This window comes from Carlito syrichta, unplaced genomic scaffold, assembly GCF_000164805.1.
Source record: "Carlito syrichta isolate Samal-C Ts95f unplaced genomic scaffold, Tarsius_syrichta-2.0.1 Scaffold153629, whole genome shotgun sequence".
Lineage (NCBI taxonomy): Eukaryota > Metazoa > Chordata > Mammalia > Primates > Tarsiidae > Carlito > Carlito syrichta.
The window spans coordinates 390,717-462,805 of record NW_007097725.1 but is presented as its reverse complement, the minus strand read 5'-3'; the positions used below and the strand labels follow the sequence as shown (position 1 = coordinate 462,805).

The 72,089-nt window shown below is 43.4% G+C and overlaps 1 protein-coding gene and 2 pseudogenes across 1 annotated transcript in view; all 3 read right to left on the bottom strand.

Moving 5' to 3' along the window:
- Nucleotides 1–820: 820 nt before the first annotated feature.
- Nucleotides 821–2,070, bottom strand: LOC103252125 (annotated as a pseudogene).
- Nucleotides 2,071–15,599: 13,529 nt separating this feature from the next.
- Nucleotides 15,600–22,433, bottom strand: LOC110594876 (annotated as a pseudogene).
- A 48,598-nt stretch (nucleotides 22,434–71,031) lies between these two features.
- CCDC34 (coiled-coil domain containing 34) overlaps nucleotides 71,032–72,089 on the bottom strand; it is a 27,553-nt gene continuing 26,495 nt past the window's right edge. Inside the window, exon 6 of the mRNA XM_021708954.1 lies at nucleotides 71,032–71,533. Within this exon, the coding sequence (XP_021564629.1) occupies nucleotides 71,319–71,533 (215 nt within the window). The 3' untranslated portion in view covers nucleotides 71,032–71,318. The remainder of the gene's footprint in view (nucleotides 71,534–72,089) is intronic.

The following is a 72,089-nucleotide window of genomic DNA, read 5'->3' as shown; positions in this document are numbered from 1 at the left end:
AAAATAAAAAAAATTAGCCAGGAATGGTGGTGCATGTCTGTAGTCTGAGGCAGAAGTGTCGTTTGTTAGAAGGATTGTTTAAAAAAACTCAAAAAAACCAAAAAAAACAAGAACAAAAAAGAAAGAAGAAAAGGAAATTCTAAAGAGAACTGTAACAAAAGGTAACCATGAATCTAAAGTTCAAATTAAGAAACTACTTCATAAGAAAATGGAACTGCTAAAAAAAAGCAACCCACTGTCACTTGTCCATCAATGTCATAAGTACATAATCAATGTCATAAGTACATACTGAGCACATTTACTAGGTGCTGAGCACTGTATCCCAGTAGTGAAAGAGACAGCCATGCTCCCCTTACTTGAGCTGTCCACATATCAGTCAGAGAGGCAGGCTGAAACAAAGCATCATATTAACCTTTTTTTTTTTTAACAGTGAGAGAGAGATGGAATTCAGTTTTATTTTATCCTCTCTGAGACTTCCATTTACAACATGGCCTCCTCTATCAAAAAAAAGGAAGACAAGAGCCCTACCTTGTATCATAGAATTCAAGTACTCATGTACTTGTGAGAGGTGGCAGAATATTCATTTCTCCAGTTTTTTTTGGCGCCAAGAGATTGCACCTGAAGTGCCCGTGTAGTGAGGAACCGCTGGCAAACTTCTGGAAATGTCTTCTGAATTAGTCAGTACACCATTTCATAAAGTGCTTCTGGAGTTCAAATCTGCCAGGCTTCAAAAGCATCCACATTTTTGCAAAGGAAAAAATAATCCTCACGGTTATCCCTGAGTCCTTTCCAGCTGGGTCTCATTATTGGCACTGCTGCTTTAACCTCCAGGGCGCTGGCCCTCACCCCAGGCAAAGCCTCTTGACTGCTCTTTAGGTAGTGGATTGTAATTTGGATCCTCATCTGGTATAGCAAAAATAACTTTCAAAAGAGATGATGTTTTCAGAATTCTTAGTGTTCCACCAGGCTGATTGGGACATACGTCTTCCAAGAAAAAAATGTGTCTAACTGGAATACGCAAGAGGTCCACAATGATTGAGTTCCCCAACAACAAGGAAAACCCCATGAGCACCCAGGGCAGAAAGGGGCCCTGGAAGGGAAGGCCAAAGAAGTGCATGCAGACATATGGGTTCCTTCGGCACCACACATGGGCGAGCATTATTATAAAGACCTGGCCCAAGAAAATTGAGCTCACAAGCAAACCAAAAAGAGTCATTAAGAGTCCACCAAAAAGGATCATAAATACAAAATCTGCTGTCGAACTTTGGAAAGAGCCTTCTAGCATTCAGCAGTAACGATATAGGAAAATAATGTGAAATAACCTATAAGATCTAAAAATCAACCTTCCATATGACCCAGCAATCCCCAGAGGAAGATACCCAGAGGAACTCAAATCACTCTATGAAAACGATCTGCACCCGCATGTTTATTGCAGCACTATTCACAATAGCAAAAACATGGAACCAACTGTGCTGCTTTACCAGATTAAAAAAAAAATGTGGTACATATAAACAATGGAATAGTACGCAGCCATAAAAAGGATAAAATTATGAACTTGGATGGACTTAGAGTCTATAATACTCAGTGGTATGTCACAGAAACAAAGAACTGAGTCCCCCATGTTCTCACTCATAAGCATACCCTGAACCATTATCATAATACTATTAAGAAAGGAAGTGGCAGTAGTGGGAAACTGCCAGGGGAGGGGAGGGGGACACACTTCATCAATAAGAGTACCTCTCAAACCAGGTGAAGTGGGGACCAAAGTGAGACCCAAATTTTACATGTACAATGACCAGTTGAATACCTAACCCCAAATTATATCCCACATCTTTAAAATAAAAATTAGAAAAAAAAACATCGAATCCAACTGGCCCCCAAAAATAAGAAATTGGTGATGAACCTCCATATGTGAAAGTGTTTAAAGATCAATTCAGGACTGAAGTACAACTGAAAAGTTGTGATCAAGTCCAACTGCACGGAGGCAGTGGTGAGGACACAAGCAGTGGTGCAGGAGTGACTGACCGGTGAGCTCTGCAGGTATTTCCACCAGAGGCTCTGGTGCACCATCTTCCCCACTGATGCCTCTAAACCAATTTTTAAACATCACAAATTGCGTGTGAGAAAGTAAACACTGAAAGGGCCTGAAACAGCTCGTCAAGGAAAACCTCTGTGTGGGTGACAATTTGACAGAGACCTGAAGCGTGAGAAGGGAGTTAGTTATCTAAATAGTAACAGAGTACTCTGGTAACAGCTATCAGACAAGAAAAAAAAAGAGTGTATGTGTCTGAAAAACTGAAAGAAGGTCAATGGTGCTGGGGCATAGTGTGTGAGGAGGAGGAGTATGGAGAGAGAAAAGGTTGGAGAAATAAGCAGGAAGCAGGGCTTTATCAGCATAGGTGAGGGGCTTGGATTTTAATCCTAACACAACGAGAATTTGTTGAAGAAGCTTAAACAGGGGGACTGCCTTGACTGATCTTGTTTTTAAAAGATCACTCTGGGCCAGGCACGGTGGCCTATAATCCCAGTACTTTGGGAGGCAGAGGCGAGAGGATTTCCTGAGTTCACAGGTTCAAGATCATCCTGGGCCACTTGGTGAGACCTCATCTCTACAATAAATCAAAAAATTATCCAGGCATGGTGGTACATGCCTGTAGTCCCAGCTATGTGGAAAGCTGAGGTGGAAGGATGGCCTGAGCCCAGCAGGTAAAGGCTGCAGTGGCCGTGAACATGCCACTGCACTCCAGCTTGGGCAACAGAATGAGACTCCGACTCAAAAAAAAATTACTCTGGCTGGGTGTGGTGACTCATGCCTGTAATCCCAGCACTTTAGGAGGCCGAGGTGGGAGAATTGCTTGAAGGCAGAAGTTCAAGACCAGCCTAGGCCACACAGCAAGACCTCATCTCTACAGAAAAAAAAATCAAAAAGTTAGCCGGGCATGGCAGTGTGAGCCTGTAGTCCCAGCTACTCTGGAGGCTGAAGTGGAAGGATTGCTTGAGCTCAGGGTGTGGAGACAGCAGTGAGCCAAGATCACGGCTCTCTACTCCAGCCTGGGCAACAGAGCAAGACCCTATCACTAAAAAAATTAAAATATCACTCTGGATGTGGTATGGAGGATGGATTAGAGAGAGGCTGGAGTGGAAGCAGGGAGGCCTGGTAGAAGGCCACTGCAGTAGTCCAGGTGAGAGAAGATGACAGCTTGGACCAGGGGGTGGCAAGAGAGAGAGAAGGGAGCAGACCCAGGTTAGGATCCTGGGAGGGAGTGTGGTCAGGCTTTCTACAAGAATTCAGTCGGAGCTAGGATGGCCCCTCCTCAATAGAGGGGATTCAGATCTCTGGAAGCCTCTTTCAACTCTATGTCTCTATGAGAAACAGAGAAGAGATTCCAGAAGAGACGCGGGCATGTGAACAAAGCCCCTTGTGGATTCTACACACTGTTCCCACTGATTTACATGCACAGGCTCTGTTTTTCTTAAAATTTTAGCAATGAAAGACACTGGGTTGGACCAAATTCCCCCGAAGAGTTAATTACTGGCCTGGCCCTGGGAGAATTGGAAGAAAACAGGAGCATGTGGAAGGCATCAAGTTTACATGAGCAGCACTAATGGGAACAGTCCACTGCCAGACACCATCTCCGTAATGCTACAAATTACCAGAGCCTCTGGAATTCCAGGTCTGCAGCTGCTGCACAGATGTGTGCTAGCACGGGGTGGAAGCAGAGACAGGAGGGCGGGGTGTTAAAAAGGTCCCAGTCAACCCGGGGCTCTTGGCATTTCGAAAAATGACCACTATGCCTGCCTCCGCAGCATAACCAGAAAGACCTTTTCAAAGGAAAATGTGATCGGGTCCTCATTCTCATCCCCAACCTTGAACCTGGCAGTGGCTCAACCTTGCTTGAAGGATAAACGTTGACCCAAATCCCTGGCTTTGCCTATAAGAAGATGAGCACATGTCCTGGTTGACCGAAGGTTATTGGAGTTTATGCCTATTTTGGTAGTTATTGATAGCCTTTATGTTACTCTCATAAGTGATTCAGTGTAGATGATAATGGGTGTGGTTCTCCCTCCTTGTGAAGCTATCTGTGGTCTTTCCACGGAAGATCTGTCCATCCTTATCTCCTAACATGCTCTGAGCAGCAGCGCCACTTGGCTTCTTTCTGTTCCTCCAACTCTCCATCATCCTCCTGCCATAGGGGCTTTCCAACAAGGTGTCCTCTCTAGCTGGAACTCTCTTACATTTGCCTCTCCTTCACCAAACCACTGCTAGCCCTCCCTCCAGGTCCTCCCTGGCCAGGAGAGCTCTCCCTTAGACTGCTCCTTAGCACCAAGGATGTTGTTCTCCTCCAGGGCACTCATTTTAGTAGGTTTTAGATATTCAAGTGATTCCTTGATTAATGTTCAACTATTTCTCCCACTGAATGAGGGCAGTGACCATTCGTGCCACTGAAAGTTGAATACCAGGCCGGGTGCAGTGGCTCAAGCCTATAATCCCAGTACTTTGGGAGGCCAAGGCGAGAGGATTGCGTGAGCCCAGGGGTTCGAGACCAGCCTGGGCAACATGGCGATACCTCATCTCTACAAAAAATTAGCTGGGCATGATGGTACGTGTCTGTAGTTCCAGCTACTTGGAAGGCTGAAGCAGAAGGATTGTCAGAGCCCAGCAGGTTGAGGCTGCAGTGGCCATGAGAGTGCCACTGCACACCAGCCTGGGTGACAGAGTGAGATTCCGACTCAAAAAAAAAAAAAAAAAAAGAAAGAAAGTTGAATACCAGGCCAATTTTGACTGACTGAAACAATGAATCATGAATGAACAAATAACTGGTTACTTACCGGCTTCCCCTGCCAAAGTAAAAAACAAATAAATAAGCAAAAGCTATGTATTAATACCTTAGAAAATGGTAAGGAGTTACCTGGCAGAAAGCTTTGCAACATATTTATTTCTAAAAAATATACATACATAGATATGCTGACTTGCATACTGTTTACCTTGTCCAAAGATGTAACAATCACTCGGTATCTGGTATCCTCTATGGAACTCACCTGAAAAGTCTCAGTATATTCTATTATCACCAAAACAATGGCAAGAGTACAACCTTCAGGAGGAAGTTTCGATTTCTGGAAAAGCCACTTGGTCTTTTATGCCAAGTCTAGTAAACAAGACTGGCATCCAAGCCAGAGAGGGTTTCGGGACAAAAATGAGGTGACACCTTACAGATACCAGATCTTTCACACATCTGCTGCACTGGCCCTGAAGGCAATTCCAAATACTCTTGGAGGCCTGGCAGCCAATGTGGAGAAGGAGGCCAACCTTCAATGTGACCATTTTGAAAGGTAATACTTGTTTGGTCGCTTGAAAACATGTGTAAAACATCAACCTCCAGAAACAAATTCCTCAGGATGGCAAGCCCACCTCCCAGCTGCATGCTCCTTTTGAGCTTGTAAAGTGCTTTCCCAGAATTGATCAGAGATACAGTCGGGCACGGAGGTTCACACCTGTAATCCCAAGATTTTGGGAAGCCGAGGCTGGAGAACTGCTTGAGCCCAGGAGTTCAAGATCAGCACAGGCAACATAGCAAGACACCATCTCTATAAAAATTGTTAAAAAATTAACTATGCCTGTAGTCTCAGCTACCCAGAAGGGTGAAACAGAAGGATCTCCTGAGCCCAGGAGGTCAAGGCTATGGTGAGCCACAATCGTGCCACTGCACTCCAGCCTGGGTAACAGAGTGAGAACCTGACTCAAAAAAAAAAGAAAAGAAAAGAAAAGTAAATCAGAGATGTCCTTTCCAACAAGGGCTGACTCTAACAAACTGCTATTTTTATTTTAGAGAGAAAGGTGAATGGGGCTGAGAAGGTAGAAACATGGAATCTGAGCTCACTGTGGTCATGAATTGTGCAGGCTTTGGAAAAATTTAACACCTCCCAGGACTAAGCACGGGAAATGTCAATACCAGCTCACCAAGACAGCCTCATAATGGGTTCCATTCAGGTGCCCACAGAGCCTACCTGTTTGCATTCCCTCACCCCAAATCTGCCAGGGACTGACCAACATAGCTCAGCTCTGAGATTTCATTAGCATTGCCAGAATGTTTGCCTGGTTACTTCTAGGTGGGACAAAAGGAGAAAAAATATTTTCTGAGCCCCACCTTAAATATGCAAGTGCCACGTGCAAGGAAGAGCGACCAAGCCCAGAGCTTTGGATCACATGGTCTGCCCCATGGCCCTTGAAGGACATCAGGAAGAACAGAGAACTGGTGCAGGTGGAGAGAATGCTGGTAAGCTTGTGCCTTGATGGTGTTTTGCCTTCCTACTCTTAAACATCTGGTGTCAAATTTCATTTCAATTTCAGGGTGTCCGTGCAAAAAATTGGTCTAGAAATGTTTTTCCTTCCTGGCTACACTTGTAAATTAGCCTCCTACTTCTAACCTACAGTGTAAGACATTTAGGACACCATTTCCTCTGTCCTAAATAAGAATCATGAGGCACAAAGACCAAAGAAGCCGCTAAGATTCACAACAGAAGTTCAAGGAGCTTAACCAGAAAGACAACCAAAACTGGAGAAGTCAGAGGTTAGAGCAAGATGACAAGACATGGTCTTAAAACTGACACCAACCTGGGAACTGCTGAAAATACACCAAGTGACCAAAATGCCCCAGAGGTCTAGTATCAGGACCCTTGATTGGGGATGAGGGGGGAGCCTTTTTCCTGGCCCTGGGCTTTGGCAACCATCAGAATCAAGGATATTCATTTTTCTAACTTATTAGACTCATCTGTGCTCAGTCCCTAAGAGATGCTTGCTTTCCCCTGGATCTATTATAACCGTTGGGACCACTGGTTATTGTTCAAAGGGAGACATTTTTGAAAGTGAAATTGGCACTATTAAAAATTTTCTGAGAAACAGGTGTTAACGTGGGACTGTCCTGGGAAAAACAAGACTTGTCCTTCTTGGTAACAGACGCATTCTCTGTAGGTGACCTCCAACTCATTAAATGTGTTCCAGGGAAGAAAAACAAGTAGAATGATGCATCTTCTGAACCAACTGAAACCAACATGTTCTCAGGCTGGCATCTGACAACATGCAACAGGTCCTGAAACTATAAATCACATCACCTGCCATTCCTTGACAAACAAGAAAAGGCCTGAAATTTATCAGGAGAGCCAGACATTCACCTCTGTGACTAAACATCCTTTGTCTAGAGTCTCAGGGAAAACCCTCCCCTCCCGTCCAAGCATCCAAACCCCTACATCTCCACTCCCGTCCCACCCCTAACCCTATCTATTTTCCAAGGGAGTGGAATGCCATGGTGATGCGAAACACCTGTGGATAATTGGGTTTAAGGGTTTGATGACAGATTTTCAAAGGATCATTTGAGCTAAAGAGATGATCAGTGCTTCTCCCATTTGAATGTTCACAAGAATCACAAGGGATCTTGTAAAAATGCAGATTCTGGGGCAGGGCCTGAGTGTCTGCATTCTAACAAGCTCCCAGGTAATGGGGTTGCTGGCCATTGGATCACACTTTGAGTAGGAAGGGCCTCAGCATTTAGTTTCAAGGCTTCATGACATCTTAGATATCTATAGTGCTAAATGACGTGAGAGGAAAGATGCCAATTAAATCTGTACCCAAAAGACAATGTGATAGGAGGAATGGGGAAAGAATGAGGGGGAAAAACAGGGGAAATAGATTGAGAGGAATATGGAGAGAGGGGAGAAAGAAGGACAAAAAAGAAGAGGAGAAAAGAGTCAGAAAGAAGGGGAAGCTAGGCGTGTTGGCTCACACCTGTAATCACAGCACTGTGGGAGGCTGAGGCAGGAGGGTCGCTTGAGGCCAGGAGTTTGAGACCAGCCTGGGCAACATAGTGAGACTTTGTCTCTAAGAAAATAAAAAAAAGTATCCAGATGTGGGGGTATGTGCCTGTAGTCCCAGCTACTCAGGAGGCTGAGGTGGAAGGACTGCCTGAGTCCAGGAGGTTGAGGCTGCAGTGAGCTGTAATTGTGCTACTGAACTCCAGGATGGACGACAGAGTGAGACCTCAACTCAAAAAATAGATGATAGACAGATAGATGATAGAGAGAGAGAGAGAGATGATAGATAATAAATGATAGGTAGATAGATAGAGGTAACAGACAGACAGATATAGGTAGGTAGGTAGGTAGGTAGGTAGGTAGGTAGGTAGGTAGATGATAGATAGATAGATGTAGGTAGGTAGGTAGATATCTAAATAGATGATGTTAGATAGATAGACAGACATAGGTAGGTAGATAGATAGATAGAAAGATATAGGTAGGTAGGTAGGTAGAGAGGTAGATAGACAGACAGATATAGGTAGGTAGATATGTGTAAGTAGGTAGATAGGTAGGTAGGTACATAGATAGATAGATAGATAGATAGATAGATAGATAGATAGATAGATAGATAGATAGATGAAAATAAAAATAAACCAAAATAATTCAGGCTTTGAGAGGAAGAAAATAATTAAGTGTATTCCTTTGGCACAGTCAGAAGCAGCTTCTTCCCCATTGCTTATGGCACAAAAGAAGTTGTTTCCATTCCAAAGGGCCCACTGTACTAAAAAATCTCAGGCTCCTTCATTTTCACAATTGTTGACCAATCACTTAAACTCGTAACGTAGAATCCTCTAATCCATTGACTTTCAAACTCTTTGACCATAGCTCACCCCAGAAATACATTTCACACTGTGACCCACCAAGTACACACATACACACACACTACAAATGCCTTACAGATAATACTTTTAACGTAAACAAAATACTTTCTACTCAATTCAGTGTTATACTCTAACCTATTTATTTTTCACTTCATCAAACTTCAGTCTCAACAAGGGGAGGCGTTTGCCTGCAGTCATCAGGTTGGTTGTAAGCAGGATGGAAATTAGAACCCAGGGCTCCAACTCACTCTTCAACCACTTGACAGTCATTATGGCTTGCTGGGTGCACTGACAACACAAATTCTAGAAATGGACTTGAAGAAAAGGTATCAAGCTGGGATTTGGACAATATTTGGGCTAAAATTGTTTAAAATATTGATACTGGTTACTTTATATTCCATCATTCCCAGGCCTCTTCATGCAAGCAATCGTAATATCCATGTTTATTGTCTCTGAGAAGGAATGAGACAGTGCAGAAAAGTAGAAATCACTTTCAGGTGGTCTTTTCTGGTTTTAACTTCTGAAAACTTAAATCATTAAGAGAAGATTTAGAGTTTCGTTAAAAACAGAAACAGTATTTGGAGACCTTCCAACCCCCACTCTCAAGGTATGAAAAAGACATCCCCAGGTAAAGGTGAAGGGGCAGGATGAGAGACAAGAAGGAGTTAATGATAGGAGGAGCTCAGTGGATCCTAGAGGGAAAAGTCTGGTATTCTTCTGCCTGTGCAGGATCTCAAGAAGGAATGCAAACCTCAGCCACCGCGAAGAAGCCAGGAATACCCCAATACTCCAAGAGAGAAGGGCAGCGGGGTGTAGACTGTGTCCAGGCGGGGGGCGGGGGGGGGCTTCCAACTTTGCCTTGTGACCTAGGGAAGTATGCAAGAGGTGACAGATAGTACTGACCAAAAGGGGTGAGGCAGATGGACAGAGTGAACGTCTCAGCAGGAGTCAAGGTGCATGGAAGATCAGCCAAGGCCAGATGAAGGCTCTGTTGGCACTGCCTACACTCACTCGGAACTTAGGCACACTGAAGAAGATGGTAAGGTCCCATGGTACCTGAGCTTTCATTTCTACCACCCACACGAATTGATGATCTAGAAAAAGATGAATGAGTGAGCATCAACTAAGAAGTTATTTCTGAATTATGTGAGTTATTGAACCAAGAGCATCTTCTTCTATTTCTATAATGGCATACGGATACAGCTTTTTTTTTTTCCAAAAAGAAAACTCAATAAATAATCAACAACAGTTACTTCTGAGAAGAAGCTTTACTTTCAGCAAATGCATTTTATATGGTTTACATTTTCTAAAACTATGCATATATTAGCTTCCTAATCTTTTAATATCCCCTGTGATTAGCAGGAGCCATGGAAATGATGTATTAAAATTCATTATTACTTAAAACATAAGGAATATATATATGTATATATATACATATATATATAATTTCTCAAGAATGCATGAAAACTTTCTTGAAGAATTCACAAGAAACTGTCGACATCTCTTGTGTCTAGAGGTTGGCGTAGGAGGGAGACTTACTCTCCATGTAATATTTGAATTAATTTACTATGTACTCTGGGCTGAATGTCTGTTCCCTAACCCCAGAAGAAATCCTTATGTTGACACCCTAACCCTCAATGTGTTGATATTTGGAGGTGGGCTTTTGAGTCGTAATTAGTTCATTGGGTGAAAACCTCATGAATGGGATAGGCACCCTTATAAGAAAATACAAAAGAGAAATGATCTCTTTCTGCCATGTGACGAGACAGCAAGACATCAACCATCTACACGCCTACAAGGAAAAAAAGCACTCATCAGAACTCAGTTATGCTGGCACCCACTGATCTTGAACTGTGGGAAAAATTAATGTTGGTTGTTTAAGCCACTCAGTCTATGGTATTCTGTTATTGCAGCTAGAACTAAGACTACTGTGTGTATTTGTTATATATTACTCTTCCAATTTAAAAAATGTATTAGTTCCAACATTGACACCTTCTTTCTGTGCTCTTCTGTCACAGCAAGTCTATACAATGAGCATGTGCCTCTCAAGTTGGATTGGTGCCCTGCTGAAGACCAATACCACTTTTTACCTTCTCGGCAGCCCACATAGCGCCAAACCCAGGACGGGCACATAGTAGGCACTTAATAGCTACTTGGTGAGGGATTTTTTGGTCATAGTATTTATGTATATGTTTATAAAATGACTTTATTAATAATTGTCTTCCCCACCGGAAAGAAAGGAATTAATGACATTTGCTTACCATTGGACCCCTGGCACTTGCCTCAGAACCTGGTATACTGTTGGTGCTCAATAAATATGTAAGTGGGCGAATGAATAGACCAAAGCACAACCAGGGAGTCATATCATTTTCATAAACATCTCCAGATTCGTTTTACCCTTCCTATGTTCACTGACTAGACAAATAATTATCCAGTGAATGCTGTTTCTTACAAGCGCGGAAAGCGGGCCTCATCTGTTCCTTAAATCACAGGCAACAAATTCCATCACAGATAGGTATGTTTAGGATTTCTGTGAAGACTTAGCCCTTTGGAAAACAGTAATATGTTTTTCCAAAACAAATAATCCCCAACAGCAACATTTATTTTATTTATTCCTATTTGAAGCTTTCCAGAAGGAAGCCAGAGTTGCAACTAGAAGTTAATATTGAATTTTTCAGTTCAAGATCTTGAGTTAAATAATCCTCCAGGGTGGCCAGATTGGTAAGTTTTTTGTTTTTTGTTTTTTTCAGATTTTTCTTTTGCGTAGGCTTGCTGTGAATTTTAATGTAGTTTAAGGAGAATGGCCCCCTGAAATTTTGAAAAAAACAAAGAGCAGTACTAGAGAGCTACAATAAATTAGAGGGGTTAGCTCTGTTATAAAGTTATGAGTGATTTTTATTTCCTTTCCTTATCTTCCTTTGTATGTTACAAATTTTCTAAAATTGATATCTATGATTAAGATAATTATGAAAAGCACCTACTTCTTCTTTCCCTCCCACCTAGTTCAGTGAGTGGCACCACTATCCACACACTCTTCCACACTCAAAACATGGGGCCTTTTCAGCCTCCTCACGACATCTCATTTTCCAGAGCTAATGTGATCAACCAATGTGATCTATGGTAGATCACAATCATCAGTTGATCTGATGATTGCTACTTGTCTTGTCAACTCAAGCTGCTATAATAAAATACCACAGACTGAGTAGTTTAAATAACAGATGTTTGTTTCTCATGGTTCTGGAGGCTGGGAAGTCCCAGATCAAGGTCCCAGCTTCTGGCAAGGGCTCACTTTCAGGGTTTCTGACTGCAGTCCTCTTGTTGTATCCTCCCATGGTAGAAAGAGAGAGAGGGAGGGAGAGAAAGAGAGAGAGAACATGCTCTGGTCTCTTTTCCTCTTCTTAAAAGGACACTGATACCATCATGGGTCCCCATCCTCATGACCTCATCTAAACCTAAGTACCTCCCAAAGGCCCCACCTCTAAACACTACCACATATAAATTTGGAGGAACACAGACATTCACTTCATCACATTACAACATCCCAAGACTTAGTGCCACTGTACACTCATTATTGACTCTCTTAGTTCTGTAGGATATTCGCTGGGTGGTTCTCATTTGGGGTCTCTCAAGCAGTTGCAGTCGTGTCAGCTGGACTTCCAAATGGCTAATGCACACACCGACAGCTGATGGTGACTGTCAGCTGGAAGCTCAGCTGGAACTGTTAACCGAATTGCCTGCACATAACTTCTTCATGTGACTTGAGCATGGCAGCTGGATTCCAAGACAGGGTGACCCAAGAGCAAGCATTCCAAAAGGCTCAGGTGACAGTTAAGTAATGTCTGTATTTCCTGTATGTCGATAATTAGATTAGAATCTCGATGAGATCCAGATACTATTTTTTGGTAAGAACATATTCTAGGTGGTATTATACACTACCATTGGAAGACACCTAGTACAGGCTTGTTGGTCTTATTATGATGGTCATAGCCATTGATTGTCAAGTGCCTAGATAAAATAATTCATCAGAAGTTCAGATTTATATTTTTCTTTTTTTTTTTTTGAGTTGGAGTCTCACTCTGATGCCCAGGTTGGAGTGCAGTGGCATACTCACGGCCACCCCAGTGCCAACCTGCTTGGTTCCAGCAATCCTTCCACCTCAGCCTTCCAAGTAGCCTTAACTACAGGCATGCGCTACCACGCCCGTCTAATTTTTGATTTATTGTATAGACAAGGTCTTGTCAAGTTGCCCGGGCTGGTCTCGAACCCGTGGAGCTCAGGCAATTCACTCTCCTTGGCCTCCCAAAGTGCTGGGATGACAGGCTGAGCCACCGAACCTGGCCCAGATTTATATTTTTCAAAGATCATTCTGGCTATAGTGCAAGTTATCTTTAAAAGGAATAAATGTAACCACTCGTTTGTCATGCATAACCTCATGAGAATGACAATCAAAACTAAGTCATCATGAGATAAATATTTATTGAGTGCCTCATCCTGGTTTGGTAATTTTAATAGTCTATAAAAACAAGTTTAAAGGGAAGGGAAAAAAGAAGAAATTGCTCTGGCATTCTCTTTCACCGATGTTGTTCAATTATTTCAGAAAGATTTTTATTTTTTAGAAGTTGAAATAAAACATCAGCCCTTAAAGATTAACAACAACAAAAAAATTCATTTACCCCAAAACCAGGATAAATAACTGAAGTATGAAAAATAAATATTTGGTTTACTCAAATACTTGCTTTTTTTCCCCCTTTTTCCTCTTTTTTCCTTCTCTATTCGCTCCCTCCCACACCCTCTCTCTTTTTTCCCTCAGGTAAGCATATATCTTGACCTTCACAAAATAAATAAAAATATAAAGGCAGCTGCCAGGCATAGTGACTCCTCCCTGCAATCCCAGCACATTGGGAGCCTGAGGCTGGAGGATCACTTGAGGCCAGAATTTCAAGTCTAGCCTGGGCAACATAGCAAGACCCCATCTCTGTATAAAAATAGATAAATACTCAAATAGATAAACAGACTAAAGGCAACAAACTAAAATGTAACAAATTTACAAGCACAGTGATAAGTCCACTTTTCTACTGAAGAGTCTGCACCCCACTGTGTAGTGGCTGTGGTCAGACTTCCTACAGGCAGGCCAGACTGCATTTCAGCGATAACTCAGGCCCTGCCTGCATTCCCCCTATGGAAGAAGCAGATAGCAAAGAGAATAGAACATGAGTTTTGGCACCTCCCAGGTGCTTCTCCAGGCTCCTTGGGTGAACCAAACACCTGTGGATGTTGGAACGCAGAGTCGGACTCTGTGAGACCAGAAAGGAGCCTGAGATTCTGCATTTCTGACAGACTCCCAGGGGACCTCCGAGCTGCTGAACTGTGGGCCACACCCGGAGAGGTGAGACACCAGAGTTCACGGTAGCCACTGTCTCTGCCCTTAAGGAAAGTCAGTCCTCTGTAAGTTTTTCCTATGTGGAACAGTACTCTCCCTACTGGGCCACGACCATATCAAGTGACACCGTCACTGCCTTAATGATCCCCATTAGTTGAAAATGTTTCCCAGCTAGCTTTTTAATAAGTAGTATCACTTACTACTTGACCACTGGGTATTTATGGTAACTCACCCCAACTAACGTTCTGTGTCAAAAAAGAGTCCCAGTACTGCCCTATGAAAAGAGCAGTGTAAGAGGGTTTGGAAGCCCACCAAGAGGCAATACTCTTGTCTCTGTCCAAGAGAAGCCAAGATTTGACCACAGGGCTGAAGTCTGGGTGGCCCTTTGGGTTCCCAGTCTACATTAGAGGCAAAAAAAGAGAGAAGACTTTATGATAATTAGGCTTCACAGCACAATTTCAAGGGAGGCATTATTAGAGCCATATTCTAGGTGGAGAAACTATAGAGACATGGGGAAGTTATTTTGCTCACCCAAGGCCACCCAAAGTGTCAGGGATGAAAATGAAGAGCCAGAAAATATGGGTCATCGGTCCTCAACCTAAGCCGTGAGACATCTTCTATGAGAAATGTTTGTGCACTACTGAAAAAGTCTACATTAAAAATAAAGGGTAGAGGCTGAGCTTGTTGGCTCATGTCTATAATCCCAGCACTCTGGGAGACTGAAGCAGGAGGATTGCTAGAGGCCAGGAGATGGAGACCAGCCTGTGCAGTATAGCAAGACCCCATCTCTAAAAAGAACTTTTTAAAAAAACTATTAAAAACTAAAACAAAAGAAGAGACTAAAAAGCACAGAAGAACTCTAGGTAAAATGTTTTGTTGTTGATTATAATTTGCTATCATTTTGAATTTATTTGCCACAAGGGCTTTCACAATCATTTCTTGAATGCCTTTTATTATGATGCCCTACACATGATTGAATCTCTGTGTGCCTCAGTGTAGTCACCTCCGAAAAACTGGAATGATGATAGGACTCTGTGAGGATGAGCTAACACAGTGTGGAACTTTAGCAAAGTCTGGCATGTGGTAAGCATCATGAAAGTGTTAGATGTTACTCTCCACACAGATAGTGTAATGCGACTTCTCAGTCATGACACATGTTTGCGTTTGGCAGGAGCCCGAGGTTTCACTCCTCTTCTGTTCTCTCGGATGCTGAGCGACTCTAAACTCAGAGTGGGTTTAAAACATGATTTCCTGTCTGAATCCCAAAGGCCAAGCTCTGTGTAAGTCAGTGCCTTTCCCAAGTGTCATACTGTGCAAACATACTCCTCTAAGGTTCCCAGAATACATACTTATTATTATGTACATGAGATGCTCAGTTTCTAAGAGCATTTTTTAATGTTGTTATGATTTTCTCATATGTTATCATCTTTAAAGTGATTACACAAATCGTCTCATTTAAACCTTATAGCAATTGGATGAAGAAGGCAGAATCTTTTTTTTTTTCAAGTTGTCAAATGACCTTTTATTGAAACATATTTCCTTTTTGCTTCTTAACTAGCTGGGCACTCCACTGCACCACTGTGGATGCCATCTATGATGTCATGGGAGTGGCGGCCATTGACATTGCAGCCCATAGACTGACCAGTCCCCAGGATCTCTTTAATGGTCCCAGAGAGTTCTCCAGTTAGAGACTGGTGTCGCATTGGTTGGGCAAGGTTGGCAATCTCATCAAAAGTGATGTTCCCACTGGTTTAATGTTCTTCTGCTTCTTTCTGTCTCTCGGTGGTTCCTTGAGGGTTTTGATGATCCAGGCAGAGGCAGACGGTACCAGCTCAATCTGGGCCCGTCTGTTCTGAATGGTCAGTTTCACTGGAATCCTCAGACCTTTCTAGTCACCAGTTGCCTTGGCTATGTCATCACCAACCTTTTTTGGAGACAGACCCAGGGGTCAGATCTTGGGGGTCAGCGCAGACGTGGTGCCGACCTCACCCCCGGTGCACCTCAGATACACGACTTTGGTCTCGTTGGGGTCGAACTTGGACGGCATCGTGGAGGCAGCTGGAGTTGGATCTACCCGGATTCAAGGCGACCGAAGTCAGAAGGCAGAATCTTAATGTGTCCACTTTATGGATGGGGAAACTGAAACCCTCTGAAGTACAGTAATTTCCTCAAGACCACACTGATCAGTGGGAATAAAAGTTACTGCTACTAACATGTTTGAAGACTTACTATTAGGTTGAACATATGAAATTGCTGATATTTTACCATGTTTAACCTACCAGGAAAAGGTAGTTTTATATTGTTCAATCTAAAGGCTGTGTGTTGTGTCATTTAATCATATCAAGCCTATAAGGTAAAATCTCTCTTTTTTTTTAATCCACAAGAGAAATGCAGCTTTAAAAGTAAAGACACTTGCCCAAGGTCAAGGGGAGCTGGGATTCAAACCCAGGCCAATATGACTCCAAAATACACACGAGTCATAACTTGACCACATGGTCTCTCGAGTGCATGGCAAGGAAGGGACGGAGTTTGCCCTGCTATCCAGCCCTCGGTCGAGGCAATATTTTCAGTATTGAAAACGTGGTGTGTTTATACTCACTCTCCACGACAACCACGGTAAGGGAGGAAAGATCATCCCCATATTAAAGATGAGAAAGTTAAGGTTCAAAAATGTTAATAACTTGGTCAAGGTCACACAGCTATTCAATATGGGAACCGGGCAGCACAGCTTCAAGGTTTGGGCTCTTGACCATGAGCTCAGTGGTTCCCAAATCACCTGGGAATCTTTTCAAACTGCCTAAGTCCAGGTGACCAATTGAATCACAATCTCTTGAGGCAGCACACAGGTATTCGTAGCTCTTAAAACTCCCCAGGTGACCCTAATGTGTCAGACAAACTTGGGAACCCTTGACCTTTACTCCATTCCTCCCACCTCAGCCTTCTGCCTCGTCCACTGTCTCACACCAACAGGCCTGGAATGGCTGACCCTGAGGCCTCTACCATTGGTTAGCCCCACGGTGATGCTCTTGATCATGTTCTGTACAGAGTGAGTGCTTATTTCTCAGACACGTTCTGTGGGGAGCTAACAGCAGGAAGAAGCCACAGCCATGATACAATCATAGCATCTTCCAGTTGAAAACGATCAGCTATAACTGAGGCTGAAATGGAAGTCGTTCAGTCAGGGGAGGCCCTCAGCTCCCCAGGTATTTAGCCTTTGACCTGAGTGGGTGCCCTGAAGCGAGACAGCTGAGCTGGGCTGGAGCCTGGCTGGGAGCAGGGAGGGAGGTGCTGAGTGGCCTTGTGGAGTGATGGCCTTGGCCACCACTCACATTCATCACGCGGGGGTCAGGGCCATGCTACCGAACACACACGGGAAGGCGTACATCTCCGCCAACTGGGTCCAGTCACCACCGGCTCGGAATACTTCATCTTCACAAACTTTGCTTATTTAAAAAAAAAATGTTTCTTTGATTCCTGCAAGCCAAACCCACGGAAAAATAATGGAAACCAAATGCCAGAGAAAGGGAGCCAAGGCAAACACATGTGAGCTCTGAAATAACAGGAGATGCTGCGGTCACGTCTGACCTTCTGAACTCTGCTATGGGTTGAAGCAAAAACAGCTTTTGCTGGTGCTGAAGGGTGCGTGGTGATCGTTTATTTGTAATGCAGAAGAGCTTGGGTTTAGAGACCTCGCCTTTTAATACTGTGGGGACTCGGCCAAGGGGCCAGAAATTATCTCATTTTGAGGAGAAACGTTTTTTCGTTTAATGAATGGGCCACCCTTCACCTCTGCGATCAACACAAACCCGGAATCATCTGATTTCTATCTTTCGAGTGATGAATAGCTAAGATCTCCAGAGTTTCTACAAATGTTTCTCTTCCAACTACACCAATATTTTGGTGCTGTCTAATAAAGAAGCAAGGACGTGAGTTCACTTGTTCGTATCAACAGTCTGCAAGAAATCAAGGTGGAAGGGCCTGGATGGAAAAGTAAAATGATGACCCCTGGTCAAAACAGAGTGAGGACAAGGCCCCCCCGGTTCTCACACCAACCAGCTGTCCCCATCAATATGGCGGCGTGTAGACCTGCTGGGGATCTGCCAACGGTGACATTCCTGTGAGAGACCAGTCACTGCGTTTTGGGGCACCCAGGTCCCGGGAGAAATCTGTCCCATGTTACCATCACCAAGGAAAGACCACAAGCTGCAGCGTTTATGCAAATGAAGACAGGTTGCCAAAGAGGAGAGACTTCGCTTTATTAGTTTTATTGTAATCAATATATGGCATAGGAAAAATACCCTATATTAGATATTGTATTATATACTATATAATAGCAAATACCTAGTCGTGTTTACTGTGTGTTCGGGTATAAGAAAGCTTAACAGCTCTTTGTATATTAATATATTTGGTCCTCACGGACAGTGATTGCTGTTATTATCCAGACGTTTTATTTGGATGGAGTCATATTTATTAATCTTTTCAGCTGTTCCTTCTTTTGTTAAAAAATTTTTGGCCAGGCACAGCGGCTCACGCCTATAATCCCAGTGCTTTGGGAGACCAAGGTGGGAGGGTTGCTTAAGCCCAGGAGTTTGAGACCATTCTGGGCAACACAGAGAGGCCTCATCTCTACAAAAATTTTTAAAAATGAGCTGGCATAGTGGTGCAGGCTTGTAGTCCCAGCTATTTGGGAGGCTGAAGCAGGGAGGATACCTTGTGTCTAGGACTTCAGGGCTATAGTGAGCTGTGATCATGCCACTTCACTCCATCCTGGATAACAGAGTGAGATCACAACCCCAAAAAGAAAATTTTTTAAATTTTTTTAAAATAATTATCCTGCATTTTTTCCTACAGAGTTTAAATATTCAATTTTCATATTTAGATTTATAATTTATCTGAAATTTACATTGGATTAATTTGTAAGGTAGCAATCTGTATTTTTCCAAATACAGAACCAATTTCTCCACTACTACTGACTCCCAGTACACCAACGTTTTCACCCACTTTCAATGCCACATTTGTTATATATCAAGTTTACATATCTGTGTGGATTGTCTTCTTTTTAAATTTATTTTATTTTATTTTTAGAGACAGGGTCTCACTCTGTCACTCAGACTGGAGTGCAGTGGCACAATCATAGCTCACTTCAGCCTTGAACTTCTGGGCTCAAGAAATTCTCCCATTTCAGCCTCCTGAGTAGCTAGGACAATAGGCCATTATGTCTAGCTAATTTTTTTTTTTTTTATAAGGATGGGGACTTGTTATGTTGCCAGGCTGATCTTGAACGCCTGGCCTCAAGTGATCCTTCCACCTCAGCCTTCCAAAGTGCTGGGATGACAGGTGTGAGCCACCATACCTAACCATGTGTGGGTTTGTCTTCTGAGCTCTATTTGTCTTTTCCTGTCATGACATCCACAACTTAATTACTATAGCTTTATAATAAATTTATATTGGATGAGATAATTACAACATCCTCCCCCATCCCTCTTGTCTTTCTTCTTTTTTGATACTCAACTTTGCCCTTTCATATCAATGTTTGGATCACATGATAAAGTTTCAAGAAAAACCTTACTGAGATTGTTGTCATTTGCAAGACAATTTGCGGGAGGAATGTATTTCTTCTTGATATTGAGTCATCATATCAATGAACATGGTATAGCTGGGCGTAGTGGCTCATGCCTGTAATCCTAGCACTCTAGAAAACTGAGGCAAGAGGATTGCCTGAGCCCAGGGGTTTGAGACCAGCCTGGGCAACTTGGCAAGACCTCATCTCTACAATAAAAACATTTTTTAAAAAATTAATGAGGTGTGGTGGTTTGTGCCTGTAGTTCCAGCTACTTAGAAGGCTGAAGTGAAAGGATCACCTGAGCCCAACAGGGCAAGGCTGTAGTGGCCATGAGCATGCCACTGCACTCCAGCCTGGGCAGCAGAAAGAGACTCCAACTCAAAATAAATAAATAAATAAATAATAAACTTGTTTGTCCCTCTGTTTCTTTAGCCTTTCTTTTGTCAGTCACTTTAAAAAATTACCATAAAGGTCTTGTATATTATTTTACACATGTTAGTTTACCTAGGTAAACTAATTTTTGTGCTAATATTATATGTTTTTAAAATATATTTTTCTAATTGTTTTATAGAAATTCAGTTGAATTTTGAATTTTGGACATTTGTAATTTATCTTGAAATCTTGCTAAACATTATTAGTTCTAATAGTTTATAGATTTCCTTAGGTTTCTATGGAATAGGCATAATGCCTATGAATAATGATAGCTTTGTTCTTCTTAAATTATTTTACATTTTCTGTTTCTTATCGACAGAAGGAATCTTTGTTTTTCCCCTGGTTTTAAATAAACAGATTTTAACATTTCATCCTTAAAAATGTTTACCGTAGGCTGGATACAGTAGATTGTGCCTGCAATTCTTTTTTTTTTTTTTTGAGTTGGAGTCTCACTCGGTCACCCAGACTGGAGTGCAGTGGCCGCTCCCAGTCACCGCAGCCTTGCCTGCTGGGTTTCAGCGATCCTTCCGCCTCAGCCTTCCAAGTAGCCAGAAATACAGGCATGTGCTACCACGCCTGGCTGATTTTTTTTTTTTTTCATTTTATTGTAGAGATGAGGTCTCGCTGCCCGGGCGGGTCTCAAACCCGCGGGCTCAGGCAATCCACTCACTTCAGCCTCCCAAAGGCACGGGATTACAGGCTGAGCCACCGAGCCCGGCCGTACCTGCAATTCTAACACTTTGGGAAGCTGAGGCAGGAAGATTGTTCAAGCCCAGGCATTCAAGACCAGCTGGGTAATATAGCAAGACCTGGTCTCTAAAAAAAGTCAAAAAAAGTTTAGCTGGGTGTGGCAGCACACACCTGTAGTCCCAGCTAATCAGGAAGTCAAGGCAGGAGGATCGGTTGAGCCAAGGAGTTCAAGGCTGTGGTGAGCTGTGATTGTGCCACTGCCCTCCAGCCTAGGTGACAGAGTGAGACCCCCAACTCATAAATAAATAATTAATAAATAAACAAAATATTTACTGTTGGTTTTTAGTAGGCCCCTTTTATTAACAGAGATTCCTTCTACTAGACACAGCAGCTGCTCATGCCTGTAATCCCAGCATTTTAGGAAGCCAAGATGGGAGGATTGCTTGAGCCCAGGAATTGGAGACCAGCCTAGGCAACATCTGGACCAAAAAAAAATCAAAAAATTAGCCAGATATGGTGGTGCAAGACTGTAGTCTCAGCAACTTGGGAGGCTGAGGCAGAAGGATCTCCTGATACCAGGAGGTCAAGGCTGTGGTGAGCCATGATCATGCCACCACCCTCCAGTCTGGGCAATATAGTGAGATGCCCAACTCAAAAAAGAAAAATAAAAAATAAAAGATTTTTCCTATTCCTATTTTGTAAAGGGATTGCTAAGAGAGTTTTAATCATGAATAGGTAATAAATGTTATCAAATACTATTGAGACAGTCACATAACTTTCCTCCTTTAATCTTTTTAATATCAAACCATCTTTGCATTTGTATAATAAATCCAATACGATTTTAATACATTTGCTAAATTTCTAGAATTTTGCATCTGTATGCATATATATTTATAGGTGAGGCTGGTTTGCAATCTCCCTTTTTTATACTCTCCTTGTCTGAGTTGGGGAATATTCCTTTATTTTCTATTCTTAATGATACATTGTTACAAGCATGGGATTATCCGTTTCTTAAATGTTTCTTAAATGTTCTTAAATGCTTCTTAAATCCGTTTCTAAAATGTTCTTAAATTATCCGTTTCTTAAAAAGGCCAGACTCAACTTGGCCTATGGTGGGAGAAAGTAAACTTTTTATCTGTTGATTCAAATTTCTAAATGGTTAACATTGTGCACCTATTTCCACTTCTTCTTGAGGCAGTTTTGATAAATCATTTCACTGCAGTGAGGCCCACAGCCTGGTCTCCTGTCACCACTGAAGCTGTGGCATCAGCTCAGCCCACACTCTTTTTCTTTGGTATTCCAGTCCTTCCTCCTCTTCTTTCTTCTTCCTCCTTCATTCCTCCTCTCCATCCTTCCTTCTTCTCATCCCTCTTTCCCCTCCTCCTCCTTTTTTTCTTTTTCTCCTTCCTCTTTTCTCTTCTTCCTTCTTCTTCCTTCTGTCCTCCTCCACTTCCTCATCCTTCTTTTTCTTCTTCCTGCTTCTGAGGACTTTATTTATTTTACTATTTTTTTTTTTAAAGGAATCTTACATTAGAAGGGTGTTAAATTATCTGGACCCAGCAGACCTAGAAGTTATCTTAAGTCTGTTATTAACTGCATGTCACTAACACTTTAGCCTTTCTGAGCAGAGAGATCAGGGGGCTGAAAACAGAACTCGTGTCAGGATGGAGAAAGAGCATTGTGCCCGGTTCTTGGATGATACTCTCTCTAGTCTACCACCTCTGACTGAGATCACCATCACACCCTCATTTTCAGAAAATAATCTCTTAGTCCCCCACCCCCACCCCCTTGTTCCTCTGTTTTTCTGTGGAGGCAAAAACTAGGGAGAGAAGATTCAGGGAGCTTGGAGGAATAATCATGAAAGAACATCGCTGATGATAATACCAGCATTAGTGATAAGAGTTGACATTTGTTTACGAACATTTAAATAAACCAGACCCTAAGCAAAGTACTTTGCAGTGTTCTCTCACAGAAACTTGAAAACCCCGTGAGGCCCTGGGTAAGAAATGCCAAGTCAGGTTCACACACCTGGGAATGGCAGAAATCCCAATCCTCGTCAGTGGAACCAGAGCCCACGCGGTTCTGAACTCTCCCTCCAACATTCTGGTTTGAATGTTTAAGTCCCTGTTCTTTGCTTACTACCCACCCCCCATATCCACCCCCAACGATATCTAGTCGTTTCATCTCTTCTCTTGTTACATGGCAGAGGGATATTATGCAAATAAGGTTTCTGGAGGATAACTCCTGACGATGCTGGGAGAGTCCACTCGGATGACACCTCCTCCAGGAAGTTCTCGTGGATGCCCGCAGGCTGGACAGGTGCCCACCTCGGTTTCTATAAGCATACTGAACCCCACTCATTTAGATCTGAGTGGCACCTTATCTAGGATCCTCCTGAGGGTAAAGGCAGTCTCTCCCTCCTTTTTGTATCTCAAGCACGTAACACAGATCCTGGCACGTGGGAACACTTGGTAAACATTTGACGGATGAATAAATGAGTGAATGGATGAGTGAATCGATATTGCCGTTTATGGAGAACAGGTACCAGGTTGAACACATTTTCAAGAATGGAGATGTTTCTTTAAAAAAAATACCAATTTGTTCTACTTGCCTTCTAAAAGCGTGTAACAGTCTGTGGAGGTTTATATTTTTCTGATTAACATGTCAGTCTGTTTCCAAATCGCTAAGGCGTCATCACAGGATGAGGAGGACTGCCCCGAGGGTCCTGTGACTTGACTCAGCTCAGCATTTTTGGAGGCCTTGGGAGGTCTTTGCCTCGAGGCTCCAGTCTAACCATGTGTCTTCCATCCAGTTACAAGGAACGTCGTGTTTTGCCCTGTGCCCAAGCACTGCTCTCCCTGTTGGTGAGAGCATGACGACCAGATGTTACCTCCTCTGTGGGTGGCCGCTCTGGGAAACCCTGTGAATTTTTGCAGACTGATGTGTTTATCCTCAAAGCAGCACTTTGGCATCCTTCTATACCCACTGTCCCCAAAAATTTCCATGGGGATGCCCTTGAAAGAAAGTGACAACTCCAGGCACCGGCACAAATCGCCCTTCCCAGGGCTGACACTGTAGGGAAACTTTAGTGAAGGTGATGGGCCATCTTGCTTTCTCCGAAGTAACACAGTGCCTCAGTGACCCGGCTCCCACGAAGCCAGGCCATGCTTCCCATGCCAAAGAGCTGCTGGAACCGTCTCCCGCCTGAGAAAACAAAAACCACCTACACCTGGGAACACAGTGCTCTTGAATTGGCCTCAGCTGGGACTTGTGGCTATCCCTCCTCCCATTCCATCGTAAATCCTTATAATTACATAACAAATCCTCGCTGTTCTCGTGACCACAGAATGAGAGCTGAAAGGACAGGGAAGAGCGAGGCAGTGGTTCTTTCCCCCTCAGATGACATGCCAGGTGGACACAGCAGGGCCTGAGGAATCTGACTCTCAGGTGTCTGCTCTTTGGGTGACCAGAGAAAAGACCATCAGGCTTCAGTCAGACCCCAGTTTTGATAAAGGCCAGGGAACTCCAAAACTGGGATCTTGCCCAGGAAGCCAAGTGGGTTCTTGCCTTCACGCAGGAAAGAATTCAAGTGCGAGCCATAAGTTGAAAACAAAAGTAAGTGCATTAAGGTAGTGGAGAAGCAGAAAGATGGCCACTCCATAGGCAGAGCAGCCAACATGCATCGCTGGGGATTGAGGTGGAACATGAAAACAAGTTTATTGAAATGACAGAGAGGGGCGACTCAATAGGAAGGATGGCCTGGGCTTGTCTGTAGGCAGAACAGAAGCCATACATCACTGGGGTTTTATTTCTACAGCTATATTCTGAGTATATGCTAAGCAAGGGGTGGAATATTCATGGTTTTCTGGAAAGGGGTGGGGAGTTTCCAGAATCTAGGGTTCATTCCCTTTTTAAGATATATAGGGTAACTTCCAGGATTTGTCATGGTTATTGTAAACGGCTTTGACACTGGTGGAGGTGTCTTCTACCATGCTCATGTATTATAATTAGCACATAATGTGCAAAAAAGCAAGCAGAGATCACGTTCAATGCCATCTTGTTCTGAGCTGATCTCAGTTGGCTTTGGTGGGTCTTCTCACCGCCTCCTGTCGTTTCAGGAACTTAGATCCAGGTCTTATAACTTCCGTCTTGGAAAAGTTAGTCCTGCTGGGTCCCTGTCTCAGTTTGAATCCCGTCTCCGCAACATCTTAGCTGTGTGATGCTAAGCAAGTTACCCAGCCCCTCTGAACTTCAGTTTGCTTGTCTGCAAAATGAGAGCGATGCTTTCTACAACATCACATTGCTGTTATGAATGTTAAATGAGAAATCTGTTAAGCCCTACCTAGGCACAGTACCTGGGACATAGCAAGTAACTGTCATTAATCATCACATGTAATAAGAGTTGTTATTGTTTACAGAGACTAGTGCTCCATAATGAGGGCAATGCTGATGTAAAGTTTGACTCAGGGACTCACAGAGCCAAACAGTCTCTCACCCATGATCTTATCAGGATACCCAGCCCTCTCCACTGTAATGCCATTCCCTAAGGGTCATCTGGAGGTGCAAGTTTGCCAGGACTAAGGAATTGTGCTGCTGAGGTAGGCAGTTAAGTAAGCGCTGTCTTCCACCACTTTGGTGAGGCTTTGAGAAAGGGAGCAAAACCCTTAACAGCCAAAGTTGCACTGGTGACAGCCAGCTGATTAGAGAATCAGACAGAGGAAACCGGGAGCAAACAGGCAGGTTTTGATGAGGGAAGAGGGAATCGTGGGCCACAGACCAGCACCAGTCTGTGACCTATTAGGAAGCAGCTACACAGCCAGCGGTAAGCAGAGGTGAGCGGAGCTCCGTCTTGTGTCAGATCCCTGGCGGCATTAGATTCTCATAGGAGTGAGAACTTAATTCTGAACTGCACGTGGGAGGGATCTAGGTTGTGGCTCCTTATGAGAATCTAAGGGCCGATGAGACCTCCCTTCCCCAAGCCTGGTCCGTGGGAAAACTGTCTTCCACTAAACCAGTCCCTGATGCCAAAAAAGTTTGGGGACGGTTGACCCAAGACATAGAGATCTCCAGGGGGAAGCCTTGGGGATCAGATTACCCCAGGAGCATAAACTAGGGAGGGGAGACAGAGGCTCTGGAAGGGAGATGGGAAAGGAGAATTAAAGTTCAACTTGGCCAGTTTGACAATTTTACATTAGGTGAGGATGAAAGAAAAGTATTTTGGACACTGGAGCCATTCTGGAGATTTTTGTTGAATGATCTGGTGGTGTACAAAGGTATGAGTAATCATGAGTCCTCATCCTGCATTTCATTTAAGGCTTAAGTCAGGCTGGCGGAAGAAAGGAATGCAGGAAGTCGTCAGGCAGGGCAAAGGCGGTCTGAGCGGGGACTGTCCCACTTCACCCTGACTCAGGCACTTTCTGGCAGTGGAGCTTTGGACCTGGTGCCGAATATAGCCTCCACTCAGGAGCTGAAGGCTGTTCCCCTGCAGGAGGGATTGCCAAAGGCTCAGGGAACCCCAAATTCTGGGCCTGGACAAGTCATTACCCAGCCATCTGCATTAAGCATCCCTATTCTAATCAAGACAAAGGAATTGCCCCTAGTGATAAAATGGCGCTAGTGGGAAAAATTAAAAAACACAGGAAGACAAGTCTAGATTCAATGTCAGGAAAGATTTTTCTCACACTCAGAGCTGTTCAGAGGGTAGAATATAAAGACAGCCTGGGGGCTCAAGACCAGCCTGGGCAACTTGGTGAGACCTCGTCTCTACGATAAATCACAAAAATTAGCCGGATGTGGTGGTGTGTGTCTGTAGTTCTGGCTACTTGGAAGACTGAGGTGGAAGGATCTGCTGGAGCCCAGCAGATCGAGGCCGCAGTGGCCATGAGCGTATCACTGCACTCCAGCCTGAGCAACAAAGAGTGAGACTCCAACTCAAAAAATAAAAAATTAAAAAGATTAAAGATAAAGTCAAAGGGTCTCCATCACTAAGCACGTTTCGAGCAGAGGCTGGCCTGTAGGAATTCAAATACTAAAGAGGAAAGCGGACTCAGTAAGTTTGAGGTAAACTTCCAGTCTTCCATTCCTACAGGATAGAGGCATAGCCTCCAACGGCAATGAACTTATGACTTAGCCAAGAAAACAAAAAATGATGGAGTAATAGGAGATATGTCCAAAGCAACATAAAATGAGTCAAGTGAATGGTCTAAAAGCTCAGTAGAGCAATTCCAAAGTGCAGCTCTCCTCAAACTATGCAAAAAAAATCTGCAATATCTCCATACCCGAAGAAGATTTATCTCATGCTTTTCACAAGCAACGATTAGACAGGGTCCTGGAAGTAAAGAGAAAGGAAGAACACAGAGGAAGTGGTAGACAGACTCTCATGTAGCCCCCACCACACTCCTGCTTAAATGTAGCATGGAGCACACATGCCAATGCAAAAAATGTAAAAATATATATAAAAATATATAGATATCGCCTCAGACACACAGGTGCTACACAGTCTTATGAGAAAAACCAGGCCTGCTTGAATTCTTTTCTCTGTATGTATGCAAGCTACAGGACTATTTTCCATATTTTGCTTTGCAATAAATTGGAATTCAAAGTCCTAGTCCATGGATTCAGTGTTCATTCAGAAGACAATCTGTGACCTTGTGATTTTCCATGGGCTCTCAAAGCATTACTTATTCATTCGTCATTTTGAACAGTATCAGAGGATTGGGCTAGAAAATATATTCTTCATCCTACCAACATTGTGCATCAGCTTGAAACAGGAAATAGAGGTAAAAATGACCTAAGACCTTTGCTATTCAGTGTGGTCCAAAGACCAGCCGCCCTGGCGTCGCCTGGAAGGGCCTTGGCAATGCAGAATGTCAGCTCCTGTCCTGACACCCTCATGTCCAGACCCTCTGAATCAGAATCTGCATTTTTAACAAGATCCCCAGTGATTCCTGTGTACATTAAAATTTGAGAAGCCAGCCAAGTGGGCGTGGTGGCTGGCTGATGCCTGTCATCCCAGCAATTTGGAAGGCTGAGGGGAAAGGATCACTTGGGGCCAGGAGTTCAAGACCAAACTGGGCAACATAGCAGGACTCCATCTTTACAAAAATAAATTTAAAATTAGTCAGGCATGATAGGGCACACCTGTAGTCCCAGCTACTTGGGAGACTGAGAGGATCTCTTGAGCCCCAGAATTCCAGGCTGTGGTGAATCATGGTCCTACTCTACTCTAGCCTGGGCAACAGAGGGAGATTCTGTCTCAGAAAAAACCCCAAAAATTGTTTGTTGAGAAGTCCTAAACTGGGCAACAGAAATTCTGTTGCTGTTGCCCCACCTTCTGACTCCTATCACCTGAAAGCATTAAGAAGAAACAGTAGCCTCTGGAAAACAGAAAGAAAAATTGACTTGGATTGTAATTGGTAATGGAATCATTGATCAAGTGCTTCCACTGTTCTAGAAAACCTATTGCAGCATGGTACGGCCATGCATAAAATGATTGGGCAGAGCCTTTAGCTGGTTCTGGCCCAAGTCAGCTGATTTGCCTCAGATTGTTATTAGACTCCAGGGACAAGAACAGGCGAGCCTCAAATGAGTGCCTTGGTGGAAAAGGAGGCTGCTTCTTATAATCTGCAATGAACAGAACCAGCCCGGCTTCATCGGTCATCTATAACATGCAACTCCTGCTTCTGTCAACAGAGAGAAGCCCTTCCTGCTGGGTGGCTTTGGAGACACCAATGGCTGAGATTCAAGCTCAAGTTTGAATGTGGTGGCAGAGGAGAGTTTTTAAGCATCCATGTATGAGAAATACACACACACACATAAAGTATTTCCCAGAATAATACTTCAAAAAGGCCACTGACTGCATTAAACACCAAGGATTTATTTTTTTAGAGACAGAATCTTGCTCTGTCACCCAGGGGCTGGAGAACAGTAGCACATTCATGTCTCACGGCAGCTTCCAACTCCTGGGCTCAAGCAATCCTCCTGCCATAGCCTTTTCAGTTGCTGTAATTATAGGTGCATGCCACCATGCCAGAGTAATTTTTTTTTTTTTTTTTAGTCAGGGTCTCACTCTGGTACCCAGGCTAGGGTGCAGTGGCATGATCACAGCTCACCACAACCTCAACTTCCTGGGCTCAAGCGAACCCTCCACTTCAACCATCCACGTAGGTGAGACTACAGGCATGCACCACCACACCAGGATAATTTTTTGATTTGTTGTAGAACTGAGGTCTCAATATGTTTCCCAGGCTGTTCTCCAAGTCCTGAGCTCAAGCAATCCTTTCGCCTTGGCCTTTCAAAATGCTGAAATTACAGGCATGAGCCACTGTGCCCAGACTAATCTTTTTTTAATTGTCTGTAAGGATGAGGTCTCTCTGTGTTACTCAGGCTGGTCTTGAACTCCTGACTTCAAGCAACCCTTCCTTCTTGGCCTCGCTAAGTACTTGGATTACAAGCATGAGACTGACCTAGTAAACACCATGGATTTCATGGCAGCGCCTGACCTAGTAAACACCATGGATTTCATGGCAGCTTTTTAGGAAAGGTGGTCAATACTTCTTTAAATAAGACACAGACATGTTCCTGTTTTTAAAAAGTTAAATTGAGGGGTGGAGGGTTTGTGAGAGCGTATTTTAGGATTAAGAAAACTTGGCAGATCTGTGCTTGACAATTTCATTGACCAATCTCATTGGCAGATATGTGCTTAACAATTTCATTGGTCAGTTTTGCTAAGGATATCAGTAATTATGTCTCTACATTGCTTCCTACAAACACATGTGAAAAAATGGTGGTCACTGTTTTCAGCAGTCATTTGTTGTGCTACAGAATAAAAACAACTGGCGGGGCTATAAAGAGAAATATTAAGACTCCACCTTCTCCAAATAAATTTGGGCTGAAAATCAGATAAATCTAAGTGCCTTGTACAAAACATTGCCTTTCATAATCTGAGGGCTGAGTCTAGTCACCTAATTTCTCTCTGTTGACAGAGGCATCCATGTTCCACACTCTTGATGAAGAAAGTCCATCAAGCCATGGGTGGATATGTGTGGAGAATGTGGATGGGGTATTGTTCAGAAGCAGAGAGAAAAACTGAGGCCCCAAAAGGGGACAAATAATGTCCCTAAAGCACACAATGAGTCAGTGAAGTTCAGGTTCCCTGACAAGCAAGTCCAGTATCTTTCACTCTATCATGCCGCCTCCTTCAGACCATCCTGGGGTCCTCGGGTGGAATAGTCAGACTCTTTTAAATGAGTAAAATTCCTCTCACTCAACCCCTAGCCTGAGAGAAGCTCACTGATTAAGAACCTCAGAAGGTGACATTAAGACATCCAAACCCAAAGTGGGATCACGCCCTTTCCTATCCTGCCTGAGCTCAGATTATCCTTCAACAGCATTGCCATGTGCTATAGATTTGACAGTGAATTGCTTTTGCTGATGGAAAAGCACTTTCTTCCTATGGCCTTCTGGAAAATTGTGTTTTCTACTTTCCTTGCCTCTAAATGGATTCTACGTCAACACTAGGATATTCCACAAAGTAAATTTACCATGGAGAAAGTTAGAAGAAAGATCCTGTGGGTTTACAAGTGGAAAACTCTGTGCCACAAAGAACCGAGGTCACGGTTGCTTCTATAGACCTTTCTCTGAATAAAAAAAAAATCCAGCTGGATAGTGATAAAATACAAAACTTTTGAAAGAAGGCGCTTTCAAGAATAAGCCTAATTGGCCTACCCTTTCCCTGAATCCAAAGTTTCCCTCTATTGACAAGAACATAGCCTACTATAGGTACGGGGTGTAAATGCGTTCTAAAGCTTCTTGCTTTTAGATAACACCTTTGGTTTCTACAGCCTTTTCTCCTACATCAAAGCATTTAACACCAAACTGCATAAAGCACAGTTCCTCCAACTAAAAGACAAACTGTCATGCATAGTGGCTCAAGCCTGTCATCCCAGCACTTTGGGAGGCCGAGGTGAGCGGATTGCCTGAGCCCATGGCTTCAAGACCAACCTGGGCAACATGGTGAGACTTCATCTCTACAATAAGTCCAAAAATTAGCCGGGCATGGTAACCTGCGCCTATTGTTCCGGCTACTTGGAAGGCTGAGGTGGATGGATCGTCTGAGCCCAGCAGGTCAACACTGGGGTGGCCATGAGCATGCCACTGCACTGCAACCTCGGCGACAGAGTGAGACTCCAACTCAAAAAATAAAAAAGATAAGTCAGCTGAGCTGAGTGAAGCCAAAACTCGTACAAGGTCCCATGGCTGGTAAGCAGAAGTAGGGCCCGAGACCTTGTCTCCGATTCCTAGGCCTGGTTGTTCTGGACCCATATTCTGCGACAATGATGTAAGGTCATCGTCTTAGTCCATTTTCTGTGGTTTAGAAGTGAATACCTGAAGCTGGATAATTGGCCAAAAAAAGAATGTATTTCTTATGGTTATGAAGGCCAAGAAGTCCAAGGTTGAGGGGCCACATCTGATGAGAGTCCTCTCACTGGTGGAGACTCTCTTGAACCCCGAGGTGACATGGGGCATCCCATGATAAGGAGTTAAGTGTGCCACCTCAAGTCTCCCTTCCCCTTCTTATAAGCCACCAGTCTCACTCCCCTGATATTAGCCCATTAATTCATTCATCCATGAATGGATGAATTCATTCACAAGGCCAGAGCCCTCATGACCCAATCCAATCGCCTCTTAAAAGCTCCAACTCTCAATGCTGACTCCTCAGGGATTACATTTCAACATCCGTGGCTCAGCAGGGTAGGCCAAACCTGTCAGCCCAGCACTCTGGGAGGGGGAGGTGAGAAGACTGCCTGAGCCCAGGGGTTCGAGACCAGACTGGGCAATTTGGCAAGACCTCGTCTCTGCAACAAATCAAAAAACCAGCCGGGCGTAGTGTCGCATGCCTATAGTTCCTGCTACGTGGAAGGCTGAGACTGAAGGTTCGCCTGAACCCAGCAGGTCAAGGCTGCAGTGGCTGTAAGCATGCACTGCACTCCAGCCTGGGCAGCAGAGTGAGACTATGACTCAAAAAAATAAAATAAACTTGAAAAATAGAAATTTCAACATCCATTTTGTAGGAGACCAGTATTCAAACCGTAATAGTCATCCATGAATATTCTCAGAGATGCTAATATCCTTTTTACCGTCATAAAATCACTTTCAAGGACATTATATAGAAGTGATTCTTGACTTCAGGGGGTCCCACTAAGAATCAAATAGGAAGCCAGGTGCGGTGGTTTATCCCTATAATCCCAGCACTTTGGGAGGCTGAGGTGAGAGGATTGCCTGCGGGTTCAAGACCAACCTGGGCAAGTTGGTAAGACCTCATCTCTCCAATAAATCAAAAAATTAGCTGGGCACGGTGGTGCTTGCCTGTAGTTCCAGCTACTTGGATGGCTGAGGCTGAAGGATCACCTGAGCTCAGCCAGTCGAGGCTGCGGTGGCTGTGAGCGTGCCACTGCACTCCAACCTGGGTGACAGGGTGAGAACGCCAACTCAAAAATACATAAATAATCAAATAGGAGTTATGAGTCCATATTTACAAATGTTTCCATATAATATCAGGAAATTGCTGAACCACGCTGAAAGGTATCAACTGACCCTCCAGGACTCCAAAGATCCCAAGTGAAGAACCCATTGGCATCTACTGGAAATAATCTTTAGATTTCAAGAACCCCAGGAAGATGAATTTTGTAGTGCTATACTCTTCCCCTTAATTAGAATGTTTCCCGTACCTATCCAATTACCTCTTTAACCATTATCCAGAACATTTAAAAGGATTAAACAAATGAGTATACATTTGCTAACATTTAGGAAAAAGTCCGTGGATATTCCCATCAAGGCAGTCTAGCATTCCCACAGGCATGACTAGGATTCATGGCAAATTGAGATGTTTCTAGGAAAGTAGCAATTTGGAAGCATTTTTTCAAATATAAGAGCATACCACAGTCTTGCTGGCTCTGTTAAGAGCCTAAAGAAACAACATAGTGAATACAGGAAGGGCTTTTTTCTGTGAACAACATAGTGAATACAGGAAGGGCTTTTTTCTGTGAACAACATCTAGGACAGGCTCTAAATTCTTAGCTCTTTTTGTCCTGGCATTTCCAGTGGCTTTGGACAAGCCTGGACGAACAGTGACTAATTCACTAATTCACAGGAGTCTCTTTTAGGTAAGTTCTCTGAGCATAGAGACCACGTCTACATCGTTCAGTCAAATTCTCAAGACCCAACACGGGCCCGGACGCTAGTGCACAGTCAATATTTTCTGAATGAATATGTGATGGTCCTCACTAAGTCAGTCCCTCCGGGAACCTGCTCATTCCCTCCCCAATTAATTAGTGGCCTCTGGTTACCCGGGACATTCCCCTAGGACCCCACCCCCCCCCACACACAGGCAATCTCAGATTCTGGAAACTCGGCCACCCTGATGGAAAGTTGTGTTCTCCCTCCTGTGATCCCCTCCTGCAGTCTAGACTGGGTGACAAACAAACCTAAGCTTTAAACCTCCCAGAAATGCCATCACGGTTAAAAAAGGAATGTTTTAATATTTGAGTAAAAATGCAAGACTCTCATGACTAGAGAACAATTCAGCGTCAAGGCAGACTGCTAAGGGTTCATCTGCTATAGGAAGGTACTTTGGAATCGTCTTATACCTTCTATTCATCATGCTTTTCTATGCCTCTGAACTCAATCATACAACTTTCCTGGGTTCAGGCCAGGTGCGGCGGCTCACATCTGTAATCCCAGCACTTTGGAAGGAGGATCACTTGAGGTCAGCAGTTTGACACCAGCCTGGGCAACATGTTGAGACCCTGACTCTACAAAAAATAATAATGATAAAAAAACTATCTGGGTGTAATGGCGCATGCTTGTTGTCCCAATTATTTGGGAGGCTGAGGCAGAAGGATCTAGACTTTTCACCGACCATTCCCCTCTTTCCCCAATCATTCTACTGGATAGCTTACTTAAATAAAAGTTTCCCAAATGTAGGTGTGTGAGTTTGACCTTCAGGATTTTTGCCATATCAAAGTAGCACCTGAGCTAATATAACTACTGGATAGTTTTCTTTCATTCAATTTTTAAACATCACCTCTTTGTATGTACTATAATACTCATGAAATATTAGGTTTGGTATGCCATTTTTCACCAACACACCTTAGACATAAAACTACTAAAATGAAAAAAGAAATCATTAAAAGAAACTCATGGCTGAGCAAGGTGGCTCAACAATTTGGGAGACTGAAGAAGGAGGATTGCTTGTGCCCAAGAGTTCGAGACAGCCTGGGTAACATAGCAGCAACTCATCTCTACAAAAAAATAAAAATGAAAAAGTTAGCTGGGTGCCATGCTGCTTGCCTATAATCCCAGCTACTCAGGAGGCTGAGGCAGAAGGATAGCCTGAGCCCAGGAGGTTGAGGCTGCACTGAGTCATGATGGTGCCACTGCACTCTAGCCTGAGCAACAGTGAAACCCTGACTTAAAAAAAAATTCATGACTGTTAAAATTTTAAAAACAATTTCGTCTAAGTAGTGCTCCAAGTGTCATCAGTGGCATGTCTGTTTCACTTTGTAAAATGCTCTTTAAAACTCCATCACCCACCTCATGCTTCCACCCAAACCTACCCCCTCATTCTCAGCGGACCACTCACCTCTTTGAACAAGTCCATCACACTGGAGTGCCCTCCACCTGCTTCTTGCCATCACCTTCTGCTCCACACACACCTGAAACCTCACCTTCATCTGTGCCAGCCAGCTCTGCCCTCCAAAGAGGGGTTGTTCTTCTTTCTGTTCAAGACTGACCACGCACGTGTGTTCTGAAACCCATCTGATGCATTGCCTGAAGGATCTTACTCCATCAACTAACTTCTCTCTTGCTTGTAGTTATCTTAATTAATTTTATTTTATTATTGTTTCCTTGTAGAGACAGAGTCTCGCTGTCTGCCAGGTTGGAAGGCAGTGGCGGGACCGTAGCTCACTGCCACCTCCTAGGCTAAATGATCCTCCCACCTCGGCCTCCCAAGTAGCTAGGACTACAGGCATGCATCGACATGCCTGGCTAATTTTTTAATTATTATTATTTTCTGTAGAGATGAGGTCTTGCTATGTTGCCCAGGCTGGTCTCAAACTCCTAGTCTCATGTGGTTCTTCCACTTTGGCCTCCCAAAGTGCTGGGATTACAGACATGAACCACTGCACCTAGCTTAATTATTTTGAATTGTAAAATATATCAGGCATGGGAAAGAATATGAACAGACCTGTTCACATTAAATACTAATGGAAATACGAGCACATGTATGCCTTTCCAGGCTAAAGGAGCGTGGTTGATAGCTTCAAACATGCTTTTTCACCTCCCCGTTGAATCTTTCTCCCTCCCCCTCAGGGTGAACTCTTAACCATGCTTTAGAGTTCTAGCACCTGCATGTGTAGACTTCAGCTTGATATTTAGTTTTGCTTAGTTTTAAATTGTATGCAAGTGGAATCATACTGATTATACTCTGATTCATTTATTTTTCTTAGTGTGATGCTTTCTTTGTTTTCATGTCTGTGGGGTATTTCATTTCATGACTAACCCACAAGCTTCCTTCATTTTCGTTTCTCTAGAATATTCCATTACGTGACTAATCCACAATGTATTTATCATGTTACTGCTGTTGGATATTTGAGCTGTTTTCAGTTTTTGTTATTACAAGCAATAGTATGGCAGACATTCTTGTCATTGTGTCCTGGTGTCTATGAAGATTTCTCTAGGGAGGAGGTTTTCAAAAAAAATTTTTATTACAACTCGCAATACGAAATACATTTTACAACACAACCCAAAAAGATTAACAGAACATTAAGAAACCTTACTATCAACAACCCTAAAGTTAACAAAACAATACCCAAAGTTACTTCCGTTTCTATTTTGTTTTGTTTTTGTTGTTGTTCATTAAAAACAAATGTAAAAAAAAGCTGGTTCACCTACCAGTGTGACCTGACCCCAATTAAGAAAAATTAAAAACTGCTTTAGCCAGGAGTGACTTTGCTGGGTTGTGAAGCACATGTGTTTTAACTTTCCTAGGTTATGAGAAACTGGGTTCCAATGGCACACTGTGAATGTATGCTCCCACCAACAGAAAAATGTAAATTACATAGTTCCATGGCCTTGTTAACTTGACAACAATTAAACTTTTAAATTTTTTTCCAATTTGTTAGTATGACATGGTATTTCATTGTGGTTTTAATTTACATTCTCATGGGATACAAATGACATATCTTCCTGTGATATGGACCATTTGTGATTCCATTTCCATGAAAAGCCTACTTACATATTTCGGCCATTTTTCTGTTAGGATATCTATCTCCTGTATGCATAAATGTCCTTAATATTCTCTGGGTACCGATCCTTTATTGGAAATGAGTTGACAATATCATCTCCCACTTATGGCTTTGGACTTTATTGTGTTTCTTGATGAACTGCAGTTATGTAACATGGTTGAATGTATCAATCTTTTCTTCAGTGATTTGCTTTCTTTTTTTTTTTTTTTGCTTATTGTCCTAAAGACTCCTTCTGTATCAAGAGGTTATATTCTACTAATAGTCATTTTAAAGTTCTAAGTTTATGCTTTCACATTTAAGTCTCTCATCCACCAGAAATTGATGTTTATGCATGACATAAGATTGGGACCTAACTGTATTTTATTAATATGATAGATCATGCCAGCACTATTAATTGATTGAGTGATTTTTTCTTCAGTGATCTGCATTGACTTTGTCATGGCCCAACTTGCATGCGGGAACGGGTTTTGGTTCTAGGTCCTCTACTCTGATCCATGGATCTTCTTGTCTTCCCCTAGGTCAATACAATGTCTTAATCATTCTAGTTTCATAACGAGTCTTAAATATTGATAAAGCAAGCTCTTCCCCAACCCTGTTCTTCACAACTTTCTGGGCTATCATTGACCTTTTTCTCTTTCACAGAAATTTTAGAATCACCTTTTCTGCTTTCTCACAAAATCCATTTGGATTTTGATAGGCATCACATTGAATCTATACATAAATCTAAAAACACTTGGCATCTTAAATCACTGAGTCTTCTATACAAGAAAGTATATCTCTCCCTTCATCTAGATTGTCTTTAATGACGTTCAGTAGTGTTTAGTAATTTTCTCCATAAAGGAGTTTATACTCCTTAGAATTTTATACTTTGTGCTGCCATTGTAAAAAGACAACTGATTGTTGTTGGTGAACAGAAATGCATTTAACATTTCTATGTTAATACCATATCCAGTCACTTTGCCTATTTCATTAGGTAAAATAATTTATTTATAGACTCTTTTAGAATTAATTGGCATCAATAATGATCTTTGGTTCTTACACCTTCATAATTATTATTTTATTTCTTTTTCTTATGTTACTATATTTGCCTGAATATCCAGTGTTTTCAGGGGCTATGTGACTTCTCTGTTTTCTTCCTGATCCTAAAAGGAATACTTTCATCATTTCATCATAAAATATATTTGCTGTAGGTTTTCATCGCTGCCCGTATACAATTAAGGAAGTTCATTTCTATAGTAAGAGTTTTTTTTAAAAAAATCAGTTTAGCTGTCATTTTGAAGATTCTTATATGTGGCTCCTTCTTTTTGCGTGTATTTTTAAAATTTGTAATAGCAGTATTGAGGTATAATTGGCATACAATAAACTGCACATATTTGAGATGTACAGTTTGATAGATTTTGACATCTATATACACATCTGTGAACCGACACCACAATCAAGATGATGGACATATCCATGACCTCCCCCCCGGGATTTTCTGTTGGCACTTTGTGAATTCTCTCTTGAAACCATCCCTGCCCATCCCCACACTCCTGTCCCCAAGCACCCACTGCTTTTTATCATATATATTAGCTTCCATTTTCCAGAAATTTACATAAATGTAATCACAAACAGTTTGTATGTCTTATAGTCTGTCTTATTTTACCCAGTACCATTATTCTGAGGTCTGTGTGTGTGTCTGCAGTATATTCTTTTTGACTGTTGAATAGTATTCCACTGAGTGATTAGGAGATTTTTTTTTTTTTACTGGTCTGAGACAATGACCAGTCCTGTGTGTGCCTTAGAGATCATGTCCTGTAATCCTTTCAGGCGCTTCTTTCATCAGCCTCGGGTAGTTTCCTCCCATGCATTCCCTGATCAGTACATTGCAGAAAGCTGGAAAGTGACTCTGCAAATCTTCATAGTCTTCCTTCTGTGTGGTTCTCCCCTCTCCAGCCCTGGGCCATCTGGCCACCTCAGTCTCCCCCTTCCAGTTCCATCTCCACAACTCAGGCCTCCCTCTGCTCCCAGCCAGTTGTCCCTCGTGCACACAAACTGGAAACGCTCTCCGGGCAGTGGAGCGGAGCAGCCGTGGGCCTGGCTTGTGTGCCATCTCTCAAAAATCACTATCTACTGCTGCCCGATGTCCAAACTCCTGAACAATGGTTGTTTCATGTATTTTTCTCTCTTCTTTCTTTCTTTTTTTAGTTGTTTCGGGTAGAAGGATAAACCTGGTCCTTCTTGTGCTGTCTTGGTCAGAAGTGAAAGTCCTGAATGATATCCTTATGTGCTTCGTGACTTTCAACTGTAAGCTGTGGATTTTCCTTATAACTTCAGGGATTATTCTTTGAGGCTTAATTCAGGGCTTATTTCCTGCAGACAGGCTTTGTGTTGGTTTTTGTCAATGACTTGGAAACACTGTCACTTTAAAATTAAATACTTCACGTGAGTTCTGTAAAGGAGTGTGTAGCTACAAATTCTCAGGCAGGACTCCCCCACCCCACCCTCCACTCCACCCCCGACTCGGCACCACTGTTAAGGAGGAGCGCTTTCCTTCTTTTTTTCTTTTTTAAGTAGGGGTCTCACTCTGCCCTCCAGGCTGGAGAGTAGTGGCACGATCATGGCTTACCGTAGCCTCCACCTTCGAGGCTCAGGCGGTCCTCCCATCTCAGCCTTCCAAGTAGCTGAGACTACAGGCATGTGCCATCATGCGTGGCTAACTTTTTAACTTTTTTTGTAGAGACAAGCTCTCACTATGTTGTCCAGGCTGGTCTCAGACTTCTGGACTCAAGCAATCCGCCCGCCTTGGCCTCCCAAAGTGCTGGGATTACAAGTGTGAGCCACCGTGTCCAGCCAAAGTCTCCAGTTTTTCATCTGGCATAACGCTGCCCAGAATGACTCATTTCCCAGCCTTCCTTGCATTTAAAGGGGACCATAGAACCAAGCGGTGGCCCGGGATGTGGAAGTGTCCTACGGGACTTCCAAGAAGACTACTGAGGAGAGCTGACTCAGCTGGGAAGAGCCCCTGTCTATGCTTCTCTCTCATTTGCTGTCCTGCAATGTGGTCATCGCGACTGGACCTTCAGCACCCCTTGGAAGAATACAGAGTCGAGGCAACCCTGTAATAGTATCTGAAGCTGCATTGTTCCTGCTGGAAATGCAGCACAGTCTTCCAGGGCACTTCCTCTTCTGCAGCTACTGGACTTTGAACAAGGAGGTATAAATATGAAAATCAGGGTCACTGTCCTAGGAACTCATGCCAAATGTCTCCTGCCAAATGCAGGAGACAGGCAAATCTTCTAGTCCAGGGCTGTAGCTCCTAGACCAGGGCAAAGGCTGGGACTAGAGCATGAGGACGGACTGGTCCTTACCAACCCACAGAACCATAGCAGCCAGTCTGGCACCATCATAGCTCGCTGCAGCCTCAACCTCCTGGGCTCAAGCGATCCTCTTGCCTTAGCCTCCTGACTTTCTGAGACTAAAGGTGCATGCCACCACACCTAATTTTTTTTTTTTAATAGAGACGTGATGATCTCACTATGTTGCCCAGACTGGTCTTGAACTCCTGGCCTGAAGAATCCTCTGGCCTCAGCCTCCCAAAGCACTAGGATTACAGGCATGAGCCACTGTGCCTGGCCAGTACCTTTTTGCTTAGGCTAACATGACAACCATTGATGTGAGTTTTCTAAAACATCAGCCTGTCTTGTGTCTTTCAAACTCAACCCAAGTTCATTACCTGTGGAATCAGTTCTCAGCACCTGGTCATGGTTCCTCAGCCCTTCATGACCAGATGCCATCCTTCCTCTCCGGCCCTTTCATGGCAAGCGTTACTGCCAACGGTATAGATCGTGAGAGTATGATTTCCCAAGCTTACGACGTGGCTTGATGTCTGTGCACATGCGGTCTGCTCTCTGTGGGATGCCTTTCCTGTGCTCGTCTGGTTAACATTTTCTGGCCTTGACATTCCAATCTCTGCATTAGCTCATCCAGCCGGTTTTCCTTGGCGTCTTCCTTCCCTCCTCACATTTCCTCCTGGAATCATGTACTGAATAACTGAAAATACATTTTAAGAAATCTAAGGCTGGGCATGGTGGCCTATGCCTGTAATTCCAGTACTCTGGGAGGCCAAGGCGGGAGGATCACTTGAGTCCAGGAGTTTGAGACAAGCCTGGGCAAGATAGTGAGACCTTGTCTCTACAGAAAATTTTTAAAATGACTGGTGCACGCCAGTAGTCCCAGCTACTTGGGAAGCTGAGGCTGAAGGCTTGCCTGAGTCTAGGAGGTCAAGGCTGTGGTGAGCCGTGATCATGCCAATACACTCCAGCCTGTGTGACAAAGTGGGACCCCAAGTCAAAAAAAGAAAAGAAATTTAAGAAGTAATTGGTTGAGCATAGTGGCTCACACCTAAAATCCCAGCACTTTGGGAGGCTGAGGCAAGAAGATTTCCTGAGCCCAGGGGTTCGAGACCAGCCTGGGCAACTTGGCGTGACCTCGTCTCTACAATAAATTTAAAAAATCAGCCAGGCATGGTGGTATGCACCTGTGGTTCCAGCTGCTTTGAAAGGCTGAGGCAAAAGGATCGCCTGAGTCCAGTGGTCAGGGCAGCAGTGACCATGAGCATGCCACTGCACTCCAGCCTGAGTGGCAGAGATTCCAACTCAAAAAAAAAAAAAGAAGAAGAAGAAGAAAGAAATTAATAAGTGAAGCATAATAATTCAAATGACTCTCAAGAAAAAAATGTTTTATCTAAGAACTGAAGTTGAAGTTGGGGAATGATGTTTTAACAACTCTACACAAACGATAAAAATCACTAGGAAAATGAGTACAATAATAGCACCTACCTAGTGGTGGTGTTGAGTGAATTATGTGAGCTTTGCAAATAAAGGGCTTAGCAAGGAGCTTAGACCATAGTAAGTCCTCTCCTTCACTAATATCATAATCTGCTAGCTTTCATCATAATAATTATTAGTAGTATGTAATTGTGTCACAAGGCACCAAAAAAAATTATGAAGGTTACAGAAATCTCTGTATGGTAGGAAAAAACCCGAGACACCTTTAAGACACTGCCAGGAGATTTTTTCACAAATGTGAAAAATGTTTTCGTACTATACGTGAGTTCGCCACCTTACTTCCCTAAGCAGCAGTGTTGCCTGGGAGTGAAAGGTCGCCATTCATTTGCATGAAAACCTTGGGTTGTTGAAATTGGAGTCCCAAAGCTGTGGACCCACACTTTTTACTTGCTTCAGAGGCCAAAACTTCAAGAACTCAAATCATATTTTCAAGAAGCTAAGCTTGGGTGTCTGCTTACACTTTACATGAATATATGTATAAGCACAGTAATGTTTTAGCAGGATTTTGGAGGTGTGTGTGTGGGAATTCAAACAACAGACACATTGTCTAGATTTTCTCTGGTATGAGAGATTAAAGGAATGATCACAGCTTCACACGTACTGCATGTTTGTGCAGTAATTACGCTTTACAATTGGTTCTGGTTTTTCCATTAGCGCCCAAGATTCTTTTTAAAACTATGATAAACCTTTTTGGCTCCAACATATCGGTTCCAAACATTCCTTGGCTTTTTTTGTGCTTAATGTGGAGTTTTAAAAGCCTGCTTTTGTATAGCTTTCCGTGTGTGTGTGTGTGTGTGTGTGTGTGTGTGTGTGTGTGTGTTGGGACCATGAATCTGGCCCTATTTCCTATGGCTGGGGATACAGAAGAGGAAAGAGAAAACAGGGTTTGGAGAACTGACAGTATTTTTTTAAGTTAACTCATGGCCAGGTGCAGTGGCTCATGGCTATAATCCCAGCACTATGGGAGGTCAAGATGGGAGGTGTGCTTGAGACCAGAATTTCGAGACCAGCCTGGGCAACATAGCGAGACCTTGTCTCTACAATAAAAAATAAATAAAAATAAAATTGACCAGACACAGCAGCTCAAGCCTGTAATCCCAGCACTTTGGGAGGCTGAGGCGAGAGGATTGCCTGAGCCCAGGGGTTCAAGACCAGCCTGGACAACTTGGTGAGACATTGTCTCTACAATAAATAAATAAATAATTAGCCGAGTGTGGTGGCAGGCACCTGTAGTTCCAGCTACTTGGAAGGCTGAGACACAAGTATTCACTGAACCCAGCAGGTTGAGGCGGCAGGGGCCATGAGCATGCTAATTGCTCTCCAGCCTGGGAGACAGAGTAAGACTCTGACTCAAAAAACATAATTAAACTAAATTAGCTGGGCATAGTGGTGCACACCTATAGTCCCAGCTGCTCGGGAGACTGAGGCAGGAGGATCACTTGAGCCCGGATGTCGAGGCTGCCATGAGCTATGATCATCCCACTCCACTCCAGCCTGGCAACACAGTGAGACTTGTACCAAAAAAAAAAAAAATTAACTCACATGGCAACCATTCATAATCAAAGAAGACAGAGGGCAAAATGTGCCAAAGAAAAACAGTCTCCACCGGGTTCAGTGGCTCAAGCCTATAATCCCAGCACTTTGGGAGGCCGAGGTGAGAGGATTACCTGAGCAGTGACTTCGAGACCGACCTGAGCAACATGGTGAGACCTCATCGCTACAATAAATCACCAAAAGAATTAGCTGGGCATGGTAGCACGCCTGTAGTTCCAGCTACTTGGAAGGCTGACATGGAAGGATCACCTGAGCCCAGCAGGTCGAAGCTGTGGTGGCCGGGAGTGTGCTACTGCATTCCAGCCTAGGTGATGGAGTGAGACTCGAACTCAAAAAAAAAAAAAGAAAAACAGTCTCAAAGCATAATTTTAGAATTCTTACTGACTGAATTCATCCAGGTAACAACAAAACTTAATTACACACAAACAAATGGGTGGATACATATCTAGATATGACTGTCAGTTATTCTTCGTACTATCTTAGGTATGTCCATCTGGCTAGCTACTGATGAAAAAGTGGCACCAGTTATATTAATGTATCATATGCAACAGAGTTGAAATCGAATTTGCTAGAAACTAATGTATTGCTTTCTGATTTCACTCTAATGCCTAGGTTTGGATCACCCTAAATAGACTCCCGAGCCTGGTCTTTTTCTGGTACTCTTGTTCTTCTCCAATATTTATGAGTAAAGGCATCATGGGGAAAGAGAAGAGTTACTGTTATTCTGATATATTGCAAACATGTCCCTTTCTCTCCCAATAATATAGTTATTATTATTAAATGCCTACTATATGCCGGCTGTGATGCTAGGCATCTTGAAACCCAGTTCTGCAGTTAACTTGCGAGTTAACGTCTCTATGCAAAAAAACGAAGCTAAAAGAACCTATTTAATTGGGTTGTGGTAAAAATAAACATTAAGTGCTTACGACAATGCCTGGCAAATAGTAAGCACTCAATGAATGTCCAGTACTATTATTATTTACTATTACTTGCATGAATCTTCAAGCCCACCTTTTGAAGCAGGTATAATAATCTCATTTTACAGATGAGGACATTGAGGTTCAGAGGCTAATATGTGTGCTCGGTGACTTGTCTAACAAATGCCACAGATGGATTTGAACCTCGTTTCTGCCATTGAAACTCATGCTTCCTATTACGGTGCGTCGCCTTCTCAATCTGATAACTTTTCATATACCTTCAATATGTGGTCTTAATCCCTGTGCCTCAGATTCTTCCTCTGTAAAGTAGGAATAATAATAGTGTCTATGTCCTGGGGTGATTAGAATAAGCGCTCAATAAACATTATTATTGGTCTGATGTTTGTCCTAATGATGACATGTCTTTTTAGGATTTAGAGCTACTGTGAGAATTTCTGTGCAAATTTTTTTTTTTTAATGATTGGCTACACAGTAACATGATGGCCCATTTTAACCTCGTCTTTCACCAATGACATGATCGTTCTATTAAAGGTCCTTTTAATCTGTTTAACATTTTATTTCTAAATTTCTCTTTGAACCTCTCTTGGAAGAACCTTAACATCTTTATGTAAGAATAACAGCCTCAAACCACCTGAAATAACAAAAGTGGGGATTTTTTTTTTAAGGGGATCTGTTTGTTCTGGAATACCATGAAAGAAGTCAGCTAATTCAGCAGACTACTAGCTTCAAAGCAGTTCAACTTGACCAACTTGGAAGCCAAAACAGTCCTCATGGTCAGCATACAAATGTGAATTTAATGACTAGCCTGACAAGTGCATTATAAAAGTTGTACGTAAGAAAAAAGAACAAAGTGAAGGCCAACAGAGCTTCCTTTTTGATAGAAGACTGGGTTATGATGGCGGACTTGTTATTTCAACAGTCACAGTTAATACGTTATGATGTCCACTTTGACTCAAGTTGTTACTCCCAGTTGGACTCATTTTGAGGTTTTGTGTTTTTTTTCCTGAAACATGACTTTTTTTTTCCCCTTTCTTAAATAGCTAAGAATTCCAAATGACATTCTTAAAATCCAGAGGACTGAACAGGGCATCCTTCAAAAATAGTCTTGTCAAAACGGGCAGAGCTCTAAACTTCTACCAGGAATTAAATCTCGTGGCTTTATCAAAGGATGGCATCTCAGCCAGGGCATCACCACATAGTTAGACATGTCAGCGGAGCAGACCAATGACCCAGATGATCCAAAAATCATGTGTTTGATTTTGGAATGTGTTTCGGTATGTACATTAGATCTTGGGTGTATCTGGAGTTCTTGGAATTGGAAACGGAAGCAAAATAGTGAGGTCACACTGCTGGACTCAAAGAACCGGTTCTATCAGGAGCTGAGACTGCATTTGCCAGACCGCCAGCCTAAGTGGGCCTTTTCCCTTTTTAGCCTGCAATCTTTGTGGCTTACATTCTATTCAGGGAGGGAGAAAATTGTGTCTGGGTGTGGAGAAGCCTTCCTTTCTAGTGCCTATTAATAGGGCTGCCTGATGTATGAAATAAGAATGGTCAGATTTGAAATGATCTTAAGTAGGTTACTGGGCACAGTACCCTCAGTTTCCTTTTTTGTTTCCCCCCTTTTTTAGAATCAGGGTCTTGCCCAAGCTGGAGTGCAGTGGTGCAATCATAGATCATGGCGGCCTCAATCTCCTGGACTCAGGTGATCCTCTCATGATTCTCCCACCTCAGCCTCTGGAGTAGCAGGGTCTACAGGTGCGGGTCACCACACCCAGTTAATTTTCCTTTTTTTTAGAGCTGGGGTCTTGCTCTAAAGCACTGGGATTACAGGCATAAGCCACCACGCTGGGCCTAGTATTCTTTTCTTTACATACAAGTCGATTCCGGGGAAGGTTGAATAAGATGATGGGTAAGTGCTCAGCCTTGGTACATACTTAATTCTGTATAAATGATAACTCTATGATATTATCTTTAGATGGAAAAGAAGTTCACATGATGAGTTAGCAATTTAGGGATAAGAATTAAATAGAATCCCACAAGAAAAGTATATTTAAACATCTTTGTAGAATCAAAGAAAAACACCAGTGCTACTCAGTGAGGACCTACATACGGTAATATATTCAATAAGTGAAAAATGGACTGAGCGTGGTGGCTCATGCCTATAATCCCAGCACCTTGGGAGGCCAAGATGGGAGAATTGCTCCAGCCTAGGAGTTTGAGATCATCCTGGGCAACACAGCCAGACCTCAACTCCACAAAAAATAAAAAATTTAAAAAACTGGGTGCGGTGGTTCATACCTGGAATCCCAGCACTTTGGGAAGCGGAGGCAAGAGAATTGCCTGAGCTCAGGGGTTCGAGACCAGCTTGGGAAACTTGGTGAAACCTCATCTCTACAATAAATTTAAAAATTAGGCAGGGTTTGGTGGCTCAACCTGCAATCCCAGCACTTTGGGAGGCCGAGGTGAGAGGATTGCTTGAGCCCACAGGTTAGAGACCAGCCCCAACAACTTGGTGAGACCTCATCTCTACAATAAATAAAAAATTAGCCAGGCATGGTAGTGAACACCTGTAGTTCTGGCTACTTGGAAGGCTGAGGTGGAAGGATCACTGGAGCCCAGCAGGCCAATGCTGGGGTGGCCATGAGCTGCACTCCAGCCTGGGCTATGGAGTGAGACTCCAACTCAAAAAAAAAAAAAAAAGCCAGGCGTGGTGGCTCATGCCTGTAGTTCCAAAGACTTGGAAGGCTGAGGTAGAAGGAGCACCTGAGCCTAACAGATGAAGGCTTCAGTGGGCTGTGAGAGTGCCACTGCACTCCAGCCTGAGCAACAGAGTAAGACTCCAACTTTGAAAAAAGAAAAGAAAAAAAAAATACCAGAAGACCAAGAAGGAAGAAAATATTGTCATGCATATAAAACAGAAAATTCCTGATTTTTCTAAAAAGCTGGCACTCAATTGCCTGCAACGTATTCCCTTGTATTATCCAAAGGAAAACAAATTTGTTTTATGTCGACTACTCACTACTAGCAAGCACTTCGGTTTTGTGGTCATTGCATTATACTGCTGGATTACTTATTAATGGTTTGTTGATTTAACTCCTGGGACACAGAAGTCTGCATTAGCTGAATGTAACGCCTTGAAAATCCTGTTGAACCCAATCTAGAACTTCTTTAAAGTAGCAATAAATGAGGCAGAATTTTTAAAAGTAACAGTCAAAGCTGACTATAACTCAGAGGGTGTCATGAAGAAATTGTTCTCAACTATATCTTCCTCTTTTGGAGGAGAAAGTAGCATTTATTTAATTATGTCCTTAGAAGTAACTATGTGTTAATCACATACAACGGTGTTTTTCAATGATTTTATTCTGTTTCACCTCAGTAATTCTCAGGTTAGTTGTGATTTATTTAGGATTTTAATGCCATACTGTTAAAACTACAATATGAATAACATTTACCTGTAGACTCATGCCCCAAAAATTAACTTCCCAAATACTGAGTTAAAATTATCATACATGAACTGGGCTCACGCCTATCGTCCCAGCACTTTGGGAGGCCGAGGCGAGAGGATTGCCTGAGCCCACGGATTTGAGATCGGCCTGGGCAACTTGGCGAGAGCTCATCTCTACAAAAAATCAATGGGCACAGGCGATACTTCCACCTCAGCCTCCTAAGTAGCTGGGACTACAGGTGTGTGCCACCACGTCCAGCTAATTTTTTTTTTTCAAAGAGACGAGTTCTTGCTATGTTGTCCAGGCTAGTCTCGAACTCCTGGCCTCAAGCAATTTTTCTACATCAGCCTCCCAAAATGCTGGGATTATAGGCATGAGTCACCATGCTAGGCTAAAATTATCATACATTAAATATGCAGTTTAATTTCCCCCCTGTAACTTGTTACACTTCCAGTCTACCTGAATTAGTCCAAATGATGGCCTTAACTTCTCAAACAATCCCAGTGGTTTTCAAAATTTAGAATAAAGACTCCAGGAGAGTTTTTCTTTGTTTATTTGTTTGTTTTTAATACAAATTCCTGGGCTTCACCATTAGGTTATAGTGGTGTATAAATTCAAGACTGGGCCAGACACAGTGTTCATGCCTGTAATTCTAGCACTTTGGGAGGCAAAGGTGAGAGGGTTGCTGAGTCTATGAGTTCAAGACCAGCCTGGGCAACATAACAAGACCTTGTCTCTACAAAAAAATGCAAAAACTTAACGAGGCATGGTGGCACATTCCTGTAGTCCCAGTTACTCTGGAGGCTAAGACAGAAGGATTACCTGCAAGTCCAGCAAGTCGAGGCTGTGGTGAACTGTGACTGTGCCATTGCACTCCAGCCTAGGTAACAGAATGAGATTCCCCAACTTAAATAAAATAAAATAAAATTTAAAAATACTGAGTTTTAGGATCTCTTATGTTTTAACCAGCGCCACAGACGATTCTGATGCATTTGCAACACGTGTTTTGAGTCATCAACTTATACCAATACACTGATTAAAATTAAAAAGGAATTTCACTTCCATAACTATAATACAAAACTTATTTTTTCAACTTAACTGTTCATCTTAAGAACAAGCATTACACTTAAGAAAATGAACAGTTTTAAACGTGTTCAACTTAATCATATTGAGAAATTAGGTGTTCCGCAAAGAGGCATTTTTTGGTTTGGTGAGTTCTTAATTCAGATATTTATTGCATACCTATTTTACCTGTTCTGCATTGAAACACTTGAGAAATAAACACAAGACTAGATTCTGTTTAGCAAGGCTTTATTACCTAGTTAGTGCGATAAGATAGGCCATAGAGAAGTTAAGGCATTGTACTTAGAGTGGGTGATTAAATGGCAAATCAGGAGCAATCAGAGGGACTGAAGCTTTTGAAGGCCTTTGCAGGACTGCAGGAGCAGGAGGAGGAGGTGAGGCAAACCTTGAGGCCATATTTTAGAAAGTCAGAGGAGTGATTATACATTTGAGTGATTATACTCTTGGATTGCCAGAGACACGTGATATCTCAGCAATGCATATTTTCGCCCCAGAGTTCAGAGATGCCAACTATAATTAAACCCAGATGCCAATATAAAGTCTCTGTTTAGTATAAGTGGGGCAAAGCTCTGTCCCCAGTTTGACGTCTTCTCCAACTGTCCAGTGTTTAAATGTCAAAAATAGAAGAAACGAAAAACAACCTTCACTCGTGGTTAATATTTATCAGAAAATAGCCGCCATCAAAGGAGGAAAAAAAATGAAGTCTAGTGTAGAGGTACATTTTTAAGATAAATATGTTTTTTAAAAATTATTAATTAGTTCAAGGTTTGCATTGAAAGAAAGTGCCGAAATTGAGGACAAATGGACATGACTACACCCATTTCGTAAACCAAGAAAAGCTTATGGGCACAAGATGATAAAGCAAATGAGTGGCACAGGCCAGAGTGGGAGGCGCTGGGTACTATTTAACAACTGCAACTGAGCCAGGCATAGTGGCTCACACCACTAATCCTAGCACTTTGAGAGGCTGAGGCTGGAGGATCGCTTGAGGCCAGGCATTCGAGACCAACCAGGACAACATAGCAAGATTCTGTCTCTACAATAAATTTAAAAATTACCCAGTCATAGTGGTATACACCTGTAATCCCAGCTATTTGGGAGGCTGAGGTGGGAGGATTGCTTTGAGCTCAGGAGCTCGAAGCTATGATTGTGTCACTGCGCTTCAGCTTGGGCGATAGAGCAAGACCTTGTCTCTACAAAAAAAAAGTAAACAAAGCAACCCTAAGATCCATCAAAAATATGATATTCATTCAAACAAAACCTTATACACAAATGCTAGCAGCAGCACTATTAATAGTTAAAGGTGGAAACAACTAAATGTCCATCAATCTATAATGGATAAACAAATGCAGTTTATCCACACAATGAAATGCTATCCATCCATAAAAAAAGAAGGAAACACTAACACGTGCTACAGCATGGATAAGCCTGGAAAACGTTATGCTGAGTGAGAAAAACCAGAGGCAAAAGCTCCCTTAGCGAATGATTCTATTTTTACAAAACATCTAAAATAGATAAGTCCGTAGAGACAGAAAGCAGGTTGGTGGCTGTCAGGAGCTGGAGGAAGTGAAAAGTTGCGAGTAACTGTTTCATTGGAATGGAGTTTTATTTTGGGGTGATGAAAAAATTTGCAAACTTTGGGATAGACAATCCCAATTTAAATCAGGGTATTTTGAATCACCTATAAACTTATTACATTGTTTTATGATTTCAAATTTTTAGAGATGGATTAATTAAAGTAACCATATTTTATACCTTAATATCTATATCCGCACGCACGCATACGCATATTTTTTTAAATAGATGACACTGTGACATAAAAAACAGGCTGCCTTTTCTCCCAAGGATGCAATGAAATTACGGTCCCCTGTCACATATTTCGCCTGAAATAATGCATTTTTCCCTGCGGATAATATTCTAAACACTAGATGTCTGCTCAGCAAAGGCACAATGTCGAATGAAATTGTAAACCCTCGTGCATGTCCATTATTTAACTTGCCTTGGCCATGATTGTTATCTGTAGGTTCTGTTTAAGACCTACAGATAAGTGGAGCAAAGCTCTTACTTTAAATACATCCCTGGTGTTTCTAACTCTGTTTCAATGCTCTCCTACCAAATGACAAGTGATCGTGCTGAAATAGAATCACAGGCCTGCAGCGATCGCGGTCAGCTGGCACAGAAGCGTCCATTCCTTGGCAGTGGCTACTCCCCTCCCCCACCCCAGTCCTGGCCCCTGTCCAGCCACTAAATCAACATGAAGATGAGCTGCTCAGAGAGGGTGTCCCGGATTTCCTGGCTCTGTGGGCTTCGTGACAATGAATTCTTCTGTGAAGTGGGTGAAGTCTAATTTCAGGAGAAATGTCATCTTTTTCAAATATTATTTGTTGGTTGTTGGCTTGCTTGCTTGTTTTACAGAGATGGGGTCTCACTATGTTACCCAGACTAGTCTCAAATGCCTGGGCTCAAGTGATCCTCCCTCCTCGGCCTCCCAAAGTGCTGAGATTACAAGCATGAGCCATCATGCCTGGCTGACAAATGTCGTCTTATTGGACTCAAGGAGCAGGTGCCTCCCTCGCAATAAGCTCCAGCTGTGATCATAGACCTGGGACCTGATCAAGAGCCAGAAGCCTAGACCATCACCCTAAAATCTCCCTGTGCAGCGAGGACAGCTTTTTTTTTAATCCAGAACCATATGCCTTTACAACTCAAATATAAAATTGACTCCAAGAATTATTTCTAGTTCATTAACAAACTTCCATTATTTACAGAACTCTATAACTCTCTCTTGAAGAGATATCGAGTCTTGATTATCAATGACATGGAAGGATCAACCAAACATGTTTTGATCCCAAGTCGATTTCCCAGCATGTCCCTTCCCATGCTCCAGACAGCCATCTCAGAAACAATTCTACATTTGTTTTCCTAAGAAAGCAGAAACAGAAAAATAGGTATAACCACTTGATAATCTAAATCACAAACCAATAAACTATCTTTTGCTGTCCAGTGTTTTAAATTCTCTCACTGCTCTTTTCTCCAGCCGAGACTGACCAAAGTTGATTAATTCTGCTCCTTTATCCCCATGCAGATTGAAACAACCATTTTTCTATTTCCACAAGCCAGAAAGTTTTTTTGCTTTCCTAAATTCTTGCATCTGATAAAGGAATAAATGAGAGCTAGTCATTTGAAAGAAGTGGAAGTCCAAAGCCAGACAGGTAGAAACGAGGTCGGTCATGCTGCTGGTTGAACTTCTGATGGATGTCTTTTCAGAAGTCAGAGCTTGAAGCCCCATGGCTAGCAGGCCTTTGGTTAGCGATGTGGCCAGTAAGTAGGCAGAAATCCAGGACATGTCCAGTGGGCACAGGCTGTGCAGTCTTGGAAGCAGCTAGGAAGACCTCTACTCAACCTCCTGCCCCTGGCTCTTTAGGGGAAAACAAGATGGCAGATTTCTTCTAGGGCCTCCGTGGGTTTAGATGATCACCTGTCCTCATGTCCCCCAGGAAGCTTGGGTATCCTGACAGTGGAACTCTGTGCTCATGTGGGGGTTGATAGAGAGACTTGGGGGTGGTAGGGTGAGCCATGAGAAATTGTATGTAAAATCGTGCATGTGTGTGTGCCTGTGTGCATTTCTCTGGGGATAGAATCATTAGAGTCCATCAGATTCTCAAAAGATCTTGAGTCCCAAAAAAGACCAAGAACTACTTGGGTTTAGATCACGGCTGAGAGCTTGGGGTCTCCTTGAATTTACATTCTGCTTCCTTGGAGTTCAGATTCCTGCTCTGTGGATGCTCCTTCCCAGAGAGGGAGTGCATCAGAGAGGAGTTTACAGGTCCCCTTGCTGTCTCAGCCTCCCCTGGAGTGCTGACCCGGCAGGGACCTGCGGCTTCTTAAAAAAGCACTCCTCAGCTGGGCGAGGTGGCTCAAGCCTATAATTCCAGCACTTTGGGGGGCCTGGGGTGAGAGGATTTCCTGAGCCCACAGGTTTGAGACCAGCCTGGGCAACACGGTGAGACCTCGTCTCTACAATAAATCAAAAAATTAGCTGGGCATGGTAGCATGCACCTGTAGTTTTGGCTACTTAGAAAGCTGAGGCGGAAGGATGGCCTGAGCCCAGCAGGTCAAGGCGGCTGTGGTGGTCGTGAGCATGTCACTGCACTCCAGTCTTGGCAACAGAGACTTCGACTCAAAAAAAAAACACCAAACAAGCAAACAAACACACAAAAAAACACTCCTCTCTCTGGTCTTTATGACACTACACTGAGTTTCCTGCAAATTTTCTCCATCTCCCTAACAGGCTTCTCTCTTCCTGAAGGCAGGTGTCATCTAACAGTCAGTCTTCTGCCCTCATCCTTTTCTTCCTATGCTCTTTCCCCTGGAAGCACCACCTACATTTTCTGTCAATTTCTCCAGTGAGTATTGTAACTTTATCTCTAAAAACTCGCTGGTGTGCTTCCATTCAAACAGATAGCACCAGCCTCTAATTCATTCATTGTAAAACACAAAAACAAAATCCTGACTTTGGTGACTGAATAAAATTACTTTTAAAAGTCCCTTCCAATATTGATATTTTATGATTCTTCTGTTCGTAATAATACCCTACTCTGAATCACTTGGGTTCAAAACCTCAGAGTAAACAAAATCAAAATATTATAAAAATTCTCAATCTAGAAAATTTACAGAACAACAAATCTATGCCCATTTAAACAGCTAACAAGATTACAAGAGCCCAGCACATCAAGGCCACTGCACTCCAGTCTTGGTGATGGAGTGAGACTCCGACTCAAAACAAACAAACAAACAAACAAATAAACAAAAAAAAAAAACCACTCCTCTCTCTGGTCTTTATGACACTACATTGGGTCATTTAAAAGAAGTGGAAGTCCAAAGTCAGACAAATCCTGCAAATGTAGGACAGCACAGCAAGATTAATGAGAAACGTACACAGGGACCTTGATAATATAAGGGTCCCAAGCCATCTAGACTAGGGAGTCAGAGAAGGCATTACAGAGGTAATCCCTGGGTCGAGACTTACTGGTTACCTTCAAAACCTCAAGTTAGTTTAAGTGACAGCATTGAAAGTGAACTTCGGCCGGGCACGATGGTTCCTCCCTGTAATCCCAACACTTTGGGAGGTCGAGGTGGATAGATCACTTGAGCCCAGGAGCTCCTGACCAACCTGGGCAACACAGCAAGACCTCTTCTCTACAAAAATAAATAAAAAACATCAGCTGGGCATGGTGGGCGTGCCTATAGTCCCAGCTACTCAGGAGGCTGAGGCAGAAGGATCATCTGAACCCAGAAGGTCAGGACTGCGGTGAGCTGTGATTGTGCCACTGCACCCCAGCCTGGGCGACAGAGTGAGACCCCAGTTAAAAGGAAAAAAAAAAAAAAAAGAGTGAAGGTCAAGGGTGAGGCATTCCATAAAGGAGGGAAAGAAATAAGTAAAGGTCTAAAGGATAGGAACAGTATTTATACTGGAAATTTCCAAAAGTTTAGAGAATATGGAGTTAAAGTAACAAGGTCGAGACTGGTGAAAGGTGAGATTAAGGAGACTGGGCTGGCCTAAAAGCAAGTGGTACATTCTATATTAAGGGTTGGGCCCACTAGTGGGAAAGCAATGATCAATACAGAGAGAAGGAGACGGGGGGAAAGTGTGGTAGAGAAAAAGGATTTTTCAAGTTGCCCAGGCTATTTAAGTTCTTCTCCAATATTCTGACACCATTCCCCCTATTTGGGAGACCATGCCCAAATGGGTTGAAAATCACAGTGTAGGCCGGGCACGCTGGTTCACGCCTGTGATCCCAGCACCTTGGGAGACCGAGGCGGGAAGATCACTTGAGCCCAGGAGTTCGAGACCAGCCTGAGCAACATAGTGAGACCTCGTCTCTATAAAAAAAAAATTAGCCAGGCATGGTGGTGCATACCTATAGTCCCAGCTACTCAGGAGGCTGAGGCAGAAGGATTGCTGGAACCCAGGAGTTCGAGAGGCTGCGGTGAGCCACAATTGTGCTACTGTACTCCAGCCTGGACAAGAGAGTGAGACTCTGACTCAAAAAAAAAAAAAAAAAAAGCCACAGTGTACAAAACTCACTGAAGGACGTGGATTGTGCTGGTGAGTGCCATGGAGGGTAGAGAAAAAGGGGCCGAGAGGGGATTCTGGAAGTGTGGGAGCCTCGGGAGTGTTGGATGCAGCAGTGGTGGGTGTGAGAAGATTTGCATTTGTTGGAAGTCACCAGATTGCTGTGGGGAGGGTAAGCATGAGGGGATAAGATTAGAAGCTCAGTGCCCAACTAGAAGGCTGGCAAGTAAGCCTAGGGAAAAACTAACTGGGGCTGCGGGGGCCAGGATGGGGAGAGAAGTCAGGTTTGAAAAGCATTGACCAGAGTGACTTCCAAAATTGTCTGCATATTGGAATAATGTGGGAGGGCTTCAAAGCAGCTTGTGACTTAACAGATCTGGGAGGCGGCCTGGCCTTTGGAAGTCTACCCAGACGATTTCAAACGTGCAGACCTATGGGGGGGGGGAGTCGCCGAGGGTATAAAATCAGCAGAAAGCAGTTACTGACGAGGTGGAGGTGAGGAGGTGGGAGAGGAATCAAGATAGAGGAAATCCCAGGTTCCCATCAGGGGATACTTGGCAGAGTTGAAACATCAAGCAAGTGACCAGGGCCTTCTACGATCCCCCAACTGTGGTGGATGCTCAATGAATGAATGGTTGAAGGAATGAATGAAGGAGAAGATGATGAAGAGCAGATTTGGGAAGAGAAGGCAGTAATTTTAGGCTCAAAAACATTGAGCCTGAGATATTGATGTGTCCTTCTTATCGCTCAGATCCATTTCCAAACCCACTTCTACCATAGCTCCCACCTCTGAGTCCTGATAATGAAAATAAGCATCCCAGCCAGGCCCAGTGGCTCATGCCTGTAATCCCAGCACTTTGGGAGGTAGAAGCGAGAGGATTGCCTGAGTCCAGGGGTTAAAGACTAGCCTAGGCAACTTGGCGAGACCTTGTCTCTACAGTTAATCCAACAAATTAGCTAGGCATGGTGGCACACGTCTAGTTCCAGCTACTTGGAAGGCTGAGGTAGAAAGATCATCTGAGCCCAGCAGGTCAAGGCTGAACTGGCCATGATTGTGCCGCTGCACCCCAGCCTGCATGGCAGAGTGAGACTCTGACTCCAAAAAAAAAAAAAAAGAGCATCCCAGGTTCCTCTGAACCTGCTTCATGCTGCACACCAGTGCAAGGTTAATTTCCCCAAAATACAGCTTTTATCAGGTCTCTTTTCTACTCAAAAATCCTGAATCATAATTTGTTACGTACTGTTTAGAAGGCATTCAGACATCTTTAAGTCCTGGTTTCAACGAACATTTCTAGACTTATTTCCCACTCATACCCAAGTGAAGCTGGTTATTTTTGTCTGTTCATGGTTCTCCAAATATATCTGGTACTTTCCTGCCCTGCGAGCCTGTGGACAGGCTCTACCTCCAGCCTGAGAGCTTCTCATCTTCTTTTCTGCCCAACCCAAATCGACCATCTTTCAAAGTCCAGTGCTGGTCCCTGAGGGCTTCTCTGACCACTGTTTAAAAGTCATTTCTTCTCTTTTTGAAACCACGTGGCACTATACAGTAAAGTCCTCCCACATCTAACATCATCGAAGCTTCTCTGAAGCACCTTCATCTCAGGAATCTCACAAGGAAATGGAATGAACTGTTTGGTCCACTTTCATGACTGGAAATACCAAAAAGGCAAAGAAAGCCTAGCAGGGGCACACAAAGCGGGTGGTGGTCGAGGGTGGGTGGGGATGGTCTGTCCTGGTAGGTGAAATATTTATCACTGCATCCCTTAGAGGTCTAGTACATGGTGGTCATAAAAGCATGCCACATTTTAGTCAGTTTTATTGTTTTTAAATCCCATAGAAAAAGCTGGGCACAGTGACTCACACCTGTAATCCCAGCACTTTGGGAGCCTGAGGCAGGAGAATCGCTTGAGGTCAGGAGTTTGAGACCAGCCTGGGCAACATAGTGAGATTCCCATCTCTACAGAAAATGAAAAATTACCCAGGTATAGTGGCACATGCCTGTAGTCCCGGCTACTTAGGAGGCTGAGGTGGGAGGGTCACGTGGTCCCAGGAATTTGAGGCTGCAGTGACCTATGATTGCCCCACTGCACTCCAGCCTAGGAGATGGGGTGACACCCCATCTCTTAAAAGAAGACAAAATCCAGGCAGCCCCCTCAGGTCCTCCCACCATGGGAGCTCTTCTGTCCTCTCAATAAATCCTGCTTTCAAAAAGAAAAGAAAAGAAAAAAATCCTCTACAGATAAATGATCCCCCTAATTCCAGCTCCCAGGGTAGACCACCCACACTCTACCTCACCCCATGAGCCACTGAAGGATGGGAGAGGAGGAATGAGATACAATGTGTACCCTAGCTTAAGGTGGCAGTTGAAGTGCTTACTTAAAGTGATGTGTATCTCAGTACAGCATACATGTTCCATTTCTTTTCTTTTCTATGGAGTCTCACTCTGTCACCCAGACTGGCACGCTCACAGCCACTGTAGCCTCGACCTGCTGGGCTCCGGCAATCTTTTCACCTCAGCCTTCCAAGTAGCTGGAACTACAGGCACGTGCCACCATGCCTGGCTAATTTTTTTTTTTTTAATTGTAGAGATGAGGTCTCGCCAAATTGCCCACGCTGGTCTCAAATACCTGGGCTCAGGCAATCCTCTCACCTCTGCCTCCCAAACTGCTGGGATTACAGACGTGATTCACCACACCCCACCCCACGTATCTTTTTGATGAAATGTTCAAATCATTTGTCCATTTTTATTTATTTTATTTTATTTTGGGGAGTTTTTTTTCTGGTTTTTTTTTTTTTTTGAGTATGAGTCTCACTCTGTAGCCCAGGCTGGAGTGCAGTGGCATGCTCTCGACTTGCTGGGCTCTGGTGATCCTTCCACCTCAGCCTTCCAAGTAGCTGGAACCACAGGCATGCGCCACCATGCCTGGCTAATTTTTTTTATTTATTGTAGAGATGAGGTCTCACCATGGGGCCCAGGCTGATCTTGAACCCCTGAGCTCAGGCAATCCTCTTGTCTCCGCCTCCCAAAGTGCTAGGATTACAGGCGTGAGCCACCGCACCTGGCTACATGTACCTTTCCAATAGTTTTGTGACACTCGTGCTCAAGAAAAATATTAACTCTGTAGGGAACTCCGTGACACAGGCTATGGAAGTGTTTAAGTATAGTGACCATGGACATGGACCTCTCAGATCAACTGTCAAAAGTGTGGTTGCCCGGAGGCCCCGGAGTGAATCTATCACTGTGTCCTGGGTAAGGCTGTCCTTCCCGATGCTGCTCCCAGACAGTAACTGAGCCCAGTACTGAGAGGCAAAGAAAGCCTAGCAGGGGCACTGCACTCCCACTCCCACCATGTGACACGATTGTTCCCCCTTCTCCTTCTGCCACGATGAGGAGCTTCCTGAGGCCTCACTGGAAGCAGGTGATTCCCAGCAGGGATTCCCAAGCAGGCCCATTCCTGCAAGATGTGACTCCTCTGATGGGCAGTTCAGGCTGGAGGACTCCTCGCCAACCTTTAATGAGCGTTTCTTAGAACAGCCCTGCAAGCGAGGACTTTTCCTATCCAATTTGTCCGCCCTTCCCTCTTGTATTGGTCTGTTTTGTGTTGCCACAAAGGAATACCTGAGGCTGGGTAATGGGTCAAGAAAAGAGGTTTATTTGGCTCACGGGGCTGCACGGCGCTGGCATCTGCTTCTGGTGATGCCTCCAGAAGCTTCTAATCATGGCAGAGGGAGAAGAGGGAACAAGCGTGCTGCATGGTGAGAGCAGAAACAAGAGAGAAGGGAGAGGCCAGGCTCTTGTTGTGACCAGCTCTTGCGTGAACTAACAGAGCAGAACTCACTCCTTACAGCAAGAACTCACTCGTTACCGTGACACCAGCACCAGCCTTCATAAGGGATCCACCCCATGACCCAGTCACCTCTGACTAGGCCCCACCTCCAACACTGGGAATCACATTTCAATGTGCGATCTGGAGGGGACAGCCATCCACACTCTGTCACCTCTCTCCTCCATAGGGGCCAGACCCCTGTCGTGTCCTGAAGGCTCCCCAAGCCTCCTCTGATTCCTCCCCACTTCCCTCCCAGGCTACCACCCAAATAATCACCTGCATGAACATACTCTCTTGGTGTCTGTTTCTCAGAGGATCCAATATGACTTAATAAGGTTTTAACGTTTTTCAAATTAGTTTTCTATTTGATTCTTATGAAATGTAGGAAACAGTGCTTCATAATTTCAGCAAAAGACATTAAATGAGTTTCCAAGAAATATATGAACAAAATATTGAGTTTAACTAGGCAAACCCATGTAGCCAGAGAAAATCAAAATATGCCTGAATTTTGGAATTTAGATGGAAGATGTCTGCCAAACCATAACAAAGAAACTGATTATGTTAAAGCTTCTGCAGCTTTAAAAGACTGATGTCCTATAAAGCCACACCTATGTAATTTTGTAGGTGTAATTTTCAACAGCCAAATATTTTACAAATGACTGCAAAAATGGTACCATAGTCTAGATGGAAAAAAAAATCACAGTATCATCCATGAGTAATTTCTCCTTTTTTTTTTTTGAGTCAGGGTCTCAGTCTGTCACCCAGGCTAAGGGGCAGTGACATGATCATGGCTCACTGCAGCCCCGACTTCCTAGCCACAGACGATTCTCCTCAGCCTCCCAAGTAGCTGAGCCTCCAGGCACACGCCGCCATGCCCAGCTAATTTGGGTATTTTTTGTAGAGACGAAGCCTGGCTGTGTTGCCCAGGCTGGTCTCGAACTCCTAGGCTCAAACAGTCCTCCTGCCTCAGCCTCCCAAAGTGCTAGGATTGCAGGCATGAGCCACGGCACCCAGACTAACGTTTCCATAATTTTACAACGTATTGGAAAATGGGCCCCCTCATACAACCCACTGTGGGGAGGCATATGCTGCTATTATCAGTAAGTGCACAAAATGATCTATCAAGCATCTTCCAGCTGTCCAATATTGTATTAAGTATTTTACATGGTGTGTTCATTTTTTTAAAATACTTTTCTTTTTAGAATCATGTGAGGAATTGTTGCACAGGTGTATGGTGTGAAGGCGAGGTTTGGGATTCTTCCCACTCTCCACGAAGTGAGTACGGTACCCAGCGGGTGGTTTTGCCTCCTTTATTTACCCTCCGTCCCTCCTTCCCTCCCTCAGGGTGTCCAGTGACTGCTGTTCCCATCTGCGAGCCTAGTGTTTAGTACCCACTTACAAGTGAGAATACATGGCATTCAGTTTTTTGTTTCTGTGATAAATGAGGGTCTCCTGCTGCATCCATATTGCTGCAAAGGACATGAGTTCATTCTTTTTCGTGGCCATGTAGTATTCCATAGGGCATATGTACCCCCTTTTCTTTATCCAGTCCACTGTTGAAGGGCATTTGGGTTGGTTCTACATTTTTGCTATTGTGAACAGTGCTGTAGTAAATAGTACAGGTGTCTTTTTGGTAGAACAATGGTTGCTCCTTTGGGCATATTCCCATTGTATGCAGATGGGAACAGCATTGCTAGGTCGAATGGTAACTCTTTGTAGTTCTTTGAGAAATTGCCAAACTGCTTTCCACAGGGATTGAACTAGTTTACGTATGGGTTGAACTGCTCTATGGAGTATTACTGTCGTGTGTGTGTGTGTGTGTGTGTGTGTGACAGGATCTTACTCTGTCACCCAGGCTGGAGTGCAGTAGTGGTATGATAGCTCTCTGCAGCCTTGAACTCCTGGGCTCAAGCAATCCTCCCACTTCAGCCTCCAGAATAGCTAGGACTGCAGGTGCATGCCATGACACCCAACTATTTTTTTTTTTAGATTTTGTAGATACTGGGTCTCGCTATGTTGCCCAGGCTGGTCTTGAGCTCCTGGGCTCAAGCGATCCTCTCACCTAAGCCTCCCAAAGAGCCTACGTCCATTTTTTAGAGGAGTAAACTGAGGCTTAGAGAGACTAAGAGGCTTGTCTAAGTTCCCAAGGCAAAGGTATCAGAGTACCTACAGCTCTCCGGAGCCAGGCTGCCTCCTGGCAACACTGGGCATGACCCTTAGGAAGGCTTCCCAAAGACAGTTGTCACAGAACACCTACACTTCTAAGGGGGAGATGATATTGCCCTCACTGTCCTTACTAGAGATAATCAGGGAGCAGTGTCCACATCCTAAAACTACAAAAATGAACTACACAAAATAATAGGATCTTAGAGCAGAAAGAGGCTTTTGAGATGATTCAGTCTAACATCTTCATTGGGCTGAAAAAGAAACTAGAGAGCATGTCCTCTATTTGTTGAGAGATACTGTTTTTATTCTTTTTATTTTAAAGATGCGGGGTCCAATTCAGGGGTAGATACATAAGTGGTCATCATACAAGTAAAGTCTGGACCTCCCTTTGGTCCCCACTTTGCCTGGTTTGAGATCAGGTACCTCATTGATGAAGTGTATCTCTCTCCCTCCTCCCCTGGCAGTATCCCACCGCAGCCAATCCCTTTCTTACAGTATTATGATAAATGTTCAGGGTCCAGTTATGAGTGAGAACATGTGGTACTCAGTTCGTTTCTGTGATAAATCACTGAATATTATAGACTCTAAATCCATCCAAGTTGCTGCAAAGTCCATAGTTTTGTCCTTCTTTATAGCTGCATAATGTTCCATCATAGGTATGTACCATCTGTTTTTAATCTAGTCCATTTTTGATGGGCAGCACAGTTGGTTCCATGTTTTAGCTATCTTGCTGCAACAAACATGCACTTGCAGGTATCTTTTTTGTAGAATGATTTGATTTCCTCCGGGTATATTCCCAGAAGGGGGATTGCTGGGTCGTATGGAAGGTTGAATTTTAGATCTTTTAGGACTCGCCAAACTGTTTTCCACAGAGCTTATACTAGTTTACACTCCCACCTGAGCAGAGTAGAAGCATTCCTTTTTTGCCCGCATCCTCTCCAGCACCTGTTGATTTTTGAGTTATTGATGATGGCCATCCTGACTGGAGTTAGGTGGTATCTCAGTGTGGTTTTAATTTGCATTTCTTTGATGATTATAGTGACTGAGCATGTTTTCTTCTTTTTCTTTTTTTTTTGGAGTCGAATCTCACCCTACTACTACCCAGGCTGGAGGGCAGTGGCCCAATTACAACTCACTGCAGCTTTGACCTTCTGGGCTCAGGCAATCCTTCCACTTCAGCTGCCCAAGTAGTTGGAACTACAGGTGTGCGTGCCGCCACAAGCAGCTAATCTCACTGTGTTGCCTACGCTGGCCTCGAACTCCCAGGCTCATATAATCCTCTTGCTTCAGACTCCCAAAGTGCTAGGATTACAGGCGTGAGCCACCGTGCCCAACTGAGAGATAATGTTCAAGATTTACCCTTTAGATTTACCCATGTGGACACTTCACATCTTAGCCTAGACCAAGGGAGGAAAGCCCTTGGCCCAGGGAGCAGGAGTTGTAGACTGGTAGGCGCTGGATGGTTGTTTTGGCAAATTTATTCAAACTCAGGAAACATTCTGCTCCCACGCCACCCTGTGTTGCCACCACCAAAGAGACAATGGCAACTTCCTCCTCCCTCTGGCCCTCAGGTGGTTCCCAGGGCCATGAACAGGGGGAGGGAGAGGTTTCCTCTTAGTCCAAGTCTCTAGCTAGTTCCATGAATATGAAACCAGGAATGCGGTGGCTCTGTCACTTCTAGAAAAGAAAAGAGGATTGTTCCTTCCGAAGTTTTCTCCCGTGCATAAGGCCCGGTTTACTCCCAACTGACAGATAATTGAATTTTTTTTCCCGCAATTTTAAAAGGAAATTCAAGACACCACTACCGTCTCTGAAAAATCTGATCTCCGGCAGACTGCCATGATCAACAGTAGTAAGTAAATAGTCCCTGTAAAGTAACTGTGTGAGTTTTTTTTCCCTCAAGCCAACACATGAATTTAATTTAGGATATGAATGAGCATTGTAAACACATGGATAGTACCTACTATTTTTTCTTTTGGGGATAAAGAAAAATTAGTTTTTTAGCCATAAAGTGTAACTTGCTAGTATAATATAAATGACTCTATACTTTGTTATTCATCTCGGCCAAGAAGCAAGTCTATGAAAGTACAAACAAACTTACAGTACTCATTAGATGGTTAGCAATTTATTATTAAAACAAACAGCCTCACCTGTATCACTTCAGTCTCCAAGGCCACAGATGGTGTACTTTTGTCGTCAAGCCTCAAAGTATATTTTCCCCATGGAATTCTAAGGATTCTCTTTACAAACAACTAAGATTTTTGAAATTTCCCTTGTAATTTGGTGGTAGTACAGCGATGCAGACAAGTTGTCCGAAAGTCCTTTGATGTTTGGAAGCTGACCTGTCACCTATCCTTGGTATTAGAATGAAAGAAAGGTTACGGGTGGAACCCCTATATCTGGAGTCCATTCCTTACCCGCCAGTCTCCAAAATGCGTAAGTTGCACATTTTTCTTATGTGGGCGCCTCAAGCCTGAGTCTCAGCTCACTCCCTTCCTTCTGGAAGCTTTTCCTGACCCCCAGCACCTGCCCTCACAGCTTGTGCTCCAAGGTAGGTCCTGGCTGAACCATCACCTCTGCTAGAATGTGAACGCGAACAGACTCGGGATTATGCCAGTCTTGCTCACCCCCGTCCCCAGAATGTAAAGCAGTGCTAGGAATACCATAAATACCAGAACGCCTCTGCAGCCTACTGAGCCCTTGCTCAGCATTTGATATTCTAGAAAACCTTCCGCTCCCCCTTCTGGAAAGCTTCCCTCTCTCTCCCTCCTCTTGAGCTTCTTCCCCCATTTTCACTGTTCTTCCGATGGCTTCTGCCCTACCTTCAAGCTTGACCCCTACATTTCACGCCAGTCTATCATCTCCCTGCCAGAACATGGTAGGCACTTGATAAATATGTTTTGAATGAATGAACGAATAATGAAGTCATTGTTTCAGTCTGTCGGAGTTCTCACACCCACAACACAGAAAAGCCAAGACACTGACAATAGTCATGTCCGTAGAGAAAGGGTTCAATACCACAAAACAAGGAGGATGAGAGTCTTGGGTTACGGTTTTTTAAGAAGTAATTTGGCGGGCAGGGGACTAGGGAATGGGCAGTGTCAACTGGTTGGAGATGAAGTCATGGGGGATGTCAAAACTGTCTTCATGAGCAGAGCCAGTTTCGGGGAGGAGGTCACAGGGCCAGCAGAGTTAGCTTCTTGGTACGTGTCCTAGGTCCAGGTGGGGTCTCAGGTCCATCAGATCGCAAAGTCTGAAAAACATCTCCAAGACCAGTCTTGGGTTTTACAATGGATGCTATCTAAATAAGTCCCAGGACCATTGGCGACTGACCCTGAGCATCAAGCCATGACAGAACTACCTGAGTAGGAAGAGATATGGAAGGGAGAAGCCTGGAGATTAAAGCTGCTCCAGTCCCGGCCGATGGGACTTCAGGATGTCATCGAGGAGATCTGTGCAACATTATGCTCGAGATCTGTGCAACGTTAGGCTTGCCGCTGAAGAGGAAATAAGTTTAGCAAACCTCATGGGCAGCTTTCCCAATCCCCAGGGGTCAGGGCATAAAGATAATCAGTTGTTTTCCATCAAAGTGAAAGAACAGGTTTGTTCATTTCTACCCAGATCTGCAGTCTCGCAGGGTTCAGGTCTCCCCCTTTAGCTTTGATCTTGTACATTAATTTTTCCTACATTAGTTTTACTTGGATGTGATTTCTTCATGCTTCTGACTCTCTTTGGGAAATGCTAACCACCTCCACATCTTCAATGATCATGTTAAACAGATGACGTCTACATAGCTATCTCTAAACTACCTTTCTCACCTCAGCAACAGGCCTATGTCTCCAAGAGCACCCTTATTTCAACCTGTTTGCAACTAAACTTAGGATGTCCAACTAAACACAGCAGATTCATCACACATAATGATCTTATTTCCCTTCCTGATCTCTGCTAAGATGAAGGCCAAGAAATTTCTTTGAAAATTTCTCAGAAAAAAGTAGCAACCCCCTTGGGTCCCCTCCCACTGTGGGAGCTTTTCTGTCCTCTCAATAAATCCTGCTTTTTAAAAAAAGAGAAGAAAAAAAAAAAGTTGACAAGAGCAAAGAGAACAGAATACAATGGTTAATCAAAGATTCCAACAAACGTTTAGATGGTGGAGAGTCGGTGGAGTTGAGATAACTGTTATGAGAAGCCTGGAATTGGGACAGTATGGATGTAGTACTTTTTCTCATCCTTTTTTTTCTTTGAGTTGGAGTCTCACTCTGTCGCCCAGGCTGGAGTGCAGTGGCATGCTCACGGCCACTGCAGCCTCCACCTGTGCTGGGCTCAGGTGATTCTTCCACCTCAGCCTTTTAAGTAGCTAGAACTATAGGCATGCGCCACCATGCCCAGCTAATTTTTTGATTTATTGTATAGATGAGGTCTCACCAAGTTGCCCAGACTGGTCTCGAACCCCTAGTCTCAGACAATGCTCTTGCCTCAGCCTCCCAAAGAGCTGGGATTATAGACTTGAGCCACCGTGCCCAGCCTGATTTTGCTCTGGGTGCCTTTTTCTCTTCCTTTTCTCTTTTACCATTTAAAGGCTGCTAACTTCTAAAATAAATACTACCAAAAAAAAAAAAAAAGAGAGAGAGAGAGAGAGAGCTGATTCAGCCTGTAAGCACTCCGCATATGGAGGCCTCACAGAGAGAGGAGCTTCTGTACTTATTAGATGGACTGAAACACAGGCAGTGACCATTTACTACGTATTGAACTGTGACACAGAGGGCCACCTTTCCAGATTCTACAAGGAATACCGGCAGCTGGGCCCGTACCTCCCTGGAAGCGCAGAAGATCCTTCTCTGGGAAACTGACGAGCCTGAGAGAGAGGGACTTCCTGGTATTGGGCCGTCTACTCACGACAACAAAAGAACCTGCCTCCGGTCACATAACGTCCATTCAGCCTTTCATGCCCTGTTCTGACATAGGAACAGACAGGGATTCCCATTATGATTATAAACGGCAGACAGGGATTAACAAACATTTGAGGGAAACCTCTAATGAAACCGCAGAAGAGAAAGCAAAGAAAAAAAGCATCTGGGGGAATTCGAGTCAACCAAGAAAAAGAATTAAAAATGCAATTAATGACCTTAGAGATGGGGAAAGATATTACATCCATAAGGTAAGTACAGGATGCTATAAAAAAGGAATAAACATAAAAGGATGCTTGGAATTTAAAATAAGGTAAGACAGTTATTCAAGAATTAGAAAATAACATCAAAGAAATCTCACAGAAAGTAGTCCCCCTCACCATCGTAGTCGGGGAAAAAAGCAAGAGAAGCGAAAAACATTTTTTATAAAATGGAGAATTGGCCGGGTGTGGTCAATAATCCCAGCACTTTGGGAGGTTGAGGTGAAAAGACTGCCTGAGCCCGCGGGTTCGAGACCAGTCTGGGCAACTTGGTGAGTCTTCATCTCTACAATAAATCAAGAAAAATTAGCCGGGCATGGTGGCACATGCCTGTGGTTCCAGCTACTTGGAAGACTGAGGTGGAAGGATCAGCCCAGCAGGTTGAGGCTGCAGTGGCCATGAGTGCGCCACTGCACTCCAGCCTGGGCGACAGAGTGAGACCCCAACTCAAGAAAAATAGACAACTGATTTAGGAAAACTAATAACTGCCTAACAGGATTCTAGGGGGTGGGGGAATGGAACAGAGAATATTCTGGGGAGAGAATTATCAAAGAAATATTAAAATAAAATACCCCCATGGAGCACAGCAATGAGGTGGTGAGCAGTGAAGCAAAGTGAACTGCTGTTTTTCAACAAAAAACTTTTAGTTCTACCTGAGTTTTAAACTATGTGCATATGTTACTTTGATAAGCAAAGTTTATTTAAACAAAGTTTTTCTCTCTCTTTTTTTAATTATAGACAGAGTCTCACTAAGTTGCCGAACCTGGTCTTGAACTCTTGGCTCAAGCGATCCTTCTACCTCAGCCTCCCAAAAACAGTATGGGAAGGATTTCCCATTTCCTTCTTCCTTCAGAACTCCCAGCTCTTCTGAAGATTATCCCATCCGACCATATTAGCCAACAGTGCTTCCTTTGACTGTCACCTGGCTAATCAGTTATCCTAGGTCACTGAAATTCTAGCACCTGGTTCACCTACTACCTTCCTTCATGATTTCTTTTCTGTGGATACTGAAATTGCCAAGACTACGACAGAAGTCATGGTAAAAATATATATATGTAGGGGTGTGTGTGTGTGTGTGTGTGTGTGTGTTTTAGTGATAGAGTCTTACTGTGTTGCCCAGGCTGAGTGCTATTCACAGGTGGGATCACAGCACACTACCGCCTCGAACTCCTAGCCTCAAGTGATCCTCCCACCTCAGCCTTCCAAGTAGGTGGGACTGCAGGCACCTACCGCCACGTCTGTCTCTGGCCTCTAACCTTCTTCATTTCCTCAACTCCATTTGGACCGCCCTCTGCCATGGTCACCCATCCTCTGGCTCTTGTCATCACTACCCCCTAGCCACCAGCTCCACACCTCCTGCCTCCTCCACGTACCCCCAAACCCAGCCTTCACAATGGCACTGGAGGTGTGCATCCACCGAAGACCTCTTCCTCACCATCTGCCACCCATCCTGTGGAAGTACCATGTGTCAGCACCACAGCCATTCCCTGGAGCGCACTTTGACTGCTTTGTTCCTTTTTCCCTCCATCCTACATGTCCAACCCCAACTAAACCTTAATCTGGGACCAAATCCAAGTAGCCAGACTTTTCTCCAGAAACTCTGCTGACTGGTCTTTATGACCAAAAATATCCAATGGTAAACAACACGGTCCAACAGTCGCACTGATTTCTCTAGCAAATTTTTCTCCTCCAAAATGCTTATTTTTCTCATGCCGTTTCCTTTTCCTCAAACATTTAACGCCTCATTCTAGCCCTCTGCTGGGACCCTGCCTTCCCTTCATACTTCGCAGAGAAATAACAAGCTGTTTGACAAGAGCTGCCCGAATCATCTTCCCACCGCCATGGTCTCAGTCAGCCACCTCTGAACCTACATGCACAAATCTGTTCTCCCTGTTAAAATGGAGGCCATGTCCTGGCTCTTGTATAAGCCAACATTCTTGCTATGGAAGAACTGCATTCCTAAAATCATCACTGATTCTTCATAAATCTTAGGTCCCCTCTTTTGACTGGGTCATTACCATCAGCAGAGAAATATACTTAATATCACTCATCTGCCAGGTGCAGTGTCTCGCACCTGTAATCCCAGTACTTTGGGAGGCCAAGGCAGGAAGACTGCTTGACCTCAGTCAGGGCTTCAAGACCAGCCTGGGCAACATAGCAAGACCTCATCTCTAAAAAAAAAAAAAAAAAAAAATTAGCCAGGTGTGGTGGCAGGCGCCAATAGTCCCAGCTACTTGGGAGGGAGGCTGAGGCGGAAGGATCACCTGAGGCCCGGGAGATCAAGGCTGCGATGAGGCCTGATTGTGCTATACTCCGGCATGAGTGACAGAGTGAGACTCCTGGCTTGAAAAAAAAAAAGACAAAAACAAAAAAATCCATTGAGCAAAACACACAGAAAATGTCCTTGACCTTCTATCTTCTTCCAGTTTACATCCACATCCATTTATCTTCTCCTCTTCACTATACAACTTGTTCAGAGTTGTCCTTAGTTACAGTTGCCACTTCCTCATCTCCCATTCTCTCTTCAAGCTATTTGATTCTAGTTTCTGACTGGTGTTTCTTATCATATTTGTGATCTAAGAGAGGCAATGCAATCGTTAAGCTTGGACTTTAGTCCCACGGTCTGTGTTTTCCAAGGTGTAAAAGCAAGATAGCTTCTCTGTGTCTCCGTTTCCTCAACTATGACATGAGGATAATAAAAGCAATGCTCTCACAGGGTTGTTGTGAGGACTCAAACGGCAAACACAAAAGCATAAGAATTCCAGGTGGACAGAAAGGCTCTAACACCTGAATGCTACGGTGGTCGAAAGTGACCTTCCTTCATCTGTTGAATAAACTCCAGTAATGAAGGCTCATTTCTCACCTCTCAACTGCACTCTGCTCGCAGGTTCGGTGACATCGTCTCCGTCAGTTCCTTCCACTCCGCTGGCTGCTCCATCTCTAAACACTGGAAAACTCAGTCCTTTCTTTTGACTGTCTAGCCGCTTTCTTTCTCCTCGCTCTCTCTCTTTCTTGAGTAAGGGTCTCACTTTTAAGTCACTCTTGAGTCAGGCTGGAGTGCAGTGACATGATCATGGCTCACCACAGCCTTGACCTCCTGGACTCAGGTGATCCTTCCACATCAGCCTCCCAAGTAGCTGGGACTACAGGTGCACACCACCATGTCCGGCAAATTTTTTAATTTTTTTGTAGAGAAGAGGTCTTGCTATGTTGCCCAGTCTGGTCTCCAACTCCGAGGTTCAAGCAACCCTCCTGCCTTGGCCTCCTCAAGGGCTAGGATTAAGGCGTGAAACACCATGTTTGGCCTAGCCTAAGTAACCTGATCGAATCCCACGCTTTTAAGAGCATCTGTGTGCTGATGTTACTCATTTTATACCTCCAATTCTTGCTCTCCCCTGAGCACCTAACATATATGTAACCACCATCTCCACCAGGACATTAAGTTGGTATCACAAACAACACATCCAAGACAACCTTTTTTTTTTTTTAGAGTTGGAGTCTCATTCTGTTGCTCAGACTGGAGTGCTGTGGCACGCTCCCGGCCACCACAACTTCAACCCGCTGGGCTCCAGCAATCCTACTACCTCAACCTTCCAAGTAGCTGTAACTACAGGCACATGCTACCACACCCGGCTAAGTTTTGATGTATTGGAGAGATGAGGTCTCACCAAGTTGCCCGGGTGGGTCTCGAACCCGCGGGCTCAGGCAATCCACTCACCTCGGCCTCCCAAAGTGATGGGTCTACAGGCTGAGCCACCAAGCCCGGCCCCAAGACAGAATTCTTAAAGACCTCCAGCCAGCCCACATACCTGCTCCTATAAATCTTCCCCTGCTGTTCTAGCTGCTGATCTAGTTGTCATTCACCCAGATATTAGAAGTCACATCTGATTTTTCCTCCTTCTCCCAATCTGACATCCAGATGCCAGTGGGCCTGTTTGCCCCATCTACAAAAGGTGTGCCCAGTTCAACTCTACTTCTTACCACTTCCTGTTGCCATCTTTAATCCAAGCTGCCATGGCCTCTCTGCTGGATACTACAAAGTCCTCCAAGTGAGTATCCCTGATCCCATTCTTTGCCCAACACGCCAATTTCCTCACAGCAGTTACAGCAATCTCAACGAACAAACCAGATCTTTTTTTTTGAGTTGGAGTGTCACTCCATCACCCAGGCTGGAGTGCAGTGGCACGCTCACGGCCACCCCAGTGTCGACCTGCTGGGATCCGGTGATCCTTCCCCCTCAACCTTCCAAGTAGCCAGAACTACAGACGTGCACTACCACACCCGGCTAATTTTTGATGTATTGGTAGAGACGAGGTCTCGCCAAGTTGCCTGGGCTGGTCTCGAACCCGTGGGCTCAGGCAATCCCCTCACCTTGGCCTCCCAAAGTGCTGGGATGACAGGCTGAGCCCCACCGAGCTTGGCCACAAACCAGATCTTATCAATTCCTTGCTTTAAGTTTTCCAGAAGCTTGCCATGACAATTACAATAGCAGGAAATTCAAACTAGTAAAAACTCAGGATACATATATATGTATATGAATAATCAATGATTGAACAACTTTAGTCTTATAGTTGCAGCTAAAAGGTAATCTACTCTGTGAAACTGAAGGTTTATTAGATAGAACAATAACTAAAACCCCCAGGAATTCAGGCCTATGTTCACTATATGAGTTTTACACACAAGATTATTGCTACCCTGGCAAATTCTCCATTCTCTCTGTAGGTAAATGTGCTCAAGTGGAATGATCACTGGAAGTCTCACTGTTATCTGAGAGGTTCTGAGAAGTATGGTCAGGCCTTTAAATCTCAGTGGTATTTTGACCCAACAAACTCTACTGATTCCTAACAAGCTGTTCTCTGCTTCGAAGTGAGTTTTCCTAGACACCTGCTGACACGAATGCCCTTCAGAGATTCTGCTTCTATTGCTTTGCACTGACCAACACCACTGCAGAGTACCAGACATCTGGATGGCTCATCCGGCAGGAACAGGGAATATATTCTTAATAGGCACTGCTTTTAAATGAATACGCTGACTCTTACATCGCCGTAAGAAACTTTCATTTCTTGATCATCCCTAAAAAATATGACAGACATTTAAATGTAATAGAAAGTATGGAGTGCTTTTTTGGTAATCATTCGAACTACTATCCTTAAAAAGTATTTATGAATAAAATCTGTGATATTCATCTCAGTAACATATCACTTAACATTTGACTTTGAATATTTTTAAAAATGCACTGATAAACCTAATTTCAAAACCAGCAATCTAATTATCATTAGTGTATACATATTTTTGAAGTGTAGCAAAATATTATTAGTGTCTCAAGATGACAACACATCAAAGAACAGAGCACAAAACAATGTTTTTAAATTTTCCTTTGAGGCTGGGCACAGTGGCTCATGCTGTAATCCAAGTACTTTGGGAGGTCGAGGCAGAAGGACTGCTTGAGCCATGGAGTTTGAGATCAGCCTGGGTAACATAGCGAGACCTTATCTCTACAAAAAAATTTTAAACATTATCTGGACATGGTGGTGCATCTGGAGACCCAGCTACTTGGGAAGTATCACCTGCACCCAGGAGGTAAAGGCTATGGTAAGCCATGATTGTGCCACTGTACTCCAACCTGGGTGATACAGCGAGACCCCGGCTCAAAAAAGTTCCTTTGAAAACCCCAACTCATATTTTTTTGTTACAAAACATGCCTCCAGTTAGTTAATTTTAAAATATCCACACAGGGAAAATTACACCGAAAGCCATCAACAGAGACTGTTTTTGATTACTCTAGGACTCTAACCCATTTAGGTTCTTATAAGAGTTATTCCAATTACACAGTTTAGAAATGCTTGCTTGAACAAATTAACCCTAATCTTATTATGGTCATAAACATAAACTAATCACAGGAAAAATGGGGGAAAAAAAAAAAGACAAATTGGCTTTATTGGTATTAGCATGTAGTTTAAATTCAAACACAATTGTCACATATTCAGTCAATTATCCTGCAAAACAGTATGCCAAAGTCAATATTGAAAGGTTCATGCAAAACAAAATGTAGAAAATATCTTCCTCGATTAACTCTAAGGACTCCATATACAAATGCAAAAATTGGTACCTGTCTATATTCTGAGCAGTAAGAAACAATTTCTAATTTTAAAATTAAATAGCTCCAGGTAAAAGCATGCTGTTCCCACATGTGCTATCTTTGTACTCTGCACAGAGTTCCCAGGCAAAGGTTGCTCCTGGCTTTGTAGATGGTCAGAGAGGAGGGCTGGTGTGGCTGGCTCTTCATAGGCCTTTTACTCTTTCTCGATGAGGGGTCCTTAGATTCTCTGGAAGGGGGCATGTGAATTGGTTTCCATGGAACTGGGTTATAAAAGGCTGGCTCTGGATAGGCATTTCCACTGTAAAAACCTAAAATTATTGAAAAATAATTTTATTTCTTGGGATCAAAAAAACCACTTAATTTAAAATTCCTAGAAACATGTTAAAAAGTCAAGTGGACAAAATATAAGTGAATGTAGCAATTTGACTCATTAAAAACTCAACTCTTGAATATTTTCAATTAAGTAATACTTCCCAAATACAGTAAAGCTTACAGTAACAATTAAAATACAAATAATTCTAAAATCCAAATAATGTTAATGTTAAAAGCTACATAAATAAAAATTCCCACAAAAAATTTACTACGAAATTAATTTTAGAATCCTTAAATTGAACACCTTCATTTTCTTAGCTCAGTCTGGGAAACTACTGGTTGTGCACTTGGTCAGACACTAAAGTATAAAGAAAAAAATCTATTTTCAAATGTAGTTACAGTGAATAAAGACTCTTGTTTAGAATCAGAGAAATCTGATTGTCACTCAATTAGACCTCACGATATCACCGTAATTTTGATTGCTAATTACACTGTGATGCCTGCCACCTCGTAACCATGTGCATGAAGAACATTTTGCAGATCTCCAAATCA